A 64,529-nucleotide genomic window follows, 5' to 3' on the forward strand; every position below is an offset into this window, starting at 1 on the left:
TCTTGGAAGTCCTGAAAGTAGTTGTTCTGAATTGCTTGTCACTGGGACTTAAAGTGTTTGTTTGTGTGTGTGGCAACGTTTGCCTTGGAAGCTCTGCAGGCGTGCAGGTGCTGCTGTCCTGTGCAAGTGGGTGGTGATGGCTGCAGAGGGTCAGGTCCTGCATGGCTCCAGATCCAGGTGCAAATATCCTAATGCTTAGGCTGCACTTCTTACCTAGTGCACTTTCTTTTTGTTTTCCAGGGTTGGTAAGCCGTCCCACTGGTGGTGGGTTCCAGTTGTGGCTCCTTTCCTTGGGGCAGTTGCGGGAGTGATTGTCTATCAGCTGACAATCGGATGTCACGACGAGCCTTCTCCCCCTGCCTCCGAGCAGGAAACAGTCAAGCTGGCTAACGTGAAGCACAAGGAGAGGGTCTGAGGAAGCTGCCACCCAGATCTGGCAGGTACTCATTACTCAGGACTGCAGCTGGCAAAAAGGAGAAGTTAAGAAGAGCTTCAAGAACAACAGGAAGAGTTTTTCACCTGTCTAGTAATTTTTTTTTTGTTTTTTGTATATCCCTGACATATTTGCTTTTGACATTTCCCTGTGAGCCTTCCTCCAAATGCAGTATCATGTAATCTTTTCCTAATAGAGGGGATTGAGGACTGTAGGAGTCAGGAGAGAAGTGGGCATTGTTGTCCAACACAAATTGGGTGTTCAGGAATTTGAAGCTCTTTTGAGCTATGTTGCTGACATTGTCTGTGGCCTTGGCAAACTGCTTCTCTTCAAACCTGCATTCCAATCTGTAGAATGGGGATCATGCAAAACATAAATTGTTTTGCTGGCATGGATTGGAACCTCCTGCATCCTGGAGGAAATTTGCCTGTGATTCTGTGGATCAAATTCTGCTTGATGTTGCTCTAAAATCAGTACCTTGACACCAGGAATTAACTAGTCTAGAGGATTTTTATTAGCCAGACTTTCATATATCTTATGAATTCCTAGATACTGATCCATAATGTCAGTGCAGAGTGTAAGAATGCATTGGATTTTCATTTAATAGTAAGACAAAATGTTTACAAACAAGCACATCCTGGTGTTACAATAAAAAATTTTAGTATTGCCATCTCATAGAAGATCACATATAGGAAATCCTTAGTCTAACCAGGGCTAATCTGGACAGAAAGCTTGGCTCCCAGAAGCAGCTTTTCTAATTAATCAGCTTTGTATATAAACTGCAAGCAGCTAATAGCCAAGATCCAGTGGAAACACAGTGTTGCTTAAGTTGCGTGTGTTGACGTAAATTTTACAGTGGTGTTGTTGGGGGTTTATTTTTGTTGTTTTAGTAGATTTATATATAAATATACTCCTTAAAGCTGTTAGTAAATACCAAGGTTGGGATGAGTTCATATAGAGATGTACAGGAACTGCCGATTCTCTGTCAGCTTTGAGATATTTTTGGGTTTTGCTGGGATGGTCTTGGATTATGGAATGGGAGTTTGTAGAGCACCTCCTTTTCTACCTTGCAGAATACCTGGGATATCCCTGGTACTCATGGCTGAGGGACTGAGGTCAGGCACCTCCTGTACTAGCAGTACTGGCATCTCAGGGGATCTCTGGCTCTCCCAACGCCATATTATTACAAAGTATTTGAAAAAAAGCATTATTGGTTGTGAAAGAATTTGTAAGTCCCATGCATTAGAGAAACTTGTTCAAAGCCTATTTGTTTAATGTGTGAATTAATTAAAAAATGTATCTTTGTACACATTTCCAGTCACTAAAAGGATGTATTCTTTTTTTTTTCTTTTTAAAAAAATAAAATGTCAATACCCACATTGAAAAATGCTAGTGTTGGTTGTATTTTTAAGTAGCTGTCAGCAAACTTCACCATGAAAAGGAAGTCATCTATAGCAATAGCTTCCTCAAACCCTTTTCCTCTTCAGCCTGAGCAAAGGGGAATTAACCCTTTCAGGCAGTACATCTACATGCTCCACTTGTGTTTTATGCCTTTACCTTTTGGGGTGTGATTTTGAGGCCTGTGGAGTAGACGGAGTAGCTGTGTAGCTGTGCTCAGTATAGCGACCAAGGTATGGGCTGGGGGTGGGATTGTCCTGCTGTCAGGCATCTTATTCTTAAGGCAAAAAAACACTGGGTAAGTATTTGTCCCTCACCCTTTGTACAATTTAAATTCCCTTACTCTTCTTTCATGTAACATAGCTCTGAATGCAGAATCCTACTGTGCCTTCATCTACTGTCCAGCCCCATCTAGCATATTACACAAATCAGCTTTCTTTTTCTGTATCTGTGCCAGGCAAGGAAAAGTACAACAGACCTGAACACAATGCTCACAGAATTAGACAAGCAACTTACCTATAAATAAAATTCTTGTTGCTCTTTGGCTGGTGTGCGTACTGCTGTATTTTTCCTGTATTAATTGTGCTGCCTTAAAATAACTCCTCACTTCCCACATGATGCCATACTGAAGAATTCAGTGAGGTCTGGATGAATGTGGTTTCCGACAATTCACCAGCTAGGAATCAGATGGCTTTTGGAAAGAAATTTCCCAGGTTTGTTTGATTTACTCTATGTGCGGACAGCATGTTGTTTTTTTCATTTCTAACATGGAAATTTATCCCTCAAACTCTATGTAGCAGCTGTGTATATTGGTGTGATCAACTAACATAGCTGCAGAATTCGATTCTCATTTACCTTCAGGACTGTCTCTTTCTCTACTCTTCCACCACTTTGTATCTTCAACTATCTTGAACAATACATGAAAGTTCTGGCTGCAGATCTTAAGATTTTGATTCAAGGCGTAGTGTGGGTTCTGGTCTGTTTGGTTTTTTCCCTTTGTAGTTTTTGTTGTTGTTGTTACATTACTTACCAGATTCCTCTTGCTTTTGCCTGGCATGTAGTAATCAACTTTTACTATGTCCCTGCCTTACTCATGCATCAATGATGCATTATTGCCTTTATTAAAATGGCAATAAAATATCATATCAGTTTCAGGTTAAATTTTCTGTTTTAACCACTGTTTTAAGTTTTGGCTTTGCTGTTGGAGAAGCACCAAGCACTGCTGAGTAGATCTATCAACATGAGAAAAGGGGCAGGCATTGCCTGCCCTCAGTGGATGGGGAGCTATGGAAAACACAGCCCCCAGAAGGGTCTGGTGCATAGGAGACATGATCCTGTCTTTGCTAGCCATGTAAGGAGGGCAGTGCACAGCACACCTTGATACACCAGATTTCAAGAGCTCCAGAAGTATTATTAAACTGTGGGGAAGGAAAGGTGTTTTCCCTGGCAGCATACACCCTTAAACTGCTGCAAGTTGTGGTTCTGCTTGTTTTCAGTTTAGCTGCCTTGAGAGAGCTTCTGGGTGTTATTCACCTGGCAGACCCATGTAAATCCAAACATTTTTCCTTTTTTTTTTTTTCCCCCATCCATACCTAAATTTCAAAGGCAATGAATCACACTGTAGTGCCTCACTGGAGAGGCAAGACTCATCTGGCAAACTAAAGTAATCTGGGTTTTAGGTCAGATTAACTCCAGCTGTCAAACCATTGAAATATGCTTTGTAGGAAGAAATAAATCTACAATTTAAACTATTCATGCTTGACAGGGAGAGTAATTTGTTGTTGGAACAAAATGCTAAAAGGTGTTTTGGATTCTTATTGTGTGAGGTTTTCAAATTAAGACTGGCTGTCTTGCAAAAAGTTCTTTCAGTTAAACTGCAAACTGCAAGTCTCACTGGAGGAAATTCCCAGACCTCTCCATTACAGGAGGTCAAGTTGACAGGATTTGTCCCTTCTGATCTTAAAACTTACGAAATTTAAAATGCAAGATAAAAGTGGCCATATATTCAATTCCTCTAGGTCTGGTCTAGGATTATTGCTGCAGGTGCTTTGACATTTTTGGTGTATCTTGGGAAGCTCTTCCATGTCTGTTTGCTCTATTCCATCTGTAAAATGGCAGCAGCAGTGCTGATTTCTTTCAAACCCTGCTCTGTTTCACCTTGTGGGAGCATGAACAAAGGCTGCTTGGCATTGCAGTGTGGATGGGAGAATAGCACAGTCTCCCTTTCTGCAGCCCTTTCATCTCAAACTGAGTTTCAGCTCTCCATTTGGCAGTGGTGCCTGCTGGGGATGCAGGAGCTGGTTGCATTTGCTGAGCAGCTCCAGGCAGGTCTGGTGGGGCTGTACCAGGGCAGGTTTCCACATGTACTCAAAGCAGATGAGCATTGACAGATCATCTGCTTACTGTTTTTCCTCCTACCCATCACCTACACCTTGGTAAAGAAAATAAGTAAATGGGAGGAAGACAACAAGGAGAATGTGCTCTGAGGCTAAAGATTCCTAAAACTATAAGAGGATTTCTGAAAATATATGAAATATGCTGCCTGAGATGGTGGTTTTGTTGGTTGCAAGATCACTGATTGCCTTAGCCCTTTTCAGGGAATTTGCCCAGTTCCCATTTACTCCAGCTCCTGCTTTCCCTCCTCTCCAGGATATCCACTTGCATTCTATTAATTTCTGCTGCTGGCCAGGACCCAGCTTAATAAAACCTTTTGGGATCTGAGAAACTTTGTCTAAAATGTCCGTCACTCCTCTACACTTCATCTTAAATGAAAGTGTCTTTGGCTTCTTTTTCTTGCTTGCATAAAATATTTCACTTAAAGCACAGACACATCTGGATCTCAGTCCATGAGTCTGGCCCGGGCTAGCTGGCTCACAGGATGGCTCTGCATGGCTCTGCGACCCCTGGCTTTGCAGCTGGTGGCATAAGAGGGAGCAAACTCCCTTTGAATGAAGGTAGCCACGCTGGCCCAGGGCCTGGACTTTGGGATGAGACCTTCTTCCTGCCTCCAGGACAGCTTAGAATATCTTGCCTGCTGCCCCTGCTTGCCCAGCAGCCAGTGCCATGCATTTCCACAACAGTTGCTTGGATATTGGGATATGACTTGGTCCCTCTCTGTGTTACTCTTGGTGAGGGCCAAAAATCTGCAATATGTATATAGATGTGAGACTCAAGTATAACTCATTAGACATTAGAACTTTCAGGGTGCTCCCATTTAAACACCTTCAGGAGGGAAAAATTATCCCTGAGTCCTGTGGCATTCATCACATATAGTGAGTATGTAATGCCTAAGAAAGGGCTGGAATAGAGATAGTTTGGGCTCTGGTCAGGTCTTGTCCTAAAAACCCTTTTGCTCCTTGAAAAGACCCTGAAACAGCTATACATCTGTGAACAGGATCTACTCTCATCTAATTTGGGACATTCGGCATTTACCCACTTCTCAGTGTCTGAACACCACTACCTCTTTAAATTCATCACTGTCCCTGGTGGAAACATGAGATAAGAGAGCGTCCTCTATCTCTGAGCAACAGAGGCCACAGAGTGACACATTGCCAGAGTTCTCTCTGTGTCTGTTTGTCTCACAGCACTCCAAGTGCTGAGCAGACATCAGACACTGCAGCCCAGCCCTGCGCTTACCCTGATGAACAGCTGAGCTTAATAAACAGGCCACTGGGATGAACATTCCTGATACTGGGATGATAGTTGTCCTTCCAGACAGAGGAGAGAGACGATGGTGTCTCCAGACTCCAGACCAGAATGGTGGAGCACTGAGAAGACTTTTGTGCTGTCTCTGGGGACCTAAGGGTGTAAGGGTGTCTGTGTAAGAATGGTCAAAAACCCATCAGAGGAGGCAAGTGCAGAAGCTCTCTGTGCTCTGCAGCATCAGACAAGCACAGTGCAAGAGGGACAAAGAGCAGCTGAGAGAAGTCTGGAAGCCCATGACTCTGCTCTGACCTGCAAGTGACAGCAGGAACTTCCCCTGAGACCACCTGGAAAGGAGAACTGAATTTCTTCATTGACTGTGCTGACTATAGGCTCAAACTCAGATGCCTAGGTGCAAGGGTCAGGAACCATTTGAGATGCCCTGGGTCATCCTGCCTGGCTCCAGCTGCCACTCCAGAGGGGTTGAGATCTCCTGCAGGCCCCGTGGCACATGTCAAAACCCGTGCAGGTAACTTTAAGAGTCCTATGTGTGTGCAACTGGGTCAAGTCCTGGAGATCACTGAACTGGAGTGGAATTCCCCCCTGGAAACTATGGCCTGGGCAGAGGCAGAAACTCAACAAATCTCCACAGTTCCACTGCCTTTGTGGTAGTGCGCCCATTTCCACAGAGGCATAGGAGTGGCACTGGGAGCAGATGAAAGGTCTGCCTGCCCCTGCACCCAGTCACCAACAGTAGCCACTTAAACCTCCCTACCCTCTTTAGGAATGCTTCTGCAGGGAGCAGCAAAACCCACACAGATGAGATGTCTTTGAGCTCCCAAACACTCTTGGTTTGGTTTGTGACAGCCTTCATTGAAACCAGCTCTCTTAGGAGCTGGAGTAATGCTGCATTTACATAGTAACTGAAAGGAGTTTGGTTTGTGTGGGGAGGGGCAATCTCATTCCCTATCCCAAGGAGAAACACTGATGTTGTCTCATAATTAATACTTCTTTTTTTCTAATTTTCTTGCCAGAAGACAACTTTCCTGCCAGGCAGGTTTAACTTGTCCCAGGAGATCTTAAACTGTTTTAAATTGTATTTGGGAGTACAGGAACACCTTCCTGAAGAACCTGTCAGAGAATACCCCAGATGTGAGGTTTCTGGCTGCTTTCAGTGGTGAATGGTCCTATGTGGATCTTCCCTGCCAGACATAGCAGCTATGGCTCAGCCTGAGATAGTGGAGCTGAAAGAAATGTAGTTTGAGTCAAAGAGATATACTGGTTTCCTTGTCCTATCTGAACTGAGCACACTCAGGTGTCAGTCACACAAACATGTCATTTCACATGACAGGCTCTTATTAAGACTGTATCCAGTCCCTGGCCAGGAGCCACAAACCCAGAGCACTAATGCTAAAGGCTAATACTGGAAAACACGTCTCAGGTATGAGTCACGGGGACAACTTGTAATAGCTGTATTTTGTGATTTGACTGGTGCCAGCTTGGACCCTGAAACAATTACATTTTCACTTAAACCTTCTGGGCTCTCTTGGAACCTCTGAACTCCACCCAGCACAGAAGGGCAGAGTTTCTGTTGTCCTTTAACTTTGCTTTCCCTTTCTTGCTGCATTGCTTTAGGTTATCTCCAGGCAAATAGTTGCCTGAGTCCTTTCATTTACTTTGTGCTCACTCAGGAAATATTTATAGCTCTATTGGCCTTCCAGGAGGAAAGATGATAATGGGAGAGGAGAAGCCATGCTGATAAACTTCCTCTGGGCCAGTGGCACAGACATACAGGTCCACAGAAAAGCTACAATCCAATAAATCCTAGCTCAGCTACTCCATGAAATCTAAGAGCAGCAATGCTGCTGCTCCAGCATGTTTGAAGGATCACTGAGTCCAAGATGAGTAGAGCTGGAAGGGACCACTGGCTGGGTCATCTGGTCCAATGTTTCTCCTCAGCAGGGCTATCCTACAACCCATTCCACAGGATTTTCTCCAGATGGTTCTGGAATACTTGTGGAAGACTCCACAACCAGAATCCCTGGACAGAAGAAGCTGACTTTTGTACCAGTCCTTCTGAGATTCATAAGCTAAGTGGGGCTGTGAAGGGCTGTGTGATCCTGACTGCCTGCAGTACAAGGTGTGATAATGTGCCCTTCCACCCTGCCTGCTTTTGGGACTGGGATTACTAGCAGGAAAATCCTGGTGAAGAAAGCAGCAAAGCAAGACAGGCCATGACTCTGAAGGAGTGACGGCAGCAATAGTTCTGCTTGATTTCAGTTCAGTGACTTTTAAACCTTGAATTCCATGCTCAATGAGAGTGGCCAGAATGAAAGCATTAACTTAAAACCAGGGCGCTTGGGTCTATCCTGAACTGTGGAACCAAGGAAAAAAAAATGTTTTGTATGTATAACCAAGGGAATAATAACAGAGGAGAAAATCTGAAGGACTGCCCTTGGTCTCAGGAGATGGGAACTGGTTTTGGGAAGGGTGGATCTCCCTGTTTGTGCCATAGGGCACTTGTGTGCCCTGCAGTGTGCATGCCAGGAGTCTGGAAGTGAGGAGTGGCGACGCAGAGCTTTCCCACGCCTGAGACCCTTTGCTGGTCTGGGCACGGGCCTTTGGGTGTCTTTAAAGTAGAGAAAGAGAGTGAGAGAGAGAGCAGCACCACCCTGCCCCTGGGCAGGCAGGGAGAGGGTGCATGCTGAAGATGATAGTGTCGTGCACCAATGGAGACAGCCTGTGCACAGCATTTGCTATTCAATCATTTTGGTTAAGTGTCTTGGTATTTTCCCTTCCCATGACCTCTTCTCCACTCAGCCCTTTTATGTGCCTCTTCTGCATTTTGTTGTCCCTTAGATTAATTTGTCTTCCAGGTTTTGTCCTGTTCCTCTCTTTCGTAAAGGCACTCTTCCTCTCCTTCGGTGGCAGAGTCCCCCCGCCCTACACCATTTATACTTGTCAGTGGTGGAGGCAGGGGTGAAAGACAAGCCTTGATAAAGCAAGCTGCGAATTTGGGGGCACAAGGAATCTGGGAGCTCTTGCTCCAGGCTAGCAGCCAGCCACATTTCTCTGAAGAGCTTTCATAAAATCTTCCCAGCATTTTATCAAAGAGGTGACGCTGTCATGGGTTTGTTTATTATTTCCCTTCAGGGCTTGGTCTCTTCATGGCTTCTTCCTTTCATTTTTGAGGAGGAAACATTTGCAGCTCTGTCAGCCCCTGGGAAGAAAGTAACATACAAAGGGAGCAGGGGTAATGAGAGAGCCTTTTCCTGAGCCAAGGTAACACAGCTTTATGGTCACCTATGCCCTAAACATGTGGGAACCAAGCTCTTCCCTTGAGAAATTTAGGCCAGGAGGTGGTCAGTGAAAAAAAAGAGCCATGGCAGGAGTTCAGGGCACAGCCTGTGTGCTGTCCCATGTACCCTCCTAGCTCTGTTCCTCCACCTGCTCCCCTTTCTCTCTCTCCCCAGTCTCTGACCTGGCCCAGGCTTCCCTTCCCACTGAATCTTCCTCTCTGGGATGGTCTTCAGTGCTTCCTCACTTCCCAGCCAGTGCAATCACTCAAACATTTCAGCCAAACCTTGGGAAAACCTATTTAAATCTTCCTCTCCTCTTCCCCTCCTATTGAAGTCTACCTCCACATGGGTTTCACTGCTCAGAGGTGACCAGGGACTTTTCCATGGTGGTGGTGGATGGAGGGACAGAGTCAGGTGAGTTTCCACCCCCTGGTGCTTGCCTGTTCCAGGCTTTGCTCCACTGGTACCATTCCATGGCCTTGCCTGGGGCACTGCATGAGCCTGGGACCAGAGCTCCTTCAGGTGACACCCAGGTTTGTGCTTCTAATGTACCTGCCTGCTGGCAGAACATTGGGAACTAAAAAAGTCCTGGGTTTAGGATAAACATTACTTAGCAACAACCAAAACATCAGTGTGTCATCAATGTTGTTCTTACACTAAAGGCAAAACCCAGTGCTGTAGCAGCTACCATTACTAAGAAAATGAACTCTTAGCCACGGACTTATCTAGGTGAAAGTCCACAGCTTGCAGACTAAGGCTTCAGCAAATTCAGCTACTCATGCTAAGTGAGTGAAGCTAAGAAAACAACATACTGAATCACACAACACAATAACTCTGTGGCTCACTCTCTTTGAAACTTACTTATTTAAACTAAACAACTAATATATCTCAACAGTCCTTCCTTGATTTTTATTAAGAATTCCTGCTCACATGCTGAACACAGCTCATGAAACCTTTCAAATTCTGTGATTGTTCTCCAAGATTGTATGTACAAGGTGACTCTGAGTAACAAGATGAGCTTGGATGCAGCTAAAGCCAAGTGAAACATTGCCCTGGACTACTGCAAAAGCACTGCAACAGCAAAAGCAGTTTATCTACAGTCAAATCCTGGTGTCCTTCCCTGATTTTTCCCACTGAGGTTGTGTATTATCAGACCCAAGCCATTGGTTAGTCCCTAATGCTAACAGAGACGACCATGCTGGGTGTTCTAAATTCTTTGAGTCACTTGTGGTTATGCTCAATTTATGCACAAGTGCATCAGCACATATACTATTTAAGAGTCTCAATCCTGTCCCTTTAGTACCAGCTGCATCTCTTTTTGTTCATCTCAAGGGGACAAAGGTTTGCTCCTGTAGCCATGCTCACCATCCCACACAGGATGTGTGTAGGAATGGTGAGCAGTTTGACTTAGAAACACCAACTTGTGTCATCAGTTCTACCTGTTTCAGTGATCATGAGGGATTAAATAATACCTATTGTCCCTAAGTGTTTATTGTCCAATTGTCCAATTTCAGATATTTGTGGGATCAACTCCTCTCTTATTAGCAGAGTGGAAATTGGATTCATTGTGGTGGGGAGAGGGACTGTAGATGGTATGGAGTAAATTTTTTCACAAGGTAATTTGTAATCTGCCAAGTTCACTGTTAACTTCCATGTAACACCTGAAATTAAGAACAATTAGTATGACTGGAACAATAAGATCTAATTTTTTTATTCCCTCTGTCACAGTAGGATCATATGCCTTATCTGATTCACAACAAAAAAATGAGAGTCAAGAATTTGGAACTGGAATGCTGTATACTCTTTGTAAATTTTTTCTTTCCAATTTTATTACTTTTCAGCCACTTTGCAAAGTGGCGGAAATTCTTTCTTTTTAGTTTGCCACTTAGCCATGCTGTGGTTGGTACCAGAATTGACAGCATCATGAGTAGAGTAAGATCCTAATTCATTTTTTCTTTATTTTCAGGGTTCTGTCATCAATCAACTGGCTTGGTGATGCACCACTTATTTGATGTGAGAACTGTGTATCCAATTTTCTTTTCCTAGAACTTTAACAGCAAAATAAGAATACACTAAGACAGCATATAGCCCCTCCCTTTTGACTTCAGTTTTGATTTTCAGAAAAATACTTTAATTAAGACTTTTTCTCCAGGCTATTTATCATGTACCTGCATTTCAGGTGGTGTCAGTTGGCACCACTTGGGCATATTTTCTTTTATCTTTAACCCTTTTTGCATGCATATGTCTCACTGGAGTGGGACTCTAGTCCCAACACTTAAAAGTCTCAGGTCATCTGTGTGTAGCTCCTTGAAAGGTGTGGCAATGCTCAGGCAGAGGCTTCTCCTTTAACATGTTTCATTTCATTCTTACTTCCTTACTCTACTTTCCCTTGCATATTTTGGAGCATCATGAAGCATATGCCTTAGAAACTCCACTTCAAAGACAGGAGGAAGCATGAACAAGGAAATGACTGAAAAGTGTGTGAGAGTCTTCTTCCTTGGTACATGTCCTTGCTGGCAGTTTTGGTCTCCTATTTTTCTCCCTTCTGGCATCACAGATATCCCATGAAGGGGACAGTGTGTCTCTGGGGGACAGTTTGTGTTGTGGGTTAGCTCTTGGCCATATCCTGTCTCATCAGCTGTACACCAGGTAGGCAAGCAGAAAATTTTCACTTTTTGTTCCTGTGAGGTTTTGTTCAGCTTCTTCAAATGAAACCCAGGAAAAGTCTTCCAGAGTGATCTGTGTGCAAACAAGCTCTCATCTTCAAAACAAGCTTCATCTCTGCCTTGGATCCAGAGCTCACGTGGTACTCCTCTTGTTTTTAGCATATGAGTGCTCTGTAGGCAGGGAAATCTACCCACACAAGGAGTCTTCTCTCCTGCAGGGGATAATTTTACTCTTGGAGACATACAATGAGATGATTATCCCCTTCTGTCTGGTTTCCCCAGGAGACCAGGGCTATGTGATCATGCAGCAGGGGTGTGCAAAAGGGTGGGTGAGTGTGTGCCTTGCCTGCAGTGCAGAACATCTCTCTGCTCCCCTGACACCTTTGAAGCACTCGGCCCATTGTGTGCAAAATTGGTGGAAGGGCCAATATAGCAGGAGTGAAGAATTCCTACAGATTCTATACATGTCTCTGGCTGGATGGAGAAATGAATTAGTATTATGACCCTGTTGAGAGGACATTAGTAAGCATGACAGTTAAACTATGACAGCCTCCAAGGACTGGAAGAAGGGAAGCAGTAACCTGTGATAACACAATCCCAGAGTTGAGATAAATATATATGTAAATTGTTTTCAATTTTTTTTTTTAACTTGGAAGACAATCTTCATTTTGAAAACTTCTCTGGTTTACAATAAAACCGGCACAAAGGTGACTGTGCTTTTTAGATAGAAAGGCCTGTTTTGGCTAAGCAGGTTAGTCTGCATAAAACTGCCTTCTGGTTAGACACAGCCCCCTCCACATTTAGCTGCTGACTGCTGAAACTCAGTTCTTGCTTATTTCCCCATGTCTGGAAATACATATATTAAAACAATATTGAAAAGGAAAAGGAAAAGAGAGACTAAAGCCTTCTGTCTGTTTCAGTGTGTCATCAGGCAAACCAGGCCCAAACACCAAAACTTGACTCATTGCTGTAAGTCAACAGATAAAATGTCTGTCATTCTGTGCTGTCACTTGTTTCTAGGAAGGCAATTACTTTGGTTTTTCTGGTTTTGAGGGAAAATGTGCACTGTTTCAGGGAGCAGAGTTGGCTCATGGAAGTGGGGTGGTGTAAGATCCCAGCACAACATTGCACCCATTCCCCTCCAGCCAGTCCTGTTAAACACCTGGGCCTGTACCCTCGGCCCTTGGTGACCACGGAGCAGACTCCTCATCTTGCCTGTTGTCAGTCATCTTTGTTATTTTCTCTCCTGTGAGAAAACAAAAACGAGCAACGAGGACCAGGATCAAAGCTGCAGGGCCCTGGAGGAGCTGTGGATGAATCACATGGATACTCTCCAGGTATGAGGCAAACACAGCCAAGTCATCAGGGTGCTGCAGGGATCCTGCCGGGAAGGGGCCAGCGCTTTGGGGAGGTTAAAGTGAACTCAAAGCCCTGCAGTGGGGAAAGAAGGTGATTTTCTTCCAGGGCTGGTTCTTAGCTGTGCTGGGATGCTCATCAGAGGGGCTTAGAGCTGTGGAGTTTATGGGCTGCTCTTCCGGGCTTTTTCTCCCGCTGGTGTGAGTGCAGCTGGGGTAATGTAAACCTTTAATTTAGATCCTATTTACAGTAATGCATGGTGAATATTACAACACTGCAGTTGCCAGGATATAAAAGCCAGGAGCATAAACCACTTCTATTTCTCAGCTACCTTTATAACAGAAAAATACTTTTATTGGGGGAGTGGTGTGGTTATTTTATTCCACACTTCTTTTCCCATTCCTGGATGCTCCAGGAAACTCCAGGGTGTTCAGTCTTTCTGCCCAAGGCATGAAACCTGTGATTTCCTGCTTTAGGGATTTTGTAACACATTCAGGTGTGTCCCACAAGCCCACAGTTCAAAGGGTAATTTGGCCACAAGGCTTTTTAAGTCTCTAACAAGAAGAGAAGTTCTGGAATGGGAAACACAACAATGTTTATAGTTAGTTACTGTGTGGCAGTTGTAGCCATGGTTCAGTGAGGATTTTAAAGAAAAATGTAATCATCAGGAACAGTCCACAGGGGTTCACCAAGGGAGTATCCTGTTTAAGTAATTTGATATCCTTCTATGATAAGGTCACCCACTGACTAGATGTAGTTTTTCTGGATTTTAGGAAGGCTTTTGCTACTGCCCCTCAGAAGTGTCCAGCTGTGGGATAAGCAGGTTCATGGTGTGCTGGGTGAAGAACTGGCTAAAAGCAGAGGTCAAAGGGTGGTAATGAATGGGCCCTCATCTGGCTGGCAATCAGTCACCAGTGGTTTTCCTCAGGGGTCAATTTCAGGGCCAGTTCAATATATTTATTAACAATCTGGATGCAGGAGTGCACCATGAGCAAGTTGATGATTGCTGTAGGTTCCTTCCCACAGAAATAGTCCATTCTGTTTTTCTGATGTAGGGTGACAACGGTTGTTAGGGAAACTTCCCTGCCCAGCCATCCAGGAGCCACTCTGGCCATCACACTCTCACCCCTTGAGCTGAGACCCCTTCCCACCTACATGATTCGCACACTCAGACTGGATTTGCTCACTGGCATGACTCCAGGTTTCCCACAGAAGCAGAGTTTCAGACTTCTTGATCCTTAAAATAATTTAATCATAGTGCAATAACAGCATAACAGTTTAAGCTATTCCCTGTGATGAGGAGCCCCAACAGAGAAATCCCTGGGCTTTTATACCCGCATAGTCTAAGAGTGGGGAAAGCCTGGAGTCATTGGCTCCTGATGTGTCCCTGAATGCCCAGTCCCCTGTCCAGGCTGCAGGACCCTGTGCCCGTTATTGTGCAAAGGGCCAGCAGTTCACATCCTCTTGCTTGGGGCTCAGCCTCTGGCTCCTGCTCTCCAGAGCTCAACCTGCAGCTTGCACACCAATGTGCCTGTGTCAAATATATTCCTCAGCACTATCCTCCCCTTCACCTTCCACTTTTTTCTGTTTTTTCTTACCTGATCTCTCTTCTTATTCTTTGCCTTTCCTATAAGAGCAGGTCTGGCTCTGGATCTCTCTTATCTATCAGTTGCTATGGCTTCAGTGTCTTGCAGAAACTAAATGTGATATACAGACCCTGTATTAGAGGCAGCTATGAGGTGACTCATGTTGTGTCTTCCAGCCTTGTTGGTGTTTGAGGCAGGGCTTCTCCTCCCAGCATGATTTTGTAGGGGGCTCTAAGGGCCTGATCTGCAAGCCATCAGATTATGGTTTCCTAAAGTGACTGTCCCTGGAGAGAATTTCCTAAGAAAAACATTATTGGCTGAAAAGCAAGTTAAATAAGAACAGTGACTAATTCTTCCATTAGATGTTGGCTCTGCAAACAAGGAGGCTTTTGGATTCCTCCAGAGGCTGTTTTCCTAGAATAGTTTTATATTGTTTTACGCATTGCTTCTCCACCTCCTCCTCTGTGTTGTCATAATAGAGAAAAGTGACAAAATTGTGGACATGGACTCCCCTGTGCCTCACTTGAGGACACAAGCTAGCTCATAGTGGTTATAGTCGATGCCAGACAAGAACAGTGGCTGGATGAAGAGCCAGGAGGCAGAAGAAGGAAGTGAGACCCTAAGGATCAGCCTGAAAAATGATGGTTTGAACACAGAGGGGGTGTCAGAAGATGAGGGACAATGAAAATTCCCTCGAGAATGAGGAGCATGGGATAAAAGATAAAAGCACTTGTTTGAAAACCAGCAGGCAATACAGGATACCTGGATTATCTGGACTGGGACTGAAACCCTTTGTGGTTATCACCGATGTAATCCCATGCAGGATTTGACCAATTGAAGGAAGTGCTCACACATGCAGGTGATACAGCACCCCATCAACCCAGTGTCTGATGAATCCTTCCAGCTTTGTGCTGAGTCCTTTTCTTGATCCTTGCCAAGTTCCTTGAAAGTGCAGTCAGAATGTGAGCTGCCATGCAAAGGCTTTGCTGAACTTGTGAGGCACCATTTGCTCACCACTGGCTTTTGTTCTTTCTTTCTGCTTCAGACACTTGTTTCTTGGGAATCCAGCTTGAAGAAATATTTCTGGAGCTGTTGTTAACACTGCATGGTGCAGCTTTGCTACTGTTGGCTTATGCTTTTGGTCTGGTAGCATTGCTGATTGGTAGGATTGCTGATTGTCCTTTCACTCTTGATGATGTGCATGTGAACAGAAGAAACCAAGATATTACAACTTTGGAAATTGTGGGGAGCTGCAATGATTGGGTGTTCTCAAGTCTGTCCCATCTGTATAGATATTTGGAACCAATTAATTCACCATGAATCCACAACACTTAAAAATTATCCACTATTCCTGGGTTAGTCAATGCTATTATTCAAAAGAAGGGAAAAAGAAGAGAAACTGACTTAAGCTGAGGAAAGTGTGAGACCAGAAACACACATTTTGTACCTTGGTGATATTCCAGATGGAGCCAGGGTCATTGGAGGTTGAGGTCACAGACACTGTAAGACCTACAGCACAGCCTTCATAGGGGAACTCAGAGGCTCTTCCTGCTCCTGCTGCACTGCAAAGACCTTTCCTGGAAAAGCCTTCTTTCCCTGGAAATGCCCTCTCCATTACCTGTCATTTTGGTCCATGCAGGTGAGTGATGTACAGGTTCTAATCCTTCTGTTTCCTGAAGTACTGCACTATCATGAGCAGGAGAGAGCATTATCACACCCACTGATTCTCAAGAACTGCAACGTCAGTCAAGCTAAACAAAACTAAACAAAGAATTTGTATATGACAGCAAACGAACCAGAAGAGCTTAGTGTGTTGGCAGAAGAGACAAATAAGAGAAAAGCACATTTTGTACTAATCATCCCACAGCTGGCCTGCATCACCTCTCTTACTGTGCTCCACACAGCCAGCCCAGGACCCCTTTCTCTACCTGTCCTGTCATGCTTTTCTTAGATAAGGTATGCAGCCTTAACTTGTTCTTCATGGAAGAAAATGCACATTTCAGTATTGATCTTTCTTTTGTACCAAAACTAACTGTGAAGTTCTCTTCAGATTCAAGTCTTGCCTCCTCTCCCCACAAATGAACTCTTTCATAACTGACTTGATTAGGAGGTCTGTTGCCTGTGAAATTACTTACACTGAATTTGTTATCATAAGGTGAGGCAGGACTTTTGTTCTCCTACATGCACTTGCACATGAGGCTCATTACATTCTGAACTGGACCTGACAACCAGTAAGTCAAGGACCTAGGTTTTGTGGGCTGCAATCTTTTGTTCGTGTGCAACATGGGCATCAATCCACCTCAGTCTGCAAGCCAGCAGGCGTGTCAATCCCAAAATACAAATTACTATGAAGCAGAGGCTATTTTGGATTACCAATGGTTCTGTACACATTTTGTTGGTAGTGGTGGCAACTCAGAGACTGTCTGCTGATGATCACTCATCACAGCTCTCAGGCTGGCATAGGAACACCTAGAATGTATCTGCCTGAAACAGACCATAATTTTCTGGCTTATTTTTCAACTTAAACGACTCACTGAACTTCTCTGCACCCACACAAAAAGTTGGCAAAGCGGATGGGAAGACTGAACCCCAGAAGCTTTGTCTGAAGACATCTTCAGAGACCTGCACTTCAATCTCCTGCTCAGACTAGTTGGGCTATCCCCAACACTTTACAAGGCTGGCCACTTTACATGCATTGATTTATCTGTGTTCTGAGGATGGAGAACTCTGGTGACCAGATCCAGGGCTCCATCCCTGCTGGAATCTTAGATGCTGAGAATTTTAAACTTTCTGTGCTTAAAGGCACAGACCCACAAGAGAACACCGCATTTGACCTGAGGCCATGGAACAGGCTTCCAAAATTGATTGATAATACTGGGATTATGGGTGTGTAGTTGGTTAGAAGTGTGTAATATCACAGGATGGAAAACTTAAAGTTTGGAGTTTTAGAATATAGAAATAAATATGAAGTAAGATGGAAGTTTTAAGGTGGAGGCAAACTGTTCTTCTTTACCTTCTTCTTCCTTCTTCTTCCTTCTTCTTCACCTTCTTCTTCCTTCTTCTTCATGGGTTTGGGTGATGTTTTGTAATTAAACAGAAAAGTCCACATTGCGGGCTTTGAGGGATCAGTTATTGAGTTAAAAGGGAACATAATCTGTCTTTTCTTAATTAGATAGCTTAGTCTTAAAAGACCTTTTTAAAGAGATAGTTGGCCATTTTGTGCCTTACCAATGGAAGGCTGCAGAACTCATATTCATGAGACTGTTTTACTGATAATAAATAACAAACAGCTGAGTCCGAACATGAACTACTGTCTCAAGTGCTTTCAAATGTGACTTCAAGAAATTGATATATCCCAGCTGTTGTAAGTGAAAAATAGTAGAAAATAGTAGAAAATGCAAAGCTCAGTATGCCATGGAACACACAGGTGGAAGCATGGAAAGCAGATGGAGGCGTTGTGGTTTGTGTCACTGTGACATTGGTGCATGTGATCATGGAGTGAGGCATAGGCTGTATGATCTCGTTCTGCTACCCTTTACCCACAAATGTCAAGTACATCTCCTATCAAAAAATATTCTATACAACATGCCCACAAAGAATGGAAGACTTGATCACAGTCCCAACCTCAGCCCTTTGCACAATAATGGTTAACAAAGTATAAAAAATACCCCGGTGCTGCATCTAACCAGAGGATCAGAATTGGACATGAAATTGCAGGGATAGGTTGACAGATTTGTTCTCTTCACCCTCCCTGGAACAGACACCTTTTGGTAAGCCCTGTGTCTTCCGCTGTGTGAGTGTTGACATGGGATATTAAGCTTGTGATAGGAATTGTACTGCTGGTGCTATGTGTAATTGCTCTGCATTATCACCAGCAGACCAAAAACCCTGACGTGTTGCATTCAATAAATTGCACTATTTGTGAATCCCACTTGCTCTTTTGAATGTGATTAGACATATAGGTCACTGACTATTTTCACATCCAGTGCTGGACCTCTAGTTACGCTTTTGCAACACCAGCTAAAAAGTTTTTCCTCAAGTCCACCGTGGCCCTCCCAGAGTTCATTTTGTTACTCCTTCTTATGTCAGCTGCGCCTGTGGAGAACAACTTCACCACTGTAGTTCAACTATTTGTTGTAGATTTCCCCTTCAGACTCTTCACCAGACTAATTCCAGCTCCCTGGACTCTGTTTCTAGGACATGTGTTCTGTCTCCTGGTCTTGGTAGCTCTCTGCTCTTTCTCAAGTTTCTTGGTAGCCCGGTTGAACTGGAGACCCAGCAGTGGAGATTGTAACTCCCTTGCTCTGCATTCCACAAAAGTCCTGACATAAACCAGCATGTGGTTTGCTCAGTTTGCACTGGGAGCACATTGTTGGCTCATAATCAGTCTGGCAGTAACAACAGGAGTTGGACTTGGTGATCCTTGTGGGTGCCTTCCAACTCAGAATATTCTGTGATTCCATGAATATGGTAAGATAGCACAGTCAGGTCAGGGTAGGGCAGGAATATCCATTATCAGTACCTGCACTGATGATGGACCCTTCCCATGGACTCAGTCAGTGCTCAATTTGCACACAAAACATGGCTCATGTCAAAGGACTGTTTTCCAGCCACCTGAGAATAAAAAAGCTTTAGCAGCAGATCTGCACTCAAAGAGATCTCAAAGGAAAATTCTATTGATTTGTGATAGAGAGGTATGAATTAACTCCTTTCTCTGACTTTGAAGCCCAGTGTCCCAAAAACATACTAAGAAGCAGTGTGGGAAACACCATAATTGTAAATAATGACTGCATTGCTTGTGGTCTGTAAATATCTCATCAGATATTGCTGAGGATCTCAGCTCTGATACCCTGGGAAAATTCCAACATAGATAATTGCCTCCTCCCTAATTCAATTCACATTTAATAGAGTGGCAACACTCAAGTGATTGCCCTGGGGTGAATAACTGGTGGGAATCAAGAGTGCACAAAAAAGCACATTAAGAAACAGAGATGGAAATCCATTGAAAATCAATGTTTGGGGAAAAGTCCTCCTCCCTTGCCTCAGGAAGTCCTGAGCCAATTTCCCACTTTCAGCTGCACCAGCCTGTACATATGGAACGACACCTTGGGTTGTTCTTCTAGAAGGGTGATGTCATGAAGGATTACATTGAGGGTGGTGCTGTGAGGGGTGCCACAATCCTTTCTGTAAAACTCTTAACAAATCTCATGTTTTCCTCAAACCTTGTCAAAAGGTATTATAGGGACCATGGACTTTTGTTTCTGTGCACTTGCTCTTCCTCCTGTGGAAAAAGGAAGGCATTCTATTTGCCACCACTGGTGGAAGGGCAGCAGTACTGTGAGCACAGAACTCTTGTAATGTGGTGGCTGGTGTTCACTGTGCATTCAGAGCTGACACCATTTACATCCTGGGTCCATCTGTGTCCGGTATTCCAACATGCCATCTGCAAAGGAAAAACGGATGTATTGCTAGGATAGCTGGAGATAGGCATGTCAGAGGGACAAGAAGGCCTGTCTGGTTTAGACATGGCTAAGCTGACACTTGCTCCTGTTGTTGCTCTTGCACAGTCTTTCCTCCCCACACATGAAGCAAACACAAATTGGTTGGTTTTGCTAAAGAAGAAGTCCCTGCCCTCGCAGAGGCTTCTTTCTCTACTCTATGTCCTTTGAGATTGTATCTGCCAAACTTATTTTCTCCTTAGTAGATTGACAAGGTTGCTGGCCTCCAGGTTCCTCCATGGCAGGTGCTGCATTTGCACCTAGCAAAAAATTTGTCAGAGATCCTTCAGTCCCAGATAGGTCAAGGCAAGACAAGAAACAGCTGCTCCATATCAGGTGGCCATCCTTGCATGGAGGCACAGAGGGATGCAGCTTACCTCCACCTATCTTTGTTGTGAAAAATTGCACCACTACAGCTCCTCTCCTGTATAAAAATCTAGAGATCTCAACCTCCTTATGGTGCTGAGATCCTTCTGTTTCCTCTCCTGGGAGGCACCTGGCTCCTGGTGGTCTTCCTCCAAGTGTCTTTTCCAAGAATTGTGCTGTGTCTTTGGGGTAAATCTCAATCTCACATTTTACAGTCAAGTTTTGAGTGTCTGAACATCACCCCACTGCAAAAAAGCCCTTCAGAGAAGGCCCCAAGAAGAAGAATCACAGAATCATAGAATGGTTTGGGTTGGAAGGGATGTTAAAGATTGTCTTGGTCTAATCCCCCTACTGTGGGCAGTGATGTCTTCCACTAGACCAGGTTGCTCAGAGCAACCATCCAACATGGCCTTAAACACTTGAGGAATGGACATCCACAACTTCCCTGAGCAACCTGTGCCAGTGTCTCACCTCCCTCACGATAAAGATTTTTCTCCTAATATCTGATCTAAACCTGCCCTCTTTCAGTTTGAAGCCAGTCCCCATTTTCCTGCACTACATAATCTTATAAATGGTCTCTCTCCCATCATAAAATCATGGAATTTTTTGAATTGAAGGAGACTTTAAAAATCATTTAGTTCCTACCCCCAGTGTCCTTTCCACCTGTGCAGCCATGGGATTCCCTCTCCCAACTCTCTTTTAATAGTAAAGGAACAGCTGCTCGTGAATCCCAGGTGGTGTCCCTGAGCCAGCAGGGAAGCTAGCCCAGAGCCTTCAATTCAACTCTGGCCCCTGAAAACAGACCTGCTGCAGTCTGAGCAAGTACAGAAGCAGAAAACTGAGAGTGGGACCCAACGAGATTTTTCCATTTCAATCTGAATGGAATCAATTACTCACCCAACTGTGCTTTTCTTGTTATGCACTTAAGGGATATTCTCACTTAAGTGAATTCTGAGCCAGAGACTTTTCTAGAGGGTGTGTTATAATTCAAATAGCAAGCTGGGGCAGCTCTCCCTGGCAAGCTGGAGGTATTGAAAGGATTTTGGCTTCAGTAGATGAAGATAATTGGGAAGATTGGACAAAGGAGAAAGAAGACAGGAGAAAGAGCTCATTTCATCCAGTTATGTATACAGATTGTTAAGTAATCACATAACTTAGTAGTAAAATGATTCATCTTGGTGATGTCTTGTTAAAGCTCTGAGCTAGTTGTGTCTTGCATCCATGCTCCAGGCTGAAATGGGGACAAAAACCATCTCTGGCTTAGAGTACTGATTAGATATTGCATAAGGGACTCAGCTCTCTTTCCTAGTGGATGCAGAGGCTGACTCTGAAGGGATTAATGTGCCCCATGGGTGGGGACTTTTGAACTGGCAGAGAAGACCACAGGTGGAGGAGAATATCTGAAATGAGGGGAGATATGCTTCAAAGCAGAGGAAAATATGGGGCTTTGCCAGCAGGCTGCTCTTGGCAAAGTCTGCTCTTGCCGACTGTAACCTTGGCAGAGACCACATACAAATCGTGCACATGCTAATTCTGCTGATATTAATTAGACAGCCATTTCCTTTGAGGCCAAAGGCATTTTGCATAAGCAGGCACTGGCCTATAGTCCAGGATTACCCTGGTTTAATCCTGGCTTTGGTTTAGGCAGATTTTTTCATCCCCCTCATGGAACCTCTGTCTGCAGTCCATAAGAGGAACACATTTTCTTTGACCATGACACGATGGGCCCATAGTGCAGAGCAAAGTGAGAAGAAAGAAATTTGCCCTTTTGGTATGTCAGCCTAGCACAGTAGGGGATCCCATGTTACAGGCATATGGTATTATTGGTGGCAAGCTTAAGCGTAATGCTCTTAGCTTTGAATCTATAGCAAGCCAGACTCTGGACAGCCTAGGGCAAAGGAAGGTCTAAGAAATGGGAATCACCAGATAATTGGTGATTATGGAATGGGGATGTCATAAGAGAGCTATGGCATATTTGAGTTTCCAAGCATTGAGTGATGTCAGTTGAGCCCCATGTGATGAGGAATTAATTTTTTAGCTTCCTTTGCAGGAGGTTCACTGAGTTTTTCAGTCCATAACGGAGGTGGGCTCACATCCCTGAAGCTGAACCTGAGATCCTGCAAAAGGTCCCAGCAAAAAAAGTCAGGGACTGTGTGACTGAAGGAGGGGGTTGTTCTTCCCTCTGTACCAGGCCTGTGTGCTTCTCGGTCATGTTACAACACAGATTTGAATCAAAACAGGGTTTGAGTTCTGAATAAATTTAAATTCAATTGGCCAAGATTTGTAAAACAGACTTTAGGCAACAGAAATGTTTTTATATGTGCCTGACTAAGCACATGCACAAAGTTGCTGTGTGGTTCCCTGCCAGTGTCAGCCAAGCTAAATGTGGACAGCTACAACCTTGTCCTCTCTGTCCTTGCCAGCATGGCCTGAACACATCTCCCTTTTCATTGCTGGATGGCTGTCAGATCTGCTCCATGAACTGCCTTTCCAGGGGAGCACAAGAGCACTGGCAGTGGCACAAGGGAGAAGAAGGAGGAGGAAATAGAAGGAGAAGGACACACAGAACAGACAATACAGGAGAAGGAAGATGTGATCTTGGTTTAACTGCCATGGTGAGATACTATAAGGGCTTAGTGCAGTCAAATGACACCTGATTTGACCTAGAGACAGAACAGTACACTCTGTGCTGGGTCTGATCCAAAACAAAGCCTGCCAGATCAGAGCTAATCCTTGGAATACACTTCTGTCAACAGGGTAAACTTGAGTTGCACCACAGCTTTGCTTCACATGGCTACAGCTTCTTTTTCTGGCACTAGGAGCCCCTGGGATGCACAGGGAGAGGGCAATAGTTTTCTGCTTCCCCAGCTCCACACCAAAGAACTATTCCTCTCAGACAGGCCAGTATGGCAGGAAAAAAATCTATTCCTTGGCACAGACAAAGGGCAGGTCAAGACGTGTATTCCACAGTGATTTTCTGCCTCATAAATTGCAGATCTTGATGGCTGCAAACCCACGTGAAGCACAAAAGCTGTTCCCTTAGCAACGGTGGGTATAACAAGAGATCAGAGTAGCTGGAGCTACCCCCACAGGATGCTATGTCTTGACTCACCTGCATGTTGCTTTCAGAGTTGGTGACATTTCTGACTGTCTCCAACCTTGCCACACAGGGTTGTCACCACAGTGGGACTGTCATGGGGAATGAGTGACGCAAGTACAAGCAGCAGGTACTTTGCAGGGTTACTTTTGGAAGGATATTTATGTTGTCCGAGAGACCATGAGGAGCTCACTTAGCTCATTTGTTGTTACACATGAGTGTTTGAAATCACTTAAAGAATCACCAGCAAGGGTATCAGTTAAAATCAGATTTACTATCGAGCAACAGCATGACAAAGTTCATTGGCAAGATTCACTTTACTACTCACTGGACAGTTGAGGCACACCAAGGAAAAACAAGCAACAGCAAAATCAAACAAAATCCAGCCAATCAAAACAGAAATGAGCCAAGAACTATCCATATGTGAGTGTGAGAGACAAAAGGAGAGTGAGGGCAAGGATAAAAAGGCATATGGCCTAAAATCCTAACAGCACGCAACAGTACTTAGGCTTAACTTATAACTTAACCTTCATTTATACCTTAAAATTAACTTATAATTTAACCTCAGCAATTTAACAGAGGAATAACTCTTAACAGTGTTTAACCTAATTTATAATTTCGAAGTTAAACTTAGCATTTTAGCAAAAGAACAAACACTAAGCAGTATTTAACTTAGCTTATAACTTATGACTTTACCTATTTAACTTAGCTTATAGCTTATGACTATACTTACAAGCCTAACTTAGATATCTAAGATACTTAAACATCTAAGAAAGCAGCATTTCTCCAAGAATTACCTTAACATATGCACATGTGCATGCACACTGACAAAGAGTCAGTGCAAGGAAGGTGCTTGTGAAAGATTCCCCGCCAAGGGGATCACTTTGGATGCCTTTGCACCTCCCCAGTAGTCCAAGGGTTGGGCCCCGAGGAGTAGGGGTGTTGGTGTAGGATTCGTTGTCATCCAGTGATTCTCTGAGCACAGCAAATATGAGAGTTGGCTGGCTCTGAGAGGCCCCACTCAGAGGGATATTGCTGGTCACAGCCTGCTGGGGCCAGGAGAGCTCCAAGGGTTTCATTTTGGACCATTTCTTATAGGGTCACAAGGCAGTGGGCTTTAGTCATAAGAATGTTTCATCCCAGCCACAGTCTGGGTCTGCACTTTCTCTGCAAGTGTGAGAACAGGGATGTTTCTGCTATTCAGGGAAGAAATATAATTTCCAAGGCTGTTCATAAAGAAAACCGGAGCTTGTTAGACTGCAGCAGCTCCTGGGAGCAGCCTGTTTCTAATAAGCTCAAGAAGAGCTGAGTCCAGCTGCTGTTGCCAGTGAGGATTTCCCAGCTGCAGTGTGGCCAGGGAAGGGCAGGGGGATGCAGCACCACACCTGAGCTTAGGTCTCTTCACTGAGGGATTTAGGACCTGGTGCTGCCTCTTTCTATGCCTACACACAGTGCTGGCATAACTGGGTATGTTGCAGTTAAATTTCCCTAGGGATTGTGTCATGCAAAGCACTTTCAGAGTGTCATTAATCTGTGGGTTTTGTAGCTTTGGATCATCTGATACGGGGAAAATTGTAGGGGCCATGCAATACCTCACCTCCTCAGGTGGGATTGAACTTGCAGGCTAACACTGCAGTTTGGGCAACCAAATGCCTTTAGGCAGCATTTGAAATGCTCCACAGTGTTTGAAAAATCCCTCTGTGGCTGTCAGGCCTGACACAGGAGCTGCAGCAGACCCCTAGGAGCAGCTTCACATGAGCTTTTGAAGGCATCATTCAGCAGATTTGAGTGCAACATCAATGACTCTGCATGGGGTCCCATGCTGTCTTCAACCCTTTGTGCCTCAAAACTGATCTTCACCCACAAAACTGACAGGGTTTGGAAGTCCAGATCCCAGTGGTGGGCTGTGCAATCTATGCTTCCTTTATTTCTCTGGTCTTGTGATATCTGAGTGTGTAAGAAGAGTGTGTCTTTCCCAGCTTCACCTTCATTTTCATCTTTATTTGAGGCTTTTTTTTGCCCTGCAATCTAGAGTGAGGTGACCCTCATTAATGAGGTTTTCCGTGAACCAGTGAATGTAATTTTGGCATTCCTCATATTGAGGTACAGACATTTTCAAGTCCTCCTTAAGACCAAACAGAGATCTGGAACCAAGCTGTACTCCTTCACCTTTCCCTCTATGTTCATGCAAAACTTAAAAAATAAAGATGACAAAAACTTTCTTGAAAAACATTACATTAGGTATTTTTCTCTTATATGTAACTGCCCTAGTCTTTTAATAATCTTATAATCCCTGTTCTAAATACTTTGTTCTTTCACATTTGTTTTCATTTTCATTCTGTATCCACCTGATTATCATTTCCATACATTTCATATCACTGGGGCTGGAATTTCCCATGTCTTATCTATATGGCTTTTTTTTATTTTCTCATTATACTGCATGATTAAGTTGTTATGTTAAATTCTTTTAATCTGTTTCCATAAAACCTAATGTCTCTGGGGCAGGCTCATTAAAATCTTGTGGTTTCCCAGATGATTGCTTGGGGCCTAAAAGACACAGAAACACCAGCCATTTGTCAGTATATCATCCCTATCAGGTACATTTGTAACATCCCAGGCTTGAAAAAACAGGGCAGACTGATTACAGGCCACATTTGGGGGGGATTTTGTTTGCATATATGTCACTGATAAGTTAAGAAACTTTTTATTAGGGATATTCCTCTTGTAAAATTTTAATTTCATATAGCCAGAGTATCTGTAGCCTGATCTCCTGACTTGCTGTAACCAGTGACTTTTTGGTTGTTATAGGAGAGTGAGGGCCTATCTGTGAAAATGTATTCATTATCATACATTATCCTGGAGAGACTTCCTTTCCAGAATGTTTTTTATCCCCACAACCAAGATGTTTGTTAGTGAGTGAGAAGTCCTGGTCCATATCCTTTTAGTATGAGTAGGTAGAAGCATGGCATAGAACCGTAGAAAGAATTGTTAAGGTTGGAAGAGACTTGCAGGATCATGATTCCAATTTGCAATCCACCACCACCACACATTCATCACCAAACCATGCCCTCAGGTGCCACATACACATTTTTTTGAACAGCTGTGGTATGATGACACCGCCATTTCCCTGGGCAGCCTGTTTCAGGGCTTTACAGTGCTTTTCAGTGAAAAAACTTTTCCTTCTATCTAATCTAAACCCCTCCTGGGGTGGGGTGCCATGACTCAGGCAATGACTTGAGGCAATTTCTCCTTGTCCTATCACATGTTGCTTGGGAGAAGAGATTGACCCTCCTGCCAGGGAGTTGTAGAGACAGGGACCTTCTCCCCTGAGCCCCCTTGTCTCCAGACTAAACAACCCCAGCTCCCTCAGCTGCTCCTCATCACACTCGAGCTCCACACCCTGCCCTTCTCTGCTGCCTTCTCTGGAAATGCTCTAGCACCTCAGTGTCTTTCCTGTAAAGTGAGGCCCAAAACTGATCACAGGTTTCGAGGCACAAGTCATGGAAAAGTTTGATTGTCCCTTGCAAGGCCATTCAGGTGGCTTGGTGCTTTCGACCTTCTTCTTTCCAACCTGTGCAATACCCAGGTCATTTGTCTTGTAGCACACACAGCTCTGGACACGGGCCAACAGCATCTGACACTGGTTTCAGAGCTCTCCCATCACTGGTGAAACCAGGTGGGAGGCAGCTGTGTGAGCACCTCCATGCCACACTGGACAGCTCCTTTTGTTCTGGATGCTGGAGGCCAGCGTGGCACCCCACACCCAGCCTGCTCAAGGGACCTGAACCCAGGTCTCCACATGGTGCTGTGCCACGAGCTCTTCCAGCTGGTGCTCAGCTACCCCAGGCACCTCCATGCTGAGTGCTCTGGAGTTTTGCTTGGATCTCTACCCCTGTCATTCACTGTTGGCTGTTTCTGGATATTTATTTGATTTTTGTGGTAATATTTGAATGCAGAATCACAGAATGGTTTGCGTTGAAGGGACCTTAGAGATCATCTTGTTCCAACTCCTCTGCCATGGGCAGGGATACCTTTCACTAAACCAGGTTGCTCAGAGCTTCATCCAGTCTAGTCCTGAATTCTTGCAGGCACGGGCTTCCACAGCTTCTCTGGAAAACCTGTTCCAGTGCCTCACTACCCTCACAGTAAAGATATGGGGTTTTTTTGTAATATCTTATCTAAACCTACTCTATTTCAGTTTGGAACATCCACAGTACTACAACTTGTCGAACAGTTGCTTTGCCTGGAGGCTTGCCTTGCCCAGTGCCATGGATGCATTTCCTCATGAATGTATGAGGGAATGAAAGAACAACCAGACAAATCCAACAACAGATTTTGCTTTCTGAAAGTAACTGATGATATAAAAATGCCCAGACCAATGCAGGCTTTAAGCTAACATGATCTTAGTGCTGTCATACTTATTTGGGAATACCTTTATTTTATGATGAATATCAATCAATGAATAATGTTGGACTGGAAAGGGATGGGAAAGATGAGCATCACTTGGAAAGCATGTCTCCTTGTGCGGCAGGGCATGTGTTTCTGGGTTCTTCCTTATCAATGTGTGATGCTTCACAAAAAAGGCCTGGCAAGAGGAGACAGAAACTGATGCTGAAAAGCACATAACACCTGGGCTCACTGGGGATGATGTGTGCATCATCCTAGGTCTCTCTGTTCTGGAGAACTAGGAATCAGCTCAGAAAAGGGATGGATTTGAGTTTTCTTCTATAGCTTTTTTTATGGGCTGGATGACTTCACCAGACTCAGGAAAAGTCCTGCAACAGAAAAGGATGGCATCGATGGAGTAACATCATACTACTAAGAGATGGAATGTGAAAAATTGTAAGGAGGATTCATTTAGTTTCAGATCACTTCAGCTTAAGAAAAAGTGGTAAATGAGGTTGTCTGGATCTTCACACTTCAAAGATCTCCAGTGTAAAACAGACAGTCTTCATCTGTGTAAAGGTTCAAAGAAATGCCTGCTTTCAAATATTTCCCACCATGTGCAGAGTTTGTAGCCACAGCATAGCCTTTTGTCTCAAGCCTAGCAGTAACAATTTACTTTTATTTTTCTTGATTTGGCTGCACCTGTCCATTTCCAAGGCAAGTTTTACTCACTTGTGACTCCTGCTTTTCATGATAAAATCTTTTTTCCTGTCGGTGAGACTTGGTTAGTAATTGACTGAAGATGAAGAGAGGGTGGAAAACTGATAGAGTGATATTTTTTCAGAAAAAATGCAGTCCAGGGCAAAAATTAACGCCTTTGCCAATTCACATCTCCTGTTTCCAAGTATGTAGTCTGTTTTAAGGAGGGTTTCCATGCCAGAGCTGTGAAGATGGGTGCAGCGGATAGCCAGAAGGAAGTAGATGAGTGGCTGAATGGATCTTTGTCCTCCAAAATCCCCCAGATCAGCTTAGCACCTGCAGTGTATCAATGCCTCATCACCAGGTTGTCTTTGGCTGGCTCCCTTTTTCCCCCCACAAAATTAGGCTTTTAAAAGAAATGTATAGGTTCCCATTGTTCTCACTAATTCCTTCACAAATTCCAGTGGGATGTAGGAGGCTGCCACTTGTCCATTGCCTTCCCAGGACCTGGGACCTTCATCATCAGCTCCAGCTATATGGGAGACTTTTTGTGCATAAAGCAGGAGCAAACAAAGCCATCTGAACACATTAAATCAAATTGCCAGGGGATTGGGGTCAGGCCACTTTTTCAAGAGACAAGAGCAAATCCAGGTTACTTGAGAGCCCACTGAGACATGATTCCCGAAACGCTGACTTTCTCTTCCATTTTGAGATTCCTAACCACTCCCATGAACCATAAATATAATGTGTGGATATTAATATTGTATTAAAAGAGTTCATCTATGTTTTCATTGGTTTTTTTTATACCAGATCATGCAGCATTAACTTTGGCTTCATATACCAGTTAAAACTGCTAAACTGATCTGCCTCAGCTGCCAGCCTGGAACTCTCTCAGTGAATGAGCTCTGCTGCTGGTAAAGTTGCACATTGGAGAAGTTCACCAAAGAGGAGGTTGAAATATGAATGTCTAATAAAAGGTGTGAATATCTAATAAGGATGTACTTTGTACATCATCCGATGGATTAAACAGTTGCTGTTTTCTTGAATGCTCAAAGATGACATTGCTGATGACTCATGCTGGAACAGGGAGTTCATTGAACACACTAACGTGCGTGCAAATTTATTTTCCTTCAGGATATTTGAAAACAGTTGGATTCCCTGGCGATTATTCCAGCTGAGAAGGTTACTACTGGTCAGGGTGCCAACAATTCAGCAATGTTAATGGCATAAATGGCATAGTGTCAAAGGTAAAATAAAATGTCCTTGCACTCCTTTAAATGTGTTGATCTCTTGAAAGAGGAAGTTTCATGATTTGATAATGTTCAGCAATTTGATTCTGTGTATTTTCTCATGAGTGTTGCTGCACAGGTGCAATAACATGCTAACTACCATATTTTTTAGCCACAGAAGAAAGCATTTAGGAAGCAGTATTTTGTTATTACATTAATATTAATTCTAGTCTTCAGCTTCTCTTCCCTGGTTCACAAATTCTTTGCCAACAGGAGCTCTCACTGTAAAGGACTGACCTGGCTGGCTGGAAAGTGAACACTGAAGGGTATTTTTAAGAAAGGCAGATCCAGCACTGGCTGGAAGAGGGAAAGAGCCTCTCTCTGGGAAGAGATGCAAGGAGAAGGCTCAGTGCAGCCACCGGGGACCTGACACTGGCACCATGCCATGTAAAGTCCACATGGAAAAGCAATGTATGAAAATTGGCACCCCATTACAGGAATGCTGCTCTTCCAGACACACAGTAATTTCCTTCCTGACAAACTCGTGGTTCTCTGACTCCCATGGAGCCATGGGTGTGACTCTGCTCCCTTGAACCATCTGGGTGCCACCAGCCTTCCCTCCCCAGGTCCTGGTTCAAGCACTGACTCCACATCAGCAGTAGGTGGGGAGAGGCAATAAAATCCCTTCTTTCTGGCCTAGAGTTATTTGGTGAAGCACTGGGGGGAGCACAGCTGGGGGGATACCTTGGGAAGCTCCATATCAGGAGTGACAATTAGACTTATACTGGCTGGCTCATTTATTTGTGCAGTCACAGCTAAGACAAATGACTGTCAAATTGACCTCGTCTACGGGAAGGTGAGAGGGGGTTGGAACTAGATGGTCCTTAAGGTCCCTTTCAACCCAAACCATTTTGTGATTCTGTGAAAACTTCCTCAGCCTATAGTCAGCAAGCACATGGTGAGACTCCTGCTTTGGGATACACTAACCCCTGCATGGAATGGTTGGAGTTGTTGTGTTGTTTCCTTGCCTGGTTAACCAGACAGTTTTTGCCAGTCTCTGTTCTGGAGAAATAGGAATCAGCTCAGAAAATGGGTTGATTTGAGGCTTCTTCTCCAGCTTTTTTTATGGGCTGGATGACTTCACCATTGAAATGCCATAATACATTGTGGTTCTGTCTTCTTGCATCATGGTTAAGCAGAGGTAAGGAGACACCTTTGCTCTACTGCTCCCACAGAACCCGTGCCTGGGCTTTTGGAACACTGCTCCTTTACTGGAGGTATTACTCAGGCATGTTCTTTCACTGGAGGTATTAGAGCTGTTGGAGTCAGAGACAGCCCCGTGTTAGCATAGCCCAAATGTTAGCCCAGTGAGGCTGGGAAGTTAGCACTGTCTTCTAAAGAGAAGAAGAAAAGGAGACACATTGTGGTTAAAAATGGCTATGGTGATGGTCCCTCCAGCCTTTTTCAGGATCTATGTCCTGGTAATGTGGGTAAGGGTTGGCACCTCTGCTGTGGCTGCCAGTACTCTGGGTGACCCTTTGGATGCAGCTGAGCACCCCAGCCTTGTGTACAGGGCTTCATCCTGACCACCAATTTGTCTGCCATTGCAGAAAGGGCTTTGCTGGCTCTGGGCTGCTGGGAGGGGAGGCCTTGTCACAGTGCTGCAGTGGCTGTGAGGGACGAGGGCTGGCAGCCACTCTGTGCTTGCCTGGGTCCAGGGCTCTGTTGGATTCGCTCTTCACCCAGACACATCCTCTCCTCCTGGTTCCTTCTCAAGTGTTTCATCACAGGAAGAGGGTGCTCCTCTTGGCCCCAGCTGATCTCACCATCAGAGGGTTTATCCTTAGCTCTGACCTCACTTATTTTTTAAAGCCAACATTGTAATTCTCTCTTAGGAATCCTCCCTTTGAACGCCAGTTAGGACTGTGCAAGGCTTTCATTCAGTATCTGCTACAGGAACTGTTAACCTCAGTTCTTTCTAACCTTTACTTTCTTTGTCACAATTTTGTCACTTTGATTTATTTTTCAGAGCTTTCTGACCTGGGTTCTTCAGCTTTGATGTAAATCTGATATATTATTTTCATGCTTTGAAGAGATACCTTTATGTTTGGGCTCTTGGAATGACAGAAAATAGCATTAGGTTGTGCCATGAGAGATTTATATTAGATATTAAGAAAATTTCTTCAAAGAAAGTGTGTTCAAGCACTGGAAGAGACTGCCCAGGGAAGTTGTGGCATCACCATCCCTGGAGGTGCTTAAAAGATATGTAGATATTTCATTTAGGAACATGGTTTATTGGTAGGGTTAGCACTATTGGATTGATGGCTGGACTCAATGTTCTTAAAGGTCTTTTCCAACCTAAATAATTCTCTGATTTTATGAAACCCATTGGAATTTTCTGCTACAACTCTGCAGGACAAATTCACATATATTTTTTTAGATGCTCTAGCATCTAGATGAATGTCTTTCTTCTGCTGATCATAGAATGATCTTCCTTTTCATTTTGTCCCTTTTCATCTCCCCTTCCTACCAAAGCTATTTTCAGGGTTAGATTTTTAGCTTATCTTGTCTCACAGATTTCTCTGACCTCCCCAGCCTCTGTCTCACCTCCCTGAAGATGTGACTGCTCTGTTATCATCCTTCTCTCCTTCTGGAAACATGGACACACTGCAGGCGACAGGCACTTCATGCACACCATGACATTAAAATATAAGAACCAATTTAGAAAGAATCTTGAGAGAGAGCATCTAATCCATCTCTCAGCCCTGGAGCAGGATCCTATCAACTTATATAATCCCCTAATAAATACTGGTCTAGTCTGTTTTTCCAAGCCACCCAGGATGGAGGATCCACACCTTCCCAGGCAATCAGCTTCACTATTGTCACTGTTTGAAAATTCCCCCAATACCTAATGTAAACCCCCCATGATAGTTTTTCCTATCCAGCCCTGTTTTCCTGTAGACCTATATGATGTGACTGGGAGTCCCCTGATCGCATTTGTTTTCATCTTCTCTAATAAGTCTTATTTTCCAGGTCTCCTATTGCTGTGGATGGTGCCTCCTCCTTGCTGTGCTTGATTTCATCTCTAAAAGAGCACATGAAAAGGCTGCAGCTTCATATCCTCCCTCCCTGAGAGGTGGGAAACAGGTGAGTTCTGTATGATTCAGTGAGACTAGTGTGCTCATATTGTTCAGGGAAAGCCCCCAAGCACTTCACTAATCATCTTAAATGAAAGGGCATGAAATTAAAATCACCAGAGGCAGTCACATCTTCTCATCTTCCTATCTGTATCTGCAGTCCCATATTTAGTCAAATGGCAGAATCACCCCAATCTACGTACCCCTGCCTGCCTGGGGACATGATTTTATTCTTTGTGAGGTTTAAGACCAATAAGAATTGGATTAAAATTAATTGGTTTAAGACCAATTGATTTTAATCCTGAACAGGCTGCTTTGATTTCATTTTAACAGATCTACTGCAGCATGAGACCCTTTCTGAGCTGAAAAAGAATTTCTGGGTGAAGATATAATTCTCCCTGGTTTCCTTGTGATATCACCTTTATGGACAATGGGGGACCAAGGCTCTTACCCAGTGTGATTCCCATTCTTACAGCACTGTGGGCTTGGCTAAGAAAGTGGCCCCACTGGACTACTCAGTATATTGGGGAATGTCAAAAGACAACTGTTCTTTGAAGAGGTTAGTCTCAAATGGGAAAGGAGCACGAGGGCACTTCAATTCTTCCCATCTGTCAATGCAAAAAGTCCTGGAGGGTCTGTGTCCAATATGGTGCAGGACAAGAGGATATCTTCAGAGCAGGGTGTGGTTTCAGTGAGGCAGCACATCCTGATAAAACCTGCCCATGAGGCAGGGAGCCTGTGGGCCAATGGCAAGTTGGTCATTGCCACTTGTCATTAGCCCATCATGAGATGCCAGGGCATGGAAAACTGCTATAACCTTACCTGATCTGGGACCAGGCTGTCTTGCATCCATAACTTCTCTATGCTGACTTGGTTTAATTTAAAGCCCAGAAGGACAATAGGAGACTTCCTTATCAACTGCCAAGTGTTTTATATCAAAACACAAACCCTGGAGTACTGGCTTTGCTGCTCTGACGTATTCAGCCCCGAGAACCCTTGACTGAGCCTGCTCCAAGCTGTGCTTTGGCAGTCACTTTGCAAACTGAAGCTGCACTCTAGCTTGGAGAGGAATTTCACTGCTTTGGCACTGCTGCTTTCCCGCTGTACTGTGAGCATGAGAGCTCCTGACTCTATGATAGGAATGACAAAATGGGAAACCAGCCATCAAAAACTCAACAGGGGAATTTCCTGGCTGCTCCTGGCTGTTCTTGGTTTCTTTGGGCCTGACAGTGAGAGCACACCAGGCGTTTTCAAATGGTTTCCTCTCCATCATCCATATGGATGGTGGAGGCTGAACATTGTTCCAAGTCTTTACCAGAGACAAACCTAGTATCATCAGGAAAGACAGTCTTACCCCACAGGATGCACGCTCCAAACAGGGGAAAACCAAACAGCATCACTCATGACAATAAAAAGGCAAAACCTATGCTTTAAAAGAAAAAGCAAACACTGGTGTTAGTGCCCAGCAGTATATTGTTCAGAAAACTTCCCCAACCTCTACTTCCCTAAAACACCCCCTTTCCTCCCAGTTTAAAAAGCCCTTGTGGCACACAGTGCTTTGTTGGGTGAGACTTGGCAGCTCCCTGTGCTTACGTCCCATCAGCATGAGGGTATCCCTTGGACTCAGCTTCCTCCTGGCTTTCCTGGACCCAGGTGAGTTTTTCACTGGGACCTGTGGGGTTGTGAGACATGAAAGAGGTCTGGGAATGGAGTGTGTGAGGCAATTGCTGCCATCTGAGCCATGAACCCTCCTCATCTTGGGAGATTAGCACTGCAGAGGGGTGAGGGTGACTGGTCTTGGGGGATCTCTGGTCCTATGAACCAATGTGCAGATGAGGGTGCTGGCATTTACAATGTGAGCTCGCAGTCTGATTTTGTGTGGTGCTCACTGGTGGTACAGCCAGGACAGGCACCAGAGTGACTCAGGTTACCCTGAGGCAGCCCGACCTTTGGTAAGCTGAATCGATCTCCAAGCTCATTTATTTTACTCACGTCCAGGGCTGTGTGACATTTTGGACGCAATGTCATCTCAGCTGTCCTTCAGCTCTGCTCCAGAAATGCACAGCTGTCTTGGAGGACTTGGGTCACAGCAGATGGCATGGCCACTGCAAGGTGCCTTAGTTGGCACCTGGGTTTAGGGAGGTGACACATGCCCTGCACTTGTTCAGCTACATGCTGGACTCTGTGGGTGTGTGTCATGGCAGAGATCCTGAAATACAGGCTATTCCTTTCCAAGTGTTTCTGAAGAGTATCTGACATTCTGGTCAGCTTTAAGTGTTGCAGCAGGTATCTGGTGAAGTGGTTTCCCCTAATCCCTACAAAGAGATATATGAAGAGATAATGCTTACAGAGAAAGCCTGCAGTTTGTACAGAGCACAGCCAGTACCTGCTGGCAGTTCTTGTTCCCCAGCCACTCAGGTGCCCTTATTCTCTACAAAGAGAGAATCTGGGGTCTGTGAATCCAGGAACACCTAAGTGCCTGCCAGGATGAAGAGGTTTGTAGGGCTGCTGTTGTCAGCAACTCTGGAAAAGCCCAGCACAGATTGCACAATGAAACATAAAGGAAGAGAAATGTGAAAAGTGCTGATCAATGCTGAAATCAAACATCAGTGAAAGAGGAAGTGAGATTCCTTATGACTGCTGCTCAGGAATGTGTCCTCCTCTCCCCAGGGACCTGCCTTCAGTGTGAGGTATGTCACAGCATGGGAAAAAGCTGCTCTGGCCCCGTGAAAACCTGCACTGGTGGTGAGGACACTTGTGGCATTATTCTGCATGAAGTCCTAATAGGTGAGACATCCTCTAAGCCAGTGTGGCTTTCAGAGGGGGGCTGGCTTGGGGACTTGCCTTTCTCTCCCTGCTTCTGTCACTGGTAGTATGGTCCATCCTTGGATAACCAGTTCATTTTTCTTTTACTGACAGATCACCGAGAGATCAGGATAGTCTGGGATAGGAAAAGCTCTTTATTCTTCTATTTTGAGAAGCAGTTTTCTACTGGGAGGGTTTGGTTCTTAGTTGTGGAGAGAAGGACCAAAACCTCATAGTGGGGGGAGACACTGGCTTTTAATTCTGGTGAAGGTGAGTCGTTGAGTCAGGAAGTTGGGAGACTGAACCGTGACTTACACTAAGGTACTGACACCCAGTACTGGGGATGCACTGGTGATGTGTGGAGAGAGAAGCTTGCCTGTCCTCAAGCAGGGATGGGGACGCCATGCAATCATGCAGTGCCACCACGGCTGAGCTTATCACCTTATCACAGTAATCATCATCATCATCACCATCATCATCATCATCATCATCATCATCATCAATCAGTTTAGGTTGGAAGAAACCTTGAAGATCATCTAGTTTCAAACACCCTGCCCTGGGCAGGGAGACCTTCCAGTAGACCAAGTTGCTTAGAGCCCCATCTTAAACACTGCCAGAGATGGGAAACACCCACAGCTTCCCCTGGCAGCTTGTCCCAGTGTCTCACCACCCTCATTGTCTAGAATTTCTTCTTAATATCTAATCTTAATCTACCTTCTTTTAGTCTGATGCCATTCCCTCTAGCCCTATTAGTTCGTGTCCTGGTCAAAAGCCCCTCTCCAGCTCTCTTGTAGCTCCTTTAGGCACTGGAAGTTGCTATGGGTCACTAGAGGAGCCTGCCCTTCTCCAGGCTGAACAACCCCAGCTCTTTCAGCTTGTCCTCAGAGGAAATGTTATCAACCAGTAACCATGTCCCTGTAGCTGATAAGTCAAAGCTGGTGCTGAGCCCTAACACAGCTGGACACTCGGTTGTGTTAGAGGCAAGGCCTCACTCATCGCCCAGTCTTAGTGATGTGATTGTTGCCTTTAAACTGGAGTCTGGCTCATATCCTACCAGCTTTGGTGCTGGCAGCTCCAGTGCCTGCCTTTTTCTGCTGCTGCACCCACCTTTCCTCCTTCAAGCACACTCAATTTAGCTGTTCTGCTCCCCTTTACACCTTCTGGGCTTGGCTGAAGGGGTAGACCAGAACTGACCATGTCAGGATGCTTGTGGCTGGGATGGACTGTGCACTCTGCAGATTTTACACAGGCTGAGCAAGCCTGTGCTATGGGTCAGAGGCACGTGTCACACCATCATCTCTGCAGTGTCCTGGCTCACTGGTGATGCTTCTCAGGGGGCTCAGGGGTCCCTCTTAGGCCCTGGGACAGCTGCCTAGAAGATGGTACATGAACTGCTGGGAGGGGAAGTGAGTTACTTTGTGTTGAACGACTTGGCATTGCCTTCTGCTTCATGACAGGGGGTATGGCCATCTCTTCATCCATCAAGTCCTGCCTGCCATCCCACGTCTGCAACCTTGGTCCTGTCACTGTGAACTATGGGAAGGTGAAAGCAAAGAGCCACTTGGTTTGCTGCACGGGCGATGACTGTCGGACCACCTCTGTGTCATGTAAACTCTTTATTTTCCTTATAGCCCATCCCCTCTCTGTCTGATCCATCCCACGGTGAGGCCATCACCTGTGTTATTCCTCTCATTCCCTTACTGAAACCAGATACAGCCCCTGCCTTTCATTCCAGTGCCACCAGATAATGACGTGCCCAATGGATACCAGTGTCCTGCCTGCTACAGCGTGGACTCCTTTCAGTGTGGCAATGAAGTTGTAAACTGCACTGGATCTGAAGACCAATGCGTTGACCTTGCTGGGTTAATGAATGCAGGTAACTGCCTATCATTTGGGGCTGTTTTTCATCTTCTTGGTAAAATGGCTGAAACTGGTCTAAGATAAAGCACTACTGAGATAAGAATGGGCAAAAGGTGTGAAATAAAAAAAAGAGGAAGATACAAGGAACTTAAAGCTGAAAACTGAAAACTTTGAGCTCATCAAAGGGCAGGCATTGTTTTCCTTTCCTTCTTCCCAGTCATGCATGGATAATTGCTGGAATTCTTCATAACATGGCATAACTGAGATCTAGAGTGGAACTGGTTTCTTGGGGCAATCTGGTACCTGGGTGTGTAACAAACTTGACCAAGCCCCTGAACTGCTGGCCCTAGCTAGGATGTATGAAGATGAGTCTGGATGTGAGCCAGTTGCCAGCTCAGTGGAAGTTCAGATGGAGTTTTGCAGAAACATTGCTTTTCCCATGGGGTAATACCAGTCATGTGGGACAAGACACTGTTGCAGTGGTGCTTCTGCATGAGGAAAGAAACAGGTCTCCTGCCTTGAAGTCCAGCCTTTGAACAGCTCCATCAGAAATCTTTTTCCCACCTCAGGTCCTGTAATTAGACAGAGGAAAGTAGACAGCAATTTTTCTGGTCACTCTCCTTTCCACCCCAGCTGCAGGTAAAAGACTTCCACCTGTCATGGCACACCTGTGCTCCAGCAGGCAGGAAAAAACCCATGGAAATAAAGGGCAGCAACCAGCTGTAGAAGCAGACTGAAAAACAATTATCTTGTATATGGTTATGGATGAAGTTCCCTTGAGTTGATAATATTGCTAGGTGATGATGTGATGCCTGAAGGTCCTTCCTATAGACTTTATTAATGTGCTGTCCAAACCCTGAATTAGATCATGTTTCACAGAGACAACATGAAGGAAAATAAGAATTTTCATAGTCACAGCAATGAAAATAGAGTGGCAAAATTAATTCAGTGTACAACTGAAATAAAAAATCCTCCCAACTTGTCTTAACTTGATTGATCAGCCACTGTGAATGGGGAAGGCCTGTGCAGTGTGATAAACTGAGACAAAATAATCCAACAAAGTATTCCAGAGCTCCATAATCTGCATAGCAGAGACACATAACAACACTAGCACAAGCAAGCAACAGGAGCAAGAATATCTGAATGGGGAGTTAGGCACTCAGCAGCTGCTCAGGTCTCCTCTTGTAAATGCTCCAGTGGTGGCAAAGGACAAGTTCAGGTTTCAGTGGGCCTGTCAGTAGGTTTCTCTCTTGGTTTGGCTAAAACCTTATAAAGACTTTGAGAATTAATTCCTCTTAATAAATGGCTCAGGCCATCTTGTCACTGAGACTTCTCAACTCCATGTCAAATCTGACTTAGAGAAAATCATCCAGTTTGAATGTCATAAGGGAGAAGGAGACAATGAATACCTGGTGTACTGCTACACAGCTCTGGTTTCTTTAGGAAGCCAAAGTTTGGGCAGGAGAATCTTTAGACATGAGAAAGGGAACTACTTAAAACATTTTCACTTTTTAAATTTAAATGCTTAGAATTTTTAAAAGTCATATTTATTTAGCAGAAAGAAAGAAGACAAACCTTAAATTACTTGTATTTCAAGGAAACCAAGGTGGCCTTGCTGTTTCCTCAGCTTTGTTCAGGGGATGGGAACAGACAGTGCTGGTGGGTTTGGAACCAACTGGATGTAATGAATTGGTAGTTCTTAGGTTGGAAATGGGGACTGCACTGGCCAGGGTAGGATTAATGTTGGGGATTGGATCCCCTGACACGTGCCATGCATTTCTTCTATTTCCCCTGCACAGGTGGACTGTCTCTGAAAGCTGCCATGAAGGGTTGCACCACCATTTCTGAATGCACCATGGTAGGAGATGGAAAAAACAGCCTGGGGATGATGGACATAAAGCTGAAACGGTTCCAATGCAGACCAGCTTCTGCCATGTACAGCGTGGTGTACAGTGCTGGGAGTGCCCCTCCACACATGATCTTCCTTCCTGTCCTATCAGGATTCATCCTGGAGAAGGTACTTTTCTGACTCTCACTAGTGCTGGGTTGAGCAAAACCCACAGCAAATCCCAGCAGTGGTTTGCAACTTAGTCCTTTTTGCTGTAGCTTCTTCTGCATGGGGATTTTATTTTCAGATTAGCTCTTCTTTTATATTTTCACGGAATAAAGACAGCACTTACGCTTCTTTTGTTTCCTCGTTGATTTAATCTCATTTATACCTTCATCAGTTCAATTGTGGTTGGTTTTGTGTGGCATTCTCTCAGTGTTTTGTCCATACTGAGACCATATGAGACTGTGTGAAGTCTTCAAACCCTTCACAGGAATTGGGTGCTCTCAAGCCAGCGCAAGAGTCTACAAGCACTATCTCAGTATAAGTGGCAACTTACAAAAACCACTTTTCCAGGCTCTGAAAAGGACTGGACATGAGTTCCTGAGAGGTTCATTCCAAGTAGAAATGTCACTTTCCCCTTTTTCCAACCCTTGTATCTTGTTTGTCCAAGCGGGAGGAGTCTCTCAGCTCAAAGGACTGCTTCTGGCCCTGGGCCACAAATAGTATTTGCTTCAGAGTACAAGACACTGCGGTAAGCAACCTGCACCTGGCAAGAAGTTGCCTTACCAGACACACATTTAGTCTTTAGTTTCATGATTATCTGGAATAAATGGTTATGTTGGGAACTTCTAATTAAGGTATCTTTCCAGGGTGACAGACTGCTGGGAGTCCAACTAATGGGGGACTTCAGCTCAATTCTTATTTCCTCCTTGCTGGCTGAACTACACCCACAGCTTGTGTAGCCTTCCCACTTCTACATTTGCCACCCCCTGGCTATTCTGCCCCAACCACTCCTTGCCTCATGGGTATCCTTGGGTTGGTGTCACACAAAGGCACTGAAGTAAAACCCCTTGTCAGGCAGCATTGCCATACCTGGGAGTTAGTACTGGATGTGGGCTAAAGGATGGAGTGCTGAGAGCTCTGAGAGATGCTGAGGTATAAAGTGGAGGGGTGTTAGCAAAATTCAGCATCTCCCTGTTGTCTGCTCCCAGATGAACGGCCCAGTTTGGAGCAGACTATAGGACTACGAAGAAAATTTCATGGTTGTGTCTGCCCCTAAAAGCCCCAGTTCAGCAGGGCAAGCACACGTTTTGGGCACGGGGTTCCAGGGATCAAGCAATGCAATTTTATCTCCTTGTTCAGTGCTAGAAAAGCCTTGGCTGCTGAAACCAGACCACAACACGTGGCAGTAGTGAGATGACTACGCCTACATGTGTATGCATGAATGTATACGTGATCAGTTTATAACTTGCAGCATGGGGACCAAATGTTCTTGCTGTTTTTGTCTCCCCTGACTTTCCCTTTCTTCCCAAACAGGCTTAAACTCCTTTCTTTCTAGTATTCCCACCAAATTATTTGGGATAAAATGTCACATTATCTGTTATAATAAAGGGGTGTGGGTCTGAGAGTAAAAATTAATTTTTGAGGTAGGGAGTGAACTGATAATACAGATTCAATGCAGGCAAAGGAGTCTGGTTAGACTCAGTTAATTATTTGCAGAGGCTGTACAATTACAGTGGATGTTAGAGAAGGAACACGGCTCCCTCATCATAGTGAAGCCATACACTGATACTGCAGCGACTCACTCATTCAGCATTTTTCCAGATCTGATAAAATCCTGGAATTAAAAAAATTCTCTATCTGTGTAAGTACATTATCCCTGAACACACCTCCTGCACGCTCACGTGGAACATTACATTACTGTCCCTGGCACCCACGTGGCAGACCTCGATCCGCTTCGATGGCTCAGCCCTTCCCTTTCTGCTCATTCCACTCCAGCCTGTGATGTTATCAGGATGGAAAAGCAAAATGGATCTGTTTGGCCTGGTCAAGACTTGGGTGGTACACATCCAGAGAGCCATGGTGCTGGGGTGGTATTTTGGGAAGGACAAGGGGGAGAGCAGACAGCAATACTTCTGATGAGGGTTTGTGGTGCAGAAAGCAGAAGCAGCTTAATTTTGACCTCTAATTCAATGTTGTGGCAAACAAAGCTGTGGCAAACAAAGCTGTTGCAATCTGTGGCTGTATAAATGATGGAGTGATGAGTGGAAACAACCCTGCATCTTTATGACAGTCTTGTGCTTGGTCCTGTTCTAACATCCACATTTTAAAATGTTGTTACAAATGGAAAACATGAAATAAAATGGCTTTCAGTGAAAGTCTTCAGGAGCATAATCATGTGATTTTACTGAAAAACAAAAGGCGGGGTGTGCTTTCTTTACAGGCTATTACCACACTTATGTGGAATTGGTAAGACCTTAAAGGGCTCCTTTATACACAGGAGTGCAGCAATAACCTGACAGAACCAAAGGAGAGGAAGCAACACCATCACTGTGCACAGAATGCAGCCATCAGACCAAAGGATCATCAGCTTTTGATGTCTGAGACCTAGAATGAAGACCTTTCAGAAATGGGTGCAGATAGGTTAAACACAGTTCAGGCAAAGCATGATAGAGTGGGTGAAGGTGATAGGATGGTGAGCCTTTCTGACTTCAACTTCTGGCTTCTGAGGAGGGAGATGATGCTGAAGTGTGTTCAGATAAAAGCCACACAAAAGCTGGAAAAAAATCCCCTGGTGATGCCAATTTACTAAACCAAATCAAACAGAGTCATCTCGGTATCTTGAGGAAGGAGAGATGAATGAGCAGCACTTGCCTCTCAGTAAGTGCAGGGTGTGACAGCAGAGGGGGAGGCATGTCCAGAGATCCCCTGTAAAGTTGCCACTCTGGGAAACATGGGAAGCCCCACTGCTCACAGGGTTAAATTGAGGATATGCAGCAAGGAGCAGCCCTTGAGGCCATAGGCATGTTGGGGAAGGGCAAGAAGAGATGTGGCCAAAATCCACCACTGTAAGTGGAAGGACTCCTGATTATTTTAATGGGCTGTGAACCAGGCCTTAGACACCAAAATGGGTTGTTTCCATCTGCAGTTTCTGGTTATAATATATACAAACCCTACTCCCACACAGACGCACACATGCAGACATGTGAATACCAGATCCTCCCTTAGATCCTGCAGATACTTCAGCCACCAGAGGCACAGACACTCACAGCTCTGCATGGCTGGAGCTGCCTTCCTCACCCTCAACACCCACCATGTCGTCAACAGCCTTTATCTCCCCTTTTGTACTGCCAAGAGGGCTCAGACCACTGTCCTGGCTTCCCAGACAGTGGAAAATTGACCATGTCCTGCCATTCCCTCTCTCTTCTCTGAAGTTTTTCTTTCCCAACATGCTGAGCCAGCCAGAAAGCCTGGTGGCAGGCAGAAAACTCATAGCAGATCTGAAACAGGAAGATGGATATGCAAGAATTTTGCTCAACAGGCTGGTGATTTTGTAGGGTAGAGGGAAGGTGGGGACACAGCCCTGAGCTTGGTGGGTGGACTGGAAAGGATCAGAGCAGAAGTCAGGGAGAAGGGGCTACATCTCTGTGCAGCCATGCATCATGCAAGACAGCTCTTATCAGATACTAAAACCCCTTGGCTCCTTCTTCCCATCATATCTGGCTGGGAATGGTTTTTCTCTTTTTTTCTCACATTTTGGGAAGCATTCCTGCCCCCAGCTCTTTCACACCTGGAGCTCAGAACACCAGGATCCAGTTTATCTGACCAGAGCTTGGTCTGGGGTTGTATTTGCAGAGGAATGCAAAATTGTTTCCATTTAAAAAATTTTATTTAATGTAATTACTATGTTTCCCATAAGGAAGCTTTTCCAGTACCTTGGGCTAGCAGGTTATGTGGGTATTTTGGGGGTCTCACTTCAAAGGCAAAGTGAAGACAAACAGGGAGTGAACAAGAAGGCTTTATTGCAGACAGGGACATGTGTCCTGCTGCATACCAGAGACATAATTTTTTCCAGCTCTTTCAGGAAAGGATAGGTGGGTTTTGAGCAATCTGACCAAATCTGGGCTTCAGCAAAGGTCTACATCTGACCACGTATTAAATTCCCAGGATGACTGAGTCAGCACTGCTCTTGGAGATCAGCTTCTAATTGAACTACACACTCCCTTTTGCACTGTGAGATCCACCACTGGCAGAGGCACCTCCACCCCAGACACAAAGTGTTGGGTGGGAAGGATCCCAGGTCCAGAGTGATGTATTTTCCTTCGAGAACATATTTTACCTTAAAGCTCTGTAGCACAGAGAGCAAATGCTCCACAGGTCAGGAGTAGGATAACCCCATGTCAAAGCCTGTCCTAACTCCTTGGACACTTCTACTGGATGAAAACCTCCTATTCCCAAATTTTCACAATATTTTCCCCTCTCTGGGTTGCAAATGTGAAGAACAGCATTTAATATCTGCTTCTATTGCTGACACATGGAAGAAGCATCTGTCCTTCCCTATACATATCTTAACTATGGCAGACTGTCTTAGGATCAGAGAATTATTTAGGTTGGAAAAGACCTCTAGGATCACTGAGTTCTCTCATGTGTGTGAGTGAATGAAAACAAAATTTACCCCTGCACCTAACTTGGAATCATGTAATAAATCACTCCAAGCATACTTGTAAGGTTTACCAGTTGCTAGGGCAAGAGCTGATGTGCAGGAGGCTGGACATCTGGGTGCTGCCACTGCTGACACAGTTGTTTGGTTTTCAGATGTCACAGATAGCAGGAAGGGAAAGTTTCTTTTGCATTGCATCCCATGGTCACACCTCATGTCAGGTTTCACATTCAGAGAATAAACTCTTGAGCATCTTACCCACAAACTTGTGTTATGCAGTGATGGATTCAGATTTTATCCTCAGAAGAATCTGGTAGGGAATATCATACTCTTTCCAAGCAGGATTCTGCTGCAAATGGTGTGGCCTGCTAGGGAAAAACCTGAAAACTTTTGGCAGATGATTCCCAAAGGAGGAGCTGGTTGTGGGTATTGGGCTCTGTGCAGGCCAAAGGGAGCTGTGAGGTTCCAAATTTAGGAAACTACAAAACATTTTGTGGGGCCCAGATGAGGACCCATCTCATAGGGCTGGTTGGATTCAGAGGCTGATGCAATTTGGGAAATAGCTTGTCACAGCCTGTGCAAAAAGTCTGATTGGAAATCTGGCCTTGGTGCAGGAGCTCTGGAGGGGTGGCAGATAGTGTTACAGGGTGTTGAGCCACAGAATTAGTGAGAGGCTCAGGGTATACCTAAGAAGTCAGGCTTTTCATAAGTGGCTAAGTTCCCATGCAATGTGTCTGTGAAAGGATGGGTTTAAGATGTTTTAATTAGTCCAATTCCCTCCTTCTTTTTCTTTATTATATTGCACAGGCCATGACTGAGTACCCACATACAGTGACAGTGGTTTGACACACAGCTTTGCTGGATGGAAGTTTTTGAAAAGTGTGATTCAGACTGGTTGGTCTAGGACTGTAGCTGTGGCTTTTTTTATCTGTCCTGTGCTCTCAAACCTCTATGGGTGACTCAGAAAATTTGCAGACATGAGCGTGGGAAACTGTTTTTCTCCTAAAATGGGAGATGAAATTGTCATTGTTTGCATGATGGCAAAAGGGACTCTGTAAGAAATTAATTACAGTGTTATGAGATCCTTCAGATTACAGGAAGTGATGATCATGATGCCAATTATGTGCTAGATTTGCTATAAACTGCCAAAACTGCTAACAAGTACCACAGATCATGAATGGCCCCAGACTGAAGGCACATGGTGCTTAGGACACTAAGGACCTGTGGGAAATAAAAAAGCCATGGAATTATAAATCACAGAGTCACAAAGGCTGGAAAAGCCCCTGAAGACCATCAAGTCCAACTTCTGAACTGAACACCACCACACCCACTAAACCATATAATGGAGTGCTGTGTCTACTTCTACTCTACCTGGCAAGAAGACCTGGTCACTGACCAACACCATGAAGGTGTTATCAAGTAATTAATCACTATCATTCCCCATTTCCAGCTTCTCTTCCTTCCAGTTTTGTGCACCTGTGGGCTCTGTTCCCTTTGCCTGGTGGGAAAGGTTGAGGGGTAAGCTGTCAGAGGCAGCTGTGGAAACTCCCTGTTTGCATCTTCATGGTTGATGTTCAGCCCCGGCAGAAAATCCAGACAGTCTGGACCAAAACCAAGCTGGGCATCTGGTATACGTCTTTCTCAATCCTTTTTCATGAATAAATGTTGGTGTTTCAAGGCTAGTTAAACAACAAGAATGGTGACTCAGACTGTGCAGACCTTCAAGCTCTGTAGGACAGCTCTGAGCAGGAGAAGGGGAAGGACTGGTGGGGGATCAGAATTTACTGGGCTCTGTGACGCACATTCCTGGTACACATCCATGCTCTCCCATACCTCCATCTGTGCTGGTTGGGCAGTTCCTCTCTCTGCAGCCCATCTGCAGCACATGAGGAACTGCTCACCCACCCTTTTAGGATATTTAGAGGAAGATTGTGTCTGCCTGGTGGTCTGTGGGACATGCTGGAGCCTTGCAGCTATTTCTGGCACAGGCTCTTCCTTCCCCTGCATTGAGATTTTCTGCTGCCCAAGTTCCAGCTCAGGAGCCAACCCTCCCTGGCTGAGCTGCACTGCCACAAAACCTCTAAACCCACACCAGCTCAGCTTTTCAGCTCTCTGATACCTCAACACAACCTGCAGAAAAGTGTCAGAGAAAGGAAGGCTGGTTTTAAATCCAGGCATTTATGCTGGCTTAGGTTTTCTGATTAAAATGAGAGCTGGCTGGCAGCTCATCATGGGGAAATAATGTGCAGGAAACCCCTGAGAGAGGCAACAAAGAGAAAAACAGACTTTTTTCCTGAAAAGATGCTTTTCTTCTGTTATTGTTGGCAACTCTGTGGGAAGGGTCATGTCTCAGTTTCCCAGCCTGCAAGAAGGAGTACACCTTTCTCAAGAAGGATTATTTCAGAAGACATAAGCTGGCACCAGAGCACCTTTTTCCTCTGCATTATTGGCTTTTGCGTTTCAAAAATGGCTGGATTTCTTCATCAAGGCATGAGAAAATTCAAAAATACCAATTGAACTTTGATGCTGTAAACTGGGCTTGTCATGTCTAAGCTATTATGTAGACAGGCTACAGTGACATAAATGAAAATGAGTGAAATAACTGAAAAAAAAATCTAGCTGGAGCAAATTTGCTCCACTAGCTGGAGCAAATACATGTTAAAATCAGGAAAAAACATCAAAATTTGAAAAAAAAAGTCAGCCTGTCAGAGAAAATATTTTCTGCTGTGGACTTGGCGGTTTGCAGGTCTTGGTGCCACGTGCTAAGAGCGCTAAATGTCCCTTCCCTATTCTTATTCTGCTTTTTCTGATTGTGCCCTTGATCAGCAAGTGAAAGACATGGTAAAAACTGGTAACTGCAGCAGATGCAGAGGGTGGAGCTTTCTAACATAATTTTGGCTATCTCCTCTTTCAGCATTTCAGAGTTGCTTTTCAAAGATAAAGGTCCAATGTTTCAGGAAAAACCATAGTATCCCAGAAAAACAGAGATGGACAAATCTCAGAAATCACCAGATATTGCACTCTTTTGCAGGGCAGCAAGTTGTTTTTCTCTGCAGCTTCTCCAGAAAATTGTCAGCCAGGAAAACCAGATTTCCTGGGGGACGGGGTAGCTTTTTGTCGGGGTCACACAACACCTCTGGTGGGGATGTAATTTCTTGGCAGGTTTTATTACTGCATTTTCTTTTCTCTTTCTCCCTTTCCCTCTCTGACCTTTTTGACAATTACTCACACTTGCTTAAATGCTTGAATGTAGCTTGAAAGTTACTTTAATGAGATCAGAAAATCTTTTAGAGGTTACAGCAAGCGGCGACCTCACACTTCCACTGTACTCCTAATTGATATTGCAGGTTATCCTGTACTAAATCAGTGTGTAAAGTTCATGGTATTGTCATTTGTCAGTATTTTTAAACCTAATGACTGAGGGAAACAAGGTGTTGCATTTACTTTTCCCCTGTATTTGTTTCCTCTTTCTCAATTATGACCCTTAAAGTATGATTTCTACCATACTTTTTATCTAGTAAGAGATGTGCAAGATTTTAATTTGCTCACAGTTTTGTGAAAACTGGCAGCTGGATAGAGCAGAAAGGTCTGTATAATTGCTGTTCCCTGCTCCTTCCTCACAAGGCAGAGGCAGAGTTCTGCACAATATACCTGCTGTTGACCAAGGAGCACTTATGTCCTGGATAATGAAGCAATTCAGATACTGCTCCAAGCCAGCCACAGCGCAGGACCCACATCCCCAGCCAAACTAGTAGCAGATTCTGGAAGGAGCTGCAGCATCAGGGTGGAGGAGATTGGAAAGGGAAATGTAGGAAAGGTCACCTTATTAACTCCATTGGTCACAGAACAACTTATTTTTAACAGTGTCTTTTCCCCACAGGAGTAATTTTCTCTTCATCATTTCCAGATACAATTCTCATGGCTTTAGCGGCTACATCAGCACTGGATTCTTGGACGCTGCATTTGGAGCAGGCAGTGCCGTGCCAAGAGTGGTCATAGGCCACAGGGAAAAGCCATGGAAGGGGAGAAGCTGCTGCTTGGCAGGACCTGTGATGGATTTACAAGAGGAGGGGAGGCGGGGGAGGAAGCTGGCTTCCACAGAAGGGCTGTAAATGCCCCCTCCACTGCTGGAGGTGATCCCTCAATTCCTTTTGTTGTTGTCTCTGGCTTCCATTGGAATCACTGCTTACACACATGCCACAGACATGTTTTATGAAAAATCCTTTCCTTAGGATTTTTTCTCCTGAGAAGCTGAGAGGCCTCAGGAACAAAATGTGAACAATGATTATCAGCTGCTGTGCAATGCAACAGGTGCATCTGTGACTGGTCTCATGTGGTTGTTTCTAATTAATGGCCAATCACAGCCCATCTGTCTCATCCTCTTGGTCAGACACAAGGTTTTGTTGTCATTCTTCTTTTCTATTCCTCGCTAGCCTTCTGATGAAATCCTTTCTTCTATTCTTTTAGTATAGTTCTAATATATAATTTTAATATAATATATATCTTAAAATAATAAATCAAGCCTTCTGAAACATGGAGTCAGATCCTTGTCTGTTCCCTCTTCCTGGGACCCCTGTGAACACCACCACACCCACATGCACTGCAAACTGAGAGATTAGCAAGAGGACAGCAGACACCTTTTGAAAGGCCAGCTTTTTGACCCTTCTTGGCATTGGATGCACAGCTGCTTTGAATATCTGGCTGCTTCTTTTGTGCCCGAATGGCAGGTGATGAGTTTGAGAAATCTGCTCCAGCTCTGGATACTGGGCAGATGCAAAATGATTTTCCTTTATTTGGTTCATCTGTGTTTGCCCAGATGCTGCTGCACACCCCTGTGAGGTTGCACTTATTTCCCCCTGAGGTGCAGTGTGCCAGCAGAAGGCATGTGGCTGCATTCCCTGCACAGCAAGCGAATTTTCCTTGCAATCCTCAGGCCTCTTGGTCACTGTGGATCAGACTGGTGGGAGCCATGAGCAGGGTGTAAAGGCAAGAGGACAGTACATCCAGTGGGAAGGGGACATAGAGTTCTCCCTGTTGCTGCCAGTAAAGCCAGTGAATCATCTCTTCCTACAAACAGTTGTCTTGTGTTGCTGGCTGCTTTGCATGGCCCTCAGCTTAATCAAATACACAGGTTTGGATGCAGCTGCTGAGCAAAAGAGCCTCTTCATCTGAGACTTCTTGCTAGGATATGTGGTAAGGATGAGGAGATATTTCCAGAAGCCTGAAAATTATTTTCTCATGTTGCAATGTACTATTGTGACTGGGAACGACCTTGGAAACTGTCAAAGCCTGATTCATCTGTTGGGGCCAGGGTAGCTTTTGGCTAAATCTCAGAGTTTTATTACAAGTTTGGGTTTTTAAAGTTTAGGTTTTAAATTTCATGTGTGGAAATAGATAGAAACCTCTGAGTCTTCATAACTTTCTTGACTAATATGATTGCTCTACAGAAAGTTAGTCTGCAACCAGCAGGATGCCTCCATTTCTTTGCAGTCTGACTGTGGCTAGCCTCTAACAAAGATACCTCTCCTACATTTCCTTCCCCATATTCCCATTCCCTTCTACCCATTTTAAGAAGGAGAGTCTGGCATTGTTTTCTCTTTGTCCTTGGGAAATCAGGACAAACTTTAGAAACCATTACATACGGTAGAGACAGCTGTAAGTCATGGGAAGAAACCCCCTCAAAAATCTTAAACAATACACTGAAACCCAGGTAACACTTTTCATTCTAGAATGATGTCTTATGGGTAAACACTTGGTTGGCTGTTGTGAGCCCATCTCAGTGAAGAACACTGTACTCTCCAAACAGTGAGGAGCCAGCTAATGGAAAGTGGAGAAGGCTGACATTGTTATATTTTTAAAGCCTGAGGAGTTGAAAAGCTTCATATTCCCCCACTACATTTTCCTATCTCTAAGTGAAATGCTTAATGAACCCTTTTCTTGGGTAGAAATTTATTTCAGCTGAAGTTTGGCACAGGAAAATTTAAACTAAGTGACTTTGCTGGGTCAGCTTGACAATAAAATCCATATCCATTCAAGTCTCCACAGCTTCTAACAAGCATCACCTCAGGCTTTTCTTGTCTCTATTACTGCTTAATCACCTGGCTTCTTGCAGAGGTGATAATGTCACTGTGATCTTTGCCTCTGACTGTAGGGTGCAGTGAGTTTTGGGAGATTATTTCAGTGACAGCTTTGGGCTTTTCAGCTGCTTTCTTTGATGCTCAGTCTGCCCCTTTCATAGACAGGGAGGTTGCAAAGTTGGAGCAGAGATTGGTCAGAAAATATCTGAGGATAACCTAACGAGGATGGGAATGAGAAGCATGTTTCTCTTCCTTTCCAAGCTGTAGCTCTTGTTGAAAATGTGTTTCCAGCCTCAGATGGAGTCCTTTGGTCAGAATTACATTCTCACAGGTGACTCTAAACCTGAACCAATTGTAGATGGGTCAAAGACAGTGAGCCTGGGTGTAAGGATCCCACCCTCATTTATAATTCCAGCTCAGAGCTCTTTCAGAGCTACAGCAGTTTGTGGGAAAGATCAGTTTGGATAAATGAAGGGCTGAACTGACAGCCCAAGAAGACATGGGGGTCAGCTACCATGTGGGCACAAGCTGGGAGTAGGTGATACTTGAAACCTGTTTAAAAAACTTGTTTGAAAATTCCCAGCAGGAGCACCCTGAAAGCTGCAACCCTTGTGAGATCCTGTGCATCCTCAAACAGTTCAACAGGCAGCATAGGTTTGGGGGAAAAGGTTTGTGCAGGGTTCACTCCTGTCTTTGGAGCCATTGTCTTGAGAGGTTTTCTCAGCTCTGCTCCACTAGTGCCTGGCAATCAGCTTGGGTTTCTGACAGCTTCTGTCATGGCATGCTTAAAATATTGCTATGTGCCAAGATTAATACATTATATTCATACAGAGCCAAAAGTTTTATTAAAATCTTAACTTAAGAGATAATAAATTTATTATTAGTCCAGTTGCAATGATACTAACACTTATAATCCAGATTAGTACAGAAAAATCAACTTTTCTTTGCAGCAGTTTTAAGAGCATTACGACTTATTAGTCATAATGCTCTTAAAACTGCTGCAAAGAAAAGTTGCAATATCTAATCCTCCTCTCCAGTGCTATCCTCACCTCCTGATGTCCCTGAGTCTTGTGGCTGGTGGCACCAGTCTCCTCAAGCAGAGAGGTGGTGGTGGCTTGTCTCTGTGAGTCATCAGTGTCCTGAGTTGCCACCAGGACAAGCACAAAATTCATGGTGGTGCTCTTTGCTCCTCAGGCCTGCAGTCTGTTTGGGGCTTTTTTTTTTTAATTTTTTTTTTTTTTTTTGTCATTACACTCTTTCTCCTTTCTAGTAGTTTCCAGGTAAAGTTTAAAAGTTGCACAACAGCTTTCCCCAGCCTCAATTAACCTAAAGGGCTGTTTCTTGTTATGCAGTGAGTACCTATGCTTGCCATTTTACCCTATATGGTAACACAGAGATAAAGCCAGAACAGCTTATACAGAAGTTATTTGAGCACTGGCAATTGTTAATGTAAACTAACAGCAGCCCTGGTCAAGATAAGCCTGGATGCCAAAGCTTGTGTCTTTCACTAGCAATTTCAAGAATTATATTTACTGGGCTATATCAGTGCTTTGACAGAGGCAGACCTCCAAATATTTTTGCATCCTATGGCAGGTGGAGGAGACTCCTAAACACAAGAAACCACCTAAGAAGAGGTGGCAGGACCCTGCTTAGTGACACACCCTTGTTGATGTGCTCAGGTGCAAGTCTCACCTTGCAGGTGGGATGAGAACTGGTGGGTTGTATTTTTCTTTGTCCCAGGATGCAGGGAGCTTTTGTCTATCGCTGGCTCTTTTCATCCTTTTCTCCACTGTATGTTGGTTCTGTTGAGGTTGTATTGTATCTGAGAGAAGGATTGTTTGTTTCTCTTTTCTTTCTTTTTTTACTGACAACTCTGAATTGTTTTCAACCTTTAGTCTTTGAGGTGGCTGGAGACAGTCAAAGCAGCTGACACTTCTACAAAGGTTTTTGTAATGGAAAATGCTGTAAAGCTTCCCTTGGGAATAATGAGAAGAGTCTCAGGGCACTTTTCAATCCCAAAAGTAGTTTCCCCCCTCTTTATTAACTTGAAAAAATCAGTGAGATGCAAAAACTTTGAAAATTTGTTTTAATTTTTTTTTTTTGGTACATTGTCCTGTACCTTATATTATGCATGTCTACAGTGCTAGGCCTGCTGCAGCTGGTGGTCAACTCAGAGATGCTGAGTTTGTCTGAGTGGGTGGGTGTGCACCTGCTTTTCCCCTGGGTGTCAGTCCTTCTCCTGTTCCAAGGGCAGTCCCTCACAGGAGTGGCTTCCCAAAGGCAGGGGTGCTGCTGCCACCTCTTGGAGCTGGGAATAAGGAACTAGCCCAGCATGGGAAGCACTGTCATGGTGCACTGGAAGAGGGCAGCCTGTGGAAAGCACGGGGTGGGCACCTCTTGGTTGTGGTCATGCCTTTTGCATGGTAAACTGTGCTCTGGTGAAGGCCAAAGATCTGAAGCAGGTGTGAATTTTGGTCTTGTCTACATTCTCAAACAGCTCAAGATCATCCATACAGGTATTTCTTTTCCAAAGGATATTTTTTTCAGTTCAAGACATAAAGGGTGTGTGATGTGGCTCTCTGCAGTTTCCAGGGACAGCTGTACAGCCATGTAATGAAAGTCATCTTTCTGAAGCTATTATTGCCTCTAAAATGCTATTAAAATTCTTCACTGCTATATGCATTACTTTCATTATGATAAATGGAAGGGTCGAAACCAGGTTGCTTTAAAGTCACACTAAGATCTGACCTGTTCCCTGTGTAACTACAATCATTACTTTCTGTTCTTTGCTATCTTGGTTCTTAAGTGGTGCTTATCACCATAATATCTGTGTGCTATCTAGGAATGCATTAAGCAACAGATGTTACATGCTGAGCTCCCATTCTGCTCATGGGAGAAAAATATGTGTAATTATACTGTTTTGTTTGAAATGCTCATTGCAGCAAGTCAGTCTCTCCCCTGCTTTTCCACAGAGGCACACATGCACACACACATGTGGAGCTCTCCTTTTAACCTCGTGGAGGTTCACCAGGAGGCAGGGAGGCTTCTGATGGCTTTTAGCAGTGGGAAGGTTTTGCTCCATGGAGTGTGGCTGCCCCCACACAGACTTTTCCTCCTACAGAGGAGGGGAGAGTTCAATACTGCTCAAAGAAGAAGCACTGAGGGCAGCCTCAGCCCTGAAGCCACAGGCTCTTTTAGGCAGTTTGGTCTCCTGCTACCAACACCTTTGCAAAGAGGGGGTAGAGGTGATTTGTGCTGCTCTCTGGGGACGTGGTGGCAGCTCCAGCAGCCCAGGATTCAGAGAGAGTCCAGGCTTATCCAGGCATTGATGTGTTGTCCTTCACAAACCATACCACACTGAGTCTGGGCACAGGCCCCTCCTGCTTCCCAGTTTTTCCTCAGACAGTCCTTCTTGCTTCCCCCCCTTTTTCCCCCCTGATTCCTCTGTTTTTACCCCCACCCTTTTGGGGTGGTTGGAATGGGAGGGGAGCTAAGCCCGAAGCTGTCCTGCTGAGAAGGTCCTCGCCTGTCTGAGGCCAGCCCAGCACAGGGCTCAGGGCAGGGGCCCATCCTGCAGCAGAGATCCGGACTAGTCCTCTGTGTTGAGGGTGCTACCAGTGCTGTGGAATCTCTGCTGTCTGGCTCCTGGCTCCTAGCTGGGGCTGAAGGCACCAGCTCTGATTTACAAGCCTTCTGTGACAGAGTCCTGATCTGCAGATCACCAGCCTTTGAATTTTTCAGGTGCTAAATGCTGGGGAAGTGATAGTGAGCGGCAGCTCCTGAAGGAATGGGGCATATATAAACTTGCTGGATCAGTCACATTTGGTGTCCCTCCTTGGCATAAGGCTACAACACAACCACACTGACAGGTTGGTTGGAGAGCTGCTGTGGCAGGAGGATGCAAAACATTTTTTCAAAGGGCCTTTGTTTGCTCTCTAATCATCATCTGAAAAAGATACTTCATTAAAATACATTTTACTGAAAGGGAGGAGGGACCGGACTGGAGCAAGGTAGTAGGGAGGTAACTATAATGCAAGAGAGCAGTCCATAGCATATTTCAGTCAATCATTTATAGAAACTATGAAAAGGAAATACAAATCCAGGAGAGGGACTGCAACAGCCAATTTTGTGGCATTTTCTGTAAACAGCAATTGACTGATGTTCCCGTGACTCATTCGCATGGCATTTTCCCAGATCTGATAATATCCTGGGCTATGAGCAACTCTCCTATCTATGCAGATTTTTTTTTCCTTAAACATATTTCATGCACCTTTGTGCATAACATAACATCGTTATGTGTGTAATTGCGTTCTGGAGATCTCTATCCTCTGTTTCTATCCTTTGCTTACGTTTGCCTTGGCTTATGATCCTATCATGTGCTGAAAGCTGAGCAGGACAGATCTGGCAAGACGGGTCAGCACTTGACAGGGAAACTCTGGAAACCCTGGGCACAGGGAATATTTCTCTGTCTGCTCTGGGGTGCCCTGGCAGGGAAGCACTGACATTGACCCTCATTCATGGAGAAAGTTTACTAGATTTCAAGATAGACTAGAATCCACAAAAGTGTGAAATAGATTACAGAAAGTGGTGTAGGTGTATCATTTGGGTGAGACATTTAGGTTTAGGGATTTTTAGTATGTTGTGGATGGAAGCAAGATGAAGGGCACAGGGTGTTGTCCTGGGTTTCTTCTTCATGTTTCTTCCTTCTTCTCCATGGGTTTGGGTGGCATTTTGTAATTGGGCAGCCCCCATTGTGGGCTCTTTGGGATCAGTTACTGGGTTAACAGGGAAAATAATCCAGGTCTCAGTTCTTAATTGGATAGTTTAGTCTTAAAAGACCTTGTAACAAGAGATAGTTGGTCGTTTTGTGCCTTCTAATGAAAACCCGCTGAACTCATAGTAGTGAGGCTGTTTTACTGCTAAGAAATAATAAACACCCGAGTCCTAAATATGAACGACTGTCTCAAGTGCCTCAATCCAGACTCAGAAAAACTGATGACTGGTACCCTCACAGGAAACCTCTGATGAAACCTCTGGGTGCTGCAGCCATTGCTGAGAGCATCTGTGAGGGATAAACTCCTTCCAGACAGGCTGGGTAGGACACTGCCCATGGGAGCACCATTTTCCTTACATGTGCTCATCCAAGTCGATCACCAGCTGATACTGCAGGACTTTTCCACGGGATTTGCAGTTTTCTTCACAGTTATGGGTTCTCAGCAGGCAGGAAGATATTTAAGGTATCAGGAATGCTTTCTTCAGGACCTTCAGGACATTCTCTTCATTTCAATAAGTAGACAGGTGTTGAATTAGCTGACTCAAAACTCAGAATAATGTAGACTTTGACTCTGGGTTATGGATTAGGGTCAGTCTGCTGAGAGCTTAAAGATGATCAGGATTCATTAATCTCAGTTGCTCCATGTTGCTCAGTCTTGCTATCCTGTTAGCAAGTGTGAATCAACAAATGCAAATTATGAACACGTTTTTTCCTTCAGTGTTGACAACCTAGAACATAACATGTTTTTGTCACTCCTGGATCATATCTTGCTCTATGCAGATGTTGATTAGGGCATGATGTCTTCCATCAGGCTATTGCCTTTGGGTACAAGGCACTGTGATGGATTATTTTGGCAGTGCTTCCAAATAAGTCAGAGTCCAAAAAATATGGGGCAATAGTGTGACAGAAAAAAAATCTAATGAGAACTTCTCCAAAGCTCCTGAACAAACACATGCTTTGAGAGTCCAGCTGCAGCCCAAGGACACCGTGGTGAAACCAGACATCTCTGTTCTCCCATACCACTCTGTGTCTTCAACAAATGTACTGCATCCCACACAACTGCTGATTGTAAAATTTCCCCTTTGCTGCTTCTAATGTGATTGCCAATGAAGGCTGTAAAAGAGGTCCCGTGAGTCCAGAGCATCTTCTTCCTGTCCTAAATTCCCAGGATGGCCCATGGCAAATCCCACAGTACTTGCAAGGGAGGGAGACCCTGCTCTGACACTCCTTTTCCCTGCTACTCTACAGATCCCATGTGGATCAGGGACTGGACTGGCCAGGAGGGAGGAGGGTGCAAGCTCTCACCCCAGGCACAGAGGAGGGAGTGTGGCCAGGGATCCTGCAATGCTCCCAGGGCTCTGGCAGCGTTTTTCTCCCCCAGGCCCTTGCTGACAGTATTGTGTGACTGCAGTGTGGTGGTGTGGCATCCAAAGCTACCATCCCGTGGAGCTGAGCAGCAGAGAAAGCACAGGAGGGGAGATGGTGCTTGCACAGAGGAGGAGGCAGGCGAGCAGAGAGCAGGCTCTGCTCTGCTGGCTTGCCTTCTCCTGTGAAGCACTGTACAAACAGGAAAGGCCATAAAATATGAGATGAACAAGACTAAGTCAGTTATTTACCACCCTGAGCATGATCGTTCCCCATGGTGAGTTTTCAAGTGCCTTTTGCTTCAAGCCTGCTTTTAAATGACGCAAGTGATGTGGCCTCCTCCAGCTCCTGAAGGGAAAGAGAAAGGAAGCTTACACAGTGCAATAGATATCCCACAGCTAAAGCTTTTGCTGTATCTAAAATGCCATTGAATTGCTGCATGGCTGTAGGCATTATAGTAAGTGCTCTGGTGAGCTGAGGAGTTGCTCTGCTGGCTTGACCTGTTGCGGGTATGAAGGACGCTCCCACTTGTCCCTCTGACCACTGACAACACCAGTGGTGAAGTGGATGTCCTTGGCTGTCCTGGAACTGGAAGAGGTCACTATCTGCACTGCACAGTGGAAAAAAGAGTAATGAGAAGGATAACCCAGCAGCTGATGACACTTCCAGCACTCAGCTTGGGCTGGTGTTTTAGCAGAGATCACACAACATGCTGAGTGCAGGTGCAAATGTCTTCTCTGCCCACCATAGGCTGCATCTGAACAAGGTGTTTTGGCCACCCCCTGGAGATGGGGAAATGGGCAGGGAAGAGAGTGGATGCTCAGGTCTCACACTGGTGAACAGTAGAGCCAGGAATTTATTTTTATTAATTTCATGTCATCTCAGATCTGAGCAATTGAAAAACAGCAGCTAGTAAACTCTGGTAGTCTTCTGTTCCTGTGACTTAAGTACTGAAATGGTGGACATCCCATTCCAGTGGACAGCACAGGTAGCCAGGCAGTGGGATGGGTTGCACCTGTGAAGAAGATCTGTAAGAGTGTGATATGAGTCTGTGAAGAGAGCAAACATATACTTCCCCAAAACTATTTTACAATCTTCAATGATTCACAGTTCAGGGTCCACTTGTGATACTTGGGTGTCCATGTTTATAGCCATGCTTGGATTTTTACCCTCATGAAATTGTCTATCTTTAGATATCTTTTTAGGACCTTCAGCATCCTGTGTCAAGGGCTTTTAAACATTCATTACACAGCCTAGTGCATGAATAGCAAGTTTGATCTTATTCTGAGCAAAGTCATTGCAGCAGTCACATATTTCCCAGCAGATTCCTCACTGGCTGCTCCTGTAGGTGTGAGGGGCAGACAGGCACCTGCTGTGCCTAGTGCTGTAGTTTGGAACATGTATGAACAATTGAGGTGCCAAATCACTGCCCATATCTTCACAGACCTCTTATGGTTTGTATCTCATGGCAGAGCCTGGGGGCTGTGGTCAGAGGCCCATCATATCAGGTCCTATGCAAAAACACCTCAGGTAGTTCCTGAGAGCTGTATCTGGTTCGTGTCAGGAGTGAGGGACAGATCCTCTGCCATTCTCAAAAGATTATATATTGATAATTTGATTTGATAATCAGGTTCCTATGAAGTCAAAATTCAGAAGGTGGTGTGTAACGGTTACTTCTTCAGTAGGAAATGGCTAATAGGGATGTGTACATTTGAGTGTCTGTGTAAAAACAAACACAGGGACAAAAAAGACAGTGACAAAATTTAGTAATTGCCAAGGGTTAGGGATGTCTGCACTGTCAGTGGTGACTGATATGTGGTGTCCTGTGCTTAGGGAAATAAACTGCATGTCAGTGCTGTGCTTACCATGGGACAATTAATGAAGCTGCCACTTGTGTCATCCTGGACTTGTGCTGGGAAACTACATGAGCTAGGAAAACTGGCTTGTTTTCAGGGCCCATCAACAGATGGATTTTCAGCTTCTCTGCATTCCTCTGGGTCAATGTCTTTACATGCAGAAACTGAAAGAATGGAAATGGACAGGGAGCAATTCAGATCCACACCTGGCCCCTCTTTCCTGTGTCTCAAAACAGCACGAGAGGCAAAAGGGCCTGAGGGATCACGAGGGTGGTGGGGCATAGGTGATGCTGGAGGAAATTTCTACTTGCACTGAAATGCCTGTGGGGATCCTTGGAGCTCCAGGAGAGGCTGGGCAGTGTCTGAGGGGATTTGTGGGCATGTCTGCAAGGAATGTGTGGCATCTCCCCACAGCTGAGATACTGGGAGCTTATCGTGGTTTCCTTTGGATGCCTTCACGTCCGCGCCAGCAGCAGCAGCCCTCTGGGCTGGGGTGGGCTAGGCTGGGAAAGCTGACCCAGCCATCTACATCCTGGTCTTTCCCTCCCCTGTGGAGACACAAATCCCATGGGGCAGGCACTGCTCAGCACTGATGTGAGTCATGCCAGATGCTGCATGGTCTTCAGACACCCCCTGGCAGGTGTGATATAGGAGAGCACAGTTGTGTTCTGGGGGAGATAGCTGGGTAATTCACTGATTACACATATGGGCAATAATTAGTGTCACCAGCCAGCTCCTTACCCCACAAAACATCTGGATAACAGACTGCAGAAAAGATGGACTTTTTACAAGGCCCTGAAGCAATAGGGCAAGAGGGAACGGCCTTAAACTGGAGGACAGATATTAGATATTAAGAATACAGATAATAGTTGATTAAGATAATAGATACTAAGAATAGACAGATAATATATATTAAGAATAAATTCTGTGAGGGTCTGGCACAGGTTGCCCAGAGAAGCTGTGGCTGCCCCATCCCTGGAGTTGTTCAAGGCCAGGTTGGATGGGGATCTGAGAAACTTGGTCTAGTGGAAGGTGTCCCTGCCTATGGCATGGGGTTGGAATGAGGTGGTGTTCAAGGCCCCTTAAAGCTAAAATGTTCCATGATTCTCTGATTCTATGGCCTCCCTATGGGTTTAGCAAGATCTCTTGAAAGGCTTAAAGGCCTAACTTCTATGAGTGGAATGTATGGATGCAGTACACCCTCGAGCACCTGGTGGCTGTGAAGAACTACTGGCTCAGCCTTGCCCAGCAGCAGAGGGAGCATGGCTGTGTGATTGTCAGCAGGCCCTGCTTGGTTCTGCTCCTTGTCAATGTCAACACAAGCTTGTGCTTTTTGGTGCTTCTCAGGTGGATGCTGGGCTGCTGTGTTTTGCAGAACATCCTGCACTCCAGACTGGAGTGCCTGGGGAAAGGATGAGGCAGAAAAGACAGCATGGGATCAAGTACGAGTGGTTTTGTCAGTGGCACTGTTTGTTAGAGCCAACCCATTGCAAACTGGCCAGTGGGGCTCAGCCATGCTGTGCTGTCTCTGGGTACAGTCAGAGGCAAGGAAATACTCAGAGCAGTGTGCTGGCTTCACCATGCAACTCCAAAAGCTCTTTTACAGTGTCTCCTCCCCCAGCCTAGAGGCTTTCCCCTTTGATCTCTTCTTTCAGAATGTGTTTGTGCTCCTCTAGGAGAAAGACTGGCTGCTCTTTTCTCCAGGATGATGATGTCCTGTGAGCCTGTAGCTTCCCACTTTATCTGTGGAGTGAAAGTAGAGCAGGCGGCTCAAGGCAGCTCAAGGCTCAGAGAGAGCACTTGAACCTACAGAGTCTGCTGCTGCTCTCTGCCTGGGCCCATGCAGCCCCACAGCAGAGCCCCAGCACAGGCAGGCAGATGCTCTCACACAGAGGGGTAGAGTGGGAACATGGCCCTCAGCAGGTCAGGAGAACCAGATGGTCATGGAAATGAGGGGTGATGGTAGGTGAGGAGCCAGCATGATCTTCTTGGAAATCCCATGGTACCTTGTGGGACCTCCGCTGCTTACAGTTCTGGTGCCCCAAACATAAGAAAGACATAGAATGTTAGAGAATGTCCAGAGGGGACCACTAAGTTGATGAGAAGACAGGAGCACTTTCCCTACAAAGACAGGCTGAGAAGGTTGCGGCTGCTCATCCTGGAGAAGGTTGTGTGGAGACCTCATAGGAACCTTCCAATATCTGAAGGGCCCACAGAGAAGTCAGAGAGGGACCTTTTGTCAGGAGCTGTAGTGATAGGACAGGGAGTAATAGGTACAAACTGAAAGAGGGGAAATGTAAACTAGATATTAGGAAAAATGCTTTACTGTGAAGATGGTGAGATTCTGGAAGAAGTTGTCCAGGGAAGCTGTGGATGCCCCATCCCTGCCAGCCCTAAAGGCCAGGCCGGGTAGGGCCCTGAGCAACCCTGGTCTAGTGGGAGAGGTCCCTGCCCACGGCAAGGGTGGATTGGGACTGGATGTTCTTTAAGGTCCCTTCTAATCCTTGACATTCTATGATTCTATGACCTGATCTACTCCTGTGCCTCCCTTTCACTCTCTGTTAAATATTTGTGGGTGGGGGAGATTTTCCAGGGATTTTCACAGATCAGAGCTGGTGGGTGCCTCAAAAACCATCGTGCTTTGCTCTATTTAAGAATGACTTCATCCTGTCTGATAAGTCAGACAAGGGCAGGAGGAGTGTGGCCCAGCATGGGGTGGATGGGTTCCTGGAGAGCAGGAGGGTTCCACTCTGTTGCCCAACAATGAGACCAGGACCACCCCTGGCAACCCCATCACACAGAGCCTTGCTCTGTCCCTAAAGACAAACAAAGACAAGTAATTCTGCTCCTGCTGGCAGCATTACCTCATGGATTACCTCTCTCTGAGTAGCCCTGTAGCTGTAGCAACCCTGAAGCTGTAGCAGTCTGAGCAGGGCAGCACCCCACCCAAGGCAGGAGCCCAACCATGAACGACCAAGAATCTCCACCTGAGACTTCTGACCAGAACAGGTCTGATCTCATGGAAGAGCAGCAGGTGATGAACTTTTGTCTGGCCTCAGGGCAAGGGACAATGGATGAGCTGAAAGGCTGTGGAGGCCAGTATCCTGGGAATAGAGAGGGGGTGGTGATGCAGAGAGCAAAGACATCTGCTGAGAGACATGTGGGGTGTGTGAGGCTTCTTTGGGGCCTGCCATCCATAGAGAAGAGAAGGAGACAGACCATGAGTGTGGAACATGAGACCACAGGGAGCAGGTGCTCCAGGTTATGTCAAACAGGGTCTGTCCTGGACAGAGAAGGCCATACCAGTGCTGTTATGATCTCTCTGACTGGGTCTTGCTTCTTGAAGGGCACTGGAGATATTTTAGTGCCCTGTTCATCTGGTCAGATTGAGGAACAAGCTGTTCTTGCCCATGGTGAGCAGCTCTTCTGCTCAGCTGTCTGTTTATGCTCCTCTTGGCCTCTGAGGAGAAAACGCTCCACCAGCAGGGCTGAAGTGAATGGAGTGGCAATGTTCCACCTGCTGATTAGAACCAATTAAGAGATAAATGAGGTCCTGGGTGCAGAGGAAGCATGTGCACTGTCAAATTGAATCAGAGAAGCTATTCCTTGCTGAATGCCCTGGACTGCCTGGGTCCTTGTTCTTCCCAGGGCTGCTCTTGCAGCACCCAGGAGCATTTTTCTCCTAATTCTTCATTACCTTGGATATCAACACCAGAACTGTTAGTGAACATTGACTGTGCCAAAACTTTCCTTTCCAAACTGAGACTTTTATTAGTAGTGCTGAGGGCACACCTGTATTGGGGAGGAAAGTGAGTTTGGTTTAGCAGTTCGTTGCTTAATGTGAAGTGGAAAACGTGGCAAAATCATTGCTGGACCACTGCTGAGTGAAGTTTCAACCTGTGAGGGTATCTAGGCAAACATCAGGAGGTGGTATGGAGCTAAGCATGGGCAGCCAATGCTCTTTCACAAACCTTACAGGATCACTAAGTGATAGCAAGAAGTAAGTTAACTCATGACTGTGATGGGCTAATGCTGCACATGGACAAATGGCTTTGAGAATTTGGCTGAAAATCAGAGGAAAGTGTCTAATCTTCAGAGCAGCAAATTCTGGTAACAGGGTACAAGAGAAGAAGTTGGGTAACAGCCATCTACCACTAAAATGCAGAGTGGCCAGGTCACCAAAGAGCAGATATGGTGGGGCTGCCTGTGTCAGTAGGGGACAGTGTTTAGTGACCCCGGAGATCCTCGTCAGCCCTGCGGGTAAGTGAAACCGAGCAAGTGTGGGCAGGTCGCTGTTGGGAAACCAGCAGATATTTGCAATCCAGCCCTTGGCTGACTCACTTGGCTTGCACTTGCTCAAGATCATCGTGTCTGGATGCAGGGAGAAGGGACAGTCCAGCCCACCTGGCAGTCGTGGGGGTGCATGTTGTAGCCCATCACTCCATGTCTGTGTGAAGACGCTGGAGGGAAAGTGCCAGTATCTAGCATGACTCATGGGTCAAGCATCAGATGCTTATTTTAGGTGAGGAAGAATTGCCCTTTGGAGCCTATTTTTCTCTGCTTGTTATAAACTCAGGCACAGGCTCACCCACTTTGTACTTGTGTACTCGCAGAGCAGAGGTGCTCTGACCTACATGACCTTTGGAAAGGTGATGGTTTTGTTCTTTTTACAGTCCTTGAACACTAGCAGGTCACTTTAATGTCTCAAAATGGCCATCAGAACCTCAAAATTAAATTATTCTCACATTTTCAGCAGCCAACAGAAGAGTCCTTCAGAACATCTTAAGGGGAGAAATTAATGTCTCAGTGCCATCTTGTGGAACAACCTGTATAAAAGCACAAGCTCCTAGAAGCATGCTGGAGTTTTACAGAGTTTGATGGTAATATTGGGAATTATGCTGCAAATATTATCACCAAACCAAAGATTTCTATTGCAAACTGGGATTGCGTTTTTCCCTGAGGAGACTGCAAGTCCCCGGGAGCCCAGTGTTCCCAGAAAGTGGCTGTCTGTTTTTCAGCCCGAATCAGAATATCGAGATGCCTACAACTGATGCCTGAATGCAAGAGACAAAGCCTATCAGATACACAGCAGCTTCACGGTTTGCCCACAGGGAAGGAATCCACTTGGAAGGCTCCCTGAGATGTAGGAGAAAAAAGAAAGTTGTAGGTCCAGTTGTGGGTGTTACTGACCCACTGACCCCTTGTCCATCGGAGAAAGGCTGTGAGATCTCCATAATGCAGAGACACAAGGATTTCAGGTGACATGTAAAGTCAGCTGGAAATCACCATGAGCAGAAGAAACTTGAGGGTCTTGTCCAGGACCCATGCTTTGTGCTCCACCAGTAAACATTTGCATAGCAGAGGATGAAGTGACCTAGAAAGGTTTGTTCTGTGCTGCAGCATGGGTCACAGACCCACAGGACAGAAACCTTCCCACCTAGAAATGTGCTGTAGAAACACCCTTGCAAGCAACATGATTATCATCCATCATAATTAAATGATCCTCAGTATCAGAGACAGACCAGTAATTTACTGCATATTTAGCCAGGTGTTCACTAAGGTCAATAGCTAATCTGTCAGTGGAGGAGGGATTACCCTAGTACATAAAACTCTCCCTGCAACAAGACATACAATGATCTATGGAGCAGAGAGGAGAATCAGCTTCCCAGGGTCTTCCATATAGCTGCTGAGTGCCCTGTGGGTGAAAGAAAAGCTCATGAACTTTTGCCATGCAGTAGAGGAGAGGGAGGCAAGGCCAGGGGCAGCATGAGCAGAGCACCCTGTCCCTATCAGGGCAGCTGCTGACACTTGTGCAGAGCTGTCCCCTCCAGAGCCACACTGAGAAACTGCAGCAGGTTGCGAGGAAGGCGAAGAAAACCAGCAAATAACCAGAAAAGGTTTGAGGGAAAAGGTCTTGAGTGTTCAGTGGATATGTTTATCCATGATTAAGCAAAGGTATTAAAACCTTTTCACCGTGGAAAGGTAAGAGCACCTGGTGAGCAGGGAGATAGGCAGAGGGAATGAGGAGATGGAGGAGGAATCAGGACAGCAATGGTTCTGCTCTGGCAGCCAGGTAAGACTGCAGATCTCTTGGGCCACCTCTCCTTGCTGAGGTTGGTTTCTCCTTGCCCTGTATGAGAGGATGGACAGGGTGGCTGGTGGCAAGGCTCTCTGTGAGTGTGAAGGCATCTGCAGAATGCACAGGTGCATTCAACAAGAGAAAATATTCCACCTGAAACAATGCACTGTGCTCTTCCCAGCTGCAGGGCACACCAGCTTCAGGCAGAGCATCCTTGCTGCAGAAGATGTACCCAATAGTCTTGCACAGGCAAACAGTCCCAATCCAATCTGTTTAAAAAATCCAGTACCAAACTGCCAGTCAATGGGTTACAATGCAGAGCAGAACCAAAATTCCTGTTCAGTTCCTGTAGAAAAGGTTAAGGAGAAAGACAGACATCAGGAGCACATCAAGGCTTTTGACAGCTCCAGTGTTCTGGGGTTAGGCTCTC

At 45.1% G+C, this 64,529-nt stretch overlaps 2 protein-coding genes across 2 annotated transcripts in view; both read left to right on the forward strand.

Moving 5' to 3' along the window:
* Positions 1-1,820, forward strand: part of AQP3 (aquaporin 3 (Gill blood group)) — a 14,053-nt gene extending 12,233 nt beyond the window's left edge. The window contains exon 6 of the mRNA XM_071425765.1: positions 241-1,820. Within this exon, the coding sequence (XP_071281866.1) occupies positions 241-415 (175 nt within the window). The 3' untranslated portion in view covers positions 416-1,820. The remainder of the gene's footprint in view (positions 1-240) is intronic.
* Positions 1,821-34,322: 32,502 nt separating this feature from the next.
* Positions 34,323-39,642, forward strand: LOC139589529 (phospholipase A2 inhibitor NAI-like). Its single transcript, XM_071425974.1, has 5 exons — positions 34,323-34,445; positions 35,463-35,579; positions 37,055-37,204; positions 37,333-37,473; positions 39,257-39,642. The coding sequence occupies exons 1-5, from the start codon at positions 34,397-34,399 to the stop codon at positions 39,484-39,486; spliced, it is 687 nt and encodes a 228-aa protein (XP_071282075.1). The 5' UTR covers positions 34,323-34,396; the 3' UTR covers positions 39,487-39,642.
* Positions 39,643-64,529: the final 24,887 nt, after the last annotated feature.

The sequence above is a fragment of the Agelaius tricolor genome, unplaced genomic scaffold, assembly GCF_023055355.1.
Source record: "Agelaius tricolor isolate 1412-34295 unplaced genomic scaffold, bAgeTri1.0.p SCAF_4, whole genome shotgun sequence".
Taxonomy (NCBI): Eukaryota; Metazoa; Chordata; class Aves; order Passeriformes; family Icteridae; genus Agelaius; species Agelaius tricolor.

What these genes read in the sequence shown, in the direction of transcription:
- LOC139589529 (XM_071425974.1), top strand. Translation starts at nt 34,397, where the DNA reads ATGAGGGTATCCCTTGGACTCAGCTTCCTCCTGGCTTTCCTGGACCCA. An exon ending in CCTGGCTTTCCTGGACCCAG is followed by an intron (nt 34,446 to 35,462) that starts GTGAGTTTTTCA and finishes TCCTCTCCCCAG; the next exon opens with GGACCTGCCTTCAGTGTGAG. An exon ending in TCTGCATGAAGTCCTAATAG is followed by an intron (nt 35,580 to 37,054) that starts GTGAGACATCCT and finishes GCTTCATGACAG; the next exon opens with GGGGTATGGCCATCTCTTCA.